We start from the raw sequence: 65,256 nt of genomic DNA, 5'->3' as shown, positions 1-65,256 counted from the left end.
GGGGACCCTACTCTTCAGCCATCTTGCCCTGCCCTCTCTTGACTTATTTTTGAAGGATTTAAGCCCCTTTGAGCACTCAATACCAGACCACCTAAAGCTAGAGAAACAATGATGCTGGCCCTTGCCAGCCGTTGGGATTTCAGTCAACTAAATCATTTTAAGATGACTTTTGCTCCAATTCCATGGTGAATTTCCCACTGTACAATCCTCTGGATGAATATGTATGCACGCTTAGTTTAAAACTTCCCCACTTTCATTGTTTGAGGAGTCATTGTTTTAGGAAATATATAAGGTGTTCTCCTTTACTTGTTGCAAGTAAAGTCCTTCTTTTCCTACTGCTTAACTTGCTTGTGTTTTCTGGTTCAACATCCACCAAGAAGCAAACCCGGTTTCGAGTAGCAAACTACAATAATGGTTCTGTAGCGAGATCACTATAGAATGATTCAATTAGAAAATATCACTTGACATTTTTTCCCCTAATTTGAGGAGAAGCCTTTAGGATATGCTAAGATGTACTGCTTTATTTACAACAAGATAAAATGAACTCGGTGAGCTACATAAGCAAAAAGGAGTTTATTAATATGCCATCTATAAATCTGACTCATCCTTTTTTCACTTGTCTTTTGCTTATTTATGGGACAGTTAGGTCTTTGCAGGGAAAGATAAGGGAAAGACCCCAGAGTCAGGCTCCCACAAACCCCAAGGACACTGAGATCCAACAAAAACAGAGATAAGGAAGTACATCTGGCCTCTGGCTCTAAAATGCTAGGGAGTATCTTCCTTTGATGGCTATCATGTAATCACAGAGACTCAAAACAGTCATATGTCATCACTCAAGATGGCACAAGAATCTCAAGGCCATCAACTCCCTAGTCAGGTTTTCTATAAAACATCAGCCAAAAAAGCCCTTAGTGGCAACCCTGTCAGGATCCCTCTCATTCCTGAAGCTCTCTCTGTATCCTTGCTTAATAAACTTCTATTGCTTTACTCACTCTCCTTTGTCCACCAGATTCATTCTTCAACTCTGTGAGACAAGAACCGAATTCTCCCACTTAAATTTTATGCATTTCATTTATTCATTTTTAATTTCATTTTCAATTCCATAAAATGAAGGCAAATACTAGATATTCATATCTTTTTAAACTGTGCATACTGAATAACTGATGAATAGTACCACTTTAATCACTGGGGGGGGGGGAGATGTGATTTGAGTGTGAATTTAAAAGTAAGCTAAAGATAAAATACAAATGGTCCTTATCATGAGTAAACCTATATGGCATACCGTAAGTTTAACACAATCTTTAATATTTGATGGATTTGTTGTTAATGGATAAAAGATTGCTATTTATTTATTTATGGTTATTCTTAATTTAACAAATGTATTACTTACACTCTGTCAATCTTTATATCTGTTCCTACAACCTATTATTGAAAATACTGATATAAAAGCAAATTCTGCTAAAAAGTTTGAAAGTAAATAAGTTGTTATGCTCATTGGAAATATGCTATTGTTTAAAATTGTTATTAGAAGCATCTGTTTAGGTACTGTACTGCTTTGCATAGTGTCCTTCAAAATTTATGTGTACCTGAAACATAGAGATATGACCTTATTTGGAAATAGGTCTTTGCAGAGGTAACTGAAGGGGAACAGAATATACTACTCCAAAATAGGCCTTTTTGACTTTGGATTGTTTTGAGCTGGTTATTCTTAAAAAAATAATAGACAAAAGAAAATATCTGAAAACTGAGAAGTTGCTTTTTTTTTTTGCAAGACATTTACATTTACATAAGGAACTTCCATTTGTAACAGTATCTCCCTCTCTACACTGGGAAGTGCAGGATGATCACATTTCTAGAAAAGCTTATCAAAGGAGAAGATGGCAACTCAAATCTGCATAACAACCATACCATTATTCACAGTGTTTTGCCTGATAACTTCCTATAACTGTCTACCTCTCCACCCTGGACATCTTCCTTTGGCTGGAACTGAAGATATTATTTAAGGTGATGGCCTTGAGCCATTTTGAGGAGTCACTCAGTTTTCCTGGATCTCTCCCATGTATACAGGAGGTATACATGCTATTAAACTTCCTTTAATTTTTCTCCTGTTAATCTGTCTTTTATTACAGTGTGGTCTCAGCCAAGAATCTAAATGAATAGAAGGAAAATTATCTTTCCACCACTACATAATCAAGTGAAGATGAGATCATATATATTAAAGCAATTTTCCAGGTCTCTGGATGTAATTACAGTTTCTACATAATGGGGATTACGTAGAATTTTATTTATTTTTATTTTTATTTTTTTACTAGAATTTTAAATAATATGTTGGCCTACACATTCACATCACATAAACATTATTGTGACAATGTTTGCAATGAAACTTGAGTATGCTTATGAGACATTATTCAAGTTCTTGACTTTTATCATGAATAGATTAATATACATCGAGTTTAAAATAGCTAGCTACTCTGCTTTAACAGTCTCCTTCTCGGGCAGCCCAGGTGGCTGGGTTTAGGGCCACCGGTTTAGGGCAGCGGTTTAGGCCACCTTCAGTCCAGAGCATGATCCTGGAGACCCAGGATCGAGTCCCACGTCACGCTCCCTGCATGGAGCCTGCTTCTCCCTGTGCCTCTCTCTCTCTCTCTCTCTGTGTGTGTGTGTGTGTCTATGAATAAATAAATAAAATCTTAAAAATAAATAAATAAAAGCTCTTTAAAAAGAACAAAACAAAACAGTCTCCTTCTCCAGTGCACACTCCTTAGTTATACCTTAGTTGTATACCTTAAATAACTTCACGTCTCAAAAAACATACAGCAATATCTTAACATTTATCTTCAGATGGTGCCTAGCATTTTAAGATCATAAAATAACCCCAATTTCCATTGAATTTAAACAATTTATGTGACTAATGGAACTCTGGAAATAAATAGCAACTAAATACAAGTCTCAACTGATGAATATAAATGGGATGTTTACTGATGTCTTTTCAGATCAGTACAGAGAGAAATAAAATGATGCATGCAAGGAAGGAGATATTGTTTGTATGGGACATGAAAAAAGGAATCTGAGATTTCTAAAATAACATAGATTTCTAACCCTATGCTGTAAGTGAAAATTATGCAAACATACGTCTCTAATGTCTATATGCTAAAAACCTAAGCTTAAGCCCAACACATAACAAGCATCTAAAAAGTAATTATTGAATGAATAAATGGTAATGATTCTAATGATGATCAGGTTTTCTATGTCATCATTCAGTGGGAAGATATAAAATCTTAAAAGAGGGGATCCGTGGGTGGCTCAGTGGTTTAGCGCCTGCCTTTGGCCCAGGGCCCGATCCTGGAGTCCCGGGATTCAGTTCCACGTCTGGCTCCCAGCCTGGAGCCTGCTTCTCCCTCTGCCTGTGTCTCTGCCTCTCTCTCTCTCTCTCTCTCTCTCTCTCTATCATGAATAAATAAATAAAATATTAAAAAATAAAATCTTAAAGACAAGCCTGACATTTCTTATGGTGTAGAATGATAGATACCTTAGCCCCAGTCTAAATCATCACAGTGAATTCTTAATACTTTCCCTAAGATTGGAGAAAATCCCACTGTTCACAACTTAAATCTACTGCCATTGAGAAATTGCTAATCTCTTATTTCATTGTTTTCTTTCCTTGTGAAGATAGGGATTATTATAAAAATTGCAATCCTTCTATATATTTTTCTGCTCTGATTTCATACCACTATCACCAAAATATTCTAGTCGAAATTGTGTACTAATTTGGACTACAATTTCATGCTGGTATCTTGAGAACACCAATCTCCATGGTATCTTTTGTTTATTCATTCAACTAATCCCCTTGAGTTCATTTTGAATGGAGCAGATAAAATTATGACTAGCCTGATTAACATTACTAAAATCATATTGTCCACCAAACTTGGGAAGACAATATATTAGCCTTCATTTCAACTATAACTTGTTTCATTTCAAATATCAGGTTAAACCTCTTAAAGTAACAATGAGTAGGATATCCTGGGGCCTCCGATTCTTAGAGGAATTTGGATGGATGTATGCCCTTTGTGAAAAATTGTAGAGAGCTTCTGGAATTATTCTTTATCATCAATATTTTGAGTATTTGGTTACAAATATAAGATGGCAGAGAAGAATCAGATCGCAAAGACTTTTGAAAAATCTCAAAGCACTTGTGTTCAAACACATTAAAGAAGGCATTAGAAATGACATTGTCTAAACTAGTCATACATACCATAAAAGTAAGTATGTCTTTAATAGTTTCAGGAATATAATTTTGCTTTAATAGAGTAGATTTATACTTTATACAAGTAATCTCAATATATGTAAATAAAATTAAACCTCATAATTTATATGAAATATATAAATGACATTTTAAAAACTGCTACAATTTAAGAGTTTCATGAAACATTTTTGTTCATTATAACATAAATATTTTGTGATTGATAGAAGTACATGATGGTTTTGTGTTCTTATTTAAATATCTTTTAATAATTATTTTTAACATAGTTAATATCAGGACATCATGTAATCATTTTTGTACATGATTCAGAACAATTTCTTTCATGTGTCTTAACACTGAGCAGATCTACTTTATGTTTTACCTTTGCACAATGTGAATTTTATAGAGTGAAGGTTAGCATCCATCATATAAAGACAGAAACAAAAAAAAAACCCACATATCTTATGACCACAAAGAGGACAAATGATATAAAGTAGGAATAATTCCCTCCCAAAAATCTTGTAGGTAAAGAATTTCAGGGAGTTCATTAACATGTCAAATTAATTGGCTAATTGTGAGTAAATATTATTCCCTTTGAAAGCTCTGAAACCTTTGAAGGATATAGAAAGCAAATGAGACATTGCAGACTTAACCAGGCTATCTGGACAGTTAAGCATTTCTTAAAATGACCTTAGATGGCAGCATTTCTAAGGGTCTCTTGGAAAATAAGAACTTTAAAAAGGAAAAAATTAAACAAAGAAAAGTGCTAAATCATTTTAGAAATAAATAAGAGCACCTAGAGCTTACAAAAATAAAATTAGGACTTAGGTTAAAGTATTGCTTTAAGTATAAGAGAGCAGACTCATGATAGGTAGATAGTAAATACAAATATATTTAAGAAGAATATACATATATATATATATATATATATTTGTTTATTTTAGAAAGAGAGAGCATGAGGGGGGAGGGTCAGAGAATGAGGAAGAAAATTTTAAGCAGACGCCTCACTGAACATTCCTCACAACCCTGAAACCAAGACCTAAGCTGAAACCAAGAGTCAGATGCACAACCTACGAGGCCATCCAGGTGCCCTAAGAAGAATATATTTATAATCTTAGAAAAGACCATTATGACAGGTTCATAATTAAAATTAAAATGATGGCAGAGACATTGGAATTAGATTAGGGTTACCCTCCCATCCATTACATATGTATACTGTTAGTATACTGTATACTGTTAGTACACAGTACTCTACCAGATGAGCAAATGATCTCTATAGATTGTAAAAGGCTGAATGCGAAAAGGAGACAGATATGTTTATTCAAAATAAAAATGTTAAAAATATATGAAGAAGAAAGCAAAAAAAAAAAACCTTCAAAATTTTGCAATATGCCAGGAGTAGTAAGCCCTGAGTTTTATTAGAGAAGACTTCCATCTCAGAGGTTTTAATCTCTTTTTTTCTTGTTTTCAGAAATAAGTAAAAAACTTCAGAAGACAGGGATTTATACTGAGATATGTGAGACTACAATGAAAGACATATAGGAATAATGAATTAACATATTACATAATAAATATGTCAGTTTTAATAAATCTTTTGTTTCTATGTACCACAAAATCATTTATCTCCAAAACCATAAAGCAGCAATGACCTTTTCAAAAAGTGTTTCTGTGTCTATTTATGTGTATGTTTTTTTTTAAATTTTTATTTATTTATGATAGTCACACAGAGAGAGAGAGAGAGAGAGACAGAGACAGAGACATAAGCAGAGGGAGAAGCAGGCTCCATGCACCGGGAGCCCGATGTGGGATTCGATCCCAGGTCTCCAGGATCGCGCCCTGGGCCAAAGGCAGGCGCCAAACCGCTGCACCACCCAGGAATCTCTGTGTGTGTGTGTTTCTTTTCTGGTGTCATAACTTTCTTACTGTTTCATCTGTTTTTCAGCTAAAACAAATACCATCATAAAGAAGGAAAATGAGAAATCACACAGCAATAACAGAGTTTATTCTTCTTGGATTGACAAATGACCCACAGTGGCAGGTTGTACTTTTCATATTTCTTTTTGTTACCTACATGCTCAGTGTGACTGGGAACCTGATCATTATCACCCTCACTCTTTCAGATCCCCACCTGCAGACTCCAATGTATTTCTTCCTTCGAAACTTCTCATTCCTAGAAATATCATTCACGTCTGTCTGCATTCCCAGATTCCTTGTCACTATCGTGACAAGGGACAGAACCATTACTTACAATGGTTGTGTGACTCAGCTATTTTTCTTCATCTTCTTGGGGGTGACAGAATTTTACCTTCTGGCTGCCATGTCCTATGACCGCTACGTGGCCATCTGCAAACCCCTGCATTACATGACTGTCATGAGCAGCAGAGTCTGCATCCTTCTTGTCTTTAGCTCATGGCTTGCAGGATTCCTGATCATCTTTCCACCATTAATCCTGCTGCTGCAACTGGATTTCTGTGCCTCCAATATAATTGATCATTTTATTTGTGACTCTTCTCCAATTCTACAGCTTTCTTGTACAAACACTCACTTTCTAGAACTCATGGCATTTTTTTTAGCGGTGGTAACACTTATGGTCACCTTAACCCTAGTTATTCTCTCTTATACATACATCATCCGGACAATTCTGAGAATTCCTTCTACGAGTCAAAGGAAAAAAGCCTTTTCCACATGTTCCTCCCACATGATAGTGGTCTCCCTCTCTTATGGTAGCTGTATCTTCATGTACATTAAGCCTTCTGCAAGGGAAAGGGTAACTTTAAGCAAAGGAGTAGCTGTGCTCAATACCTCAGTGGCTCCTCTCTTGAATCCTTTCATATACACACTAAGAAACCAGCAGGTGAAGCAAGCCTTCAAGAACATGGTTCAGAGAATGGTCTTTTCAAATAAATGAATGGGATTATGCAAAAAGTTTACCCCTGAAAGCAAAATTGAATGAAGAACTCTCTGCCTTCCTGTATGTAAATTCTTTAAACACTTTGATTCATTCTTTCAGATAGACATAATAGACATATATAGAGAGACATATATATGTATATAGACATATACGTGTGTATATATCACAATAATATACAATTATATATATAATAAACGCATCTTTTTATTACTCCAAAAACCAGGTCCTAACTGGTTTTCTATATAGAAAACAGTCAATCTTATCCTGTGTAACTAAATTTCAGATGTTAATAATCTCCATTGTTTCTCATATCAAAGCAAAGCTGCTTATACATTCATAGAAAAGATATGGATTACTATACTCTAAGAAGATACTAAAAACCACATGCAAATATGGAAACTATTTTATGTAAAATAAAAATATGTATCAATTAATATTTCTTCTGTGCAGCCAAGAAAACATGTTTAAAAGTAGTTATGAATCTAACTCAATACTAGGCAAGTGGATTTGACTTTGGTTTCTTGATTTCAGCTTGGCCTGATAACATAAGTTAATGTAAAGAGCTCTACATAGTTTATAATAAGAAATATTTTTTCTTATTTCTCAAAGACAGACAAGAGTGTCCTTGAGCACTCACTTATTTCTTACCACTGTCCTTTTAAAGGATGGGTCACATTTTTAAAAACAAATTTGACATGATACTAACACAAAATGAAAATTAAGTGAAAATTTTATTCAATTTAAATTATTTATTGGGTAATTTGTAAAGATATGAAATTACATAGATTCACTTTTGTGAGAATGTAACAAGTAAGCAGAAATGCAAAGTTAAAAATTAGGAGTGTATACAAACAGCCTAAAAATGTTAAGTAAATGAATATATACTATATATATGGCACATGTAATAGGTATGTAGGTAGAGAGAGAGAGGAAGGAAAATAAGAGAGTAAGGGGAAGTTGATCCTCTTGATTGGCAGAAACTTCTCTGAAGAAGTTGATTATAATATTCACCTTGTTAGTGTAAGTTTGAAATACTATTGTAAAGCATTGTGAAATAATAATATTTTCATTGCAATCTGATGGTTGGTGAGAAATGTATCAGATATATGATGGAGCTCAGGTTTTTAGAGACTTTCAAAAGTATTTAAGTTCATATTATTGTTCACACTAATATTTCTAAAATGCTTTTCCTTTAACAATAGGGAAAATTACATATATGTAATGACCACACAAAGCACACTTGTGTCATAATCTTTTTAAAAATCAAATGGCAATTACCGTCACTTTCTTGTTTTGTGGTTATTAAATTCTTCTAAGTAGCAATGGAGTAAATGTGATTACATTTTTCTAAGACATTCCATTTAATTATGTTTTCTGTAAAAGGCAAACCACATATTTTTTTTAAATCTAGAAGCAATGTTATAACACAGGAGAGGTAGTGGTATTTTCCAGTTCTTTGTAACTACTTTTTGTACTATCCATTTGCTTTCATAAATATGCAGTTATTATTTTTATCCCTACTTCATGCAGTACTAATGGAAACCTTTCAGTACAATCTTTCAGGAATTCTGCCTGAAATCCCTGCTTAAACTGAAATCCTTAATATAGTTTAGTTTATGAAGAGAGAGGCAGAAATGAGTGAAGAATAATCTAAGATAAAAGAAAAATAAAGTTTTGCTTCGAAGAGGATTTGGGTTGGATACTCAAGTGAATTATTTACCATTTAAAACCACATTCAGAGAATATCGGACAAAGCACGGTCTTCTCCCCCTCCTTTATGTGGTCAAACATGCTTTTTGGCAAATTCCACATGAAAAGAATTACTATTAGAAACTACATATTAGGGCAGCCCCAGTGGTGCAGCAGTTTAGCGCCGCCTGCAGCCTAGGGTGTGATCCTGGAGAACCTGGATGGAGTCCCACATCAGGCTCTCTGCATGGTGCCTGCTTCTCCCTCTGACTCTCTCTCTCTCTCTCTCTCTCTCTCTCTCTCTCGTGTGTGTGTGTCTATGAATAAATAAATAAAAATCTTTAAATAAAGAAACCACGTATTAGTTAAAAATTATGTGAACAGATTTTACAGCATATTCAATTGCTTAAACTTTCCTCCTTTTATTTTCACTAAGGAGATTATAAAAAAAGCATTGAAGATATCTTAAGAAATTCATTGATTGCATGCTTAAGTGATCTTATGATTTGCTGAGTTTTTAAGGAGGAATGAGTACTCTGAGCTGAGGGTAATATGCAATCTGAATGAGGCAAAACTTCACATTATTAGCCAAGTACAAGAGTTAATGACAATGTTCTTATTGAACAAATGAATGAATGAGTGGGTGAATGAAGGTATTTAAGGCACTTGGCTCTGGCAATAGCAAAAATAGGTCATTCTCAGTATCATCTTATTTTCCAGTTTCCTAGTATATGCTCCTGGTTGTTTTTTTCCCTGTTAATTTTATTTCCAGAATATAAAAATCTACAAGAGTTTTGATTTTTTGATTTTTTTTGATTTTCTATGGCACCTTCATATCTGTGTGTGTATATGTGTGACTGTGTGTGCATGTATACACTATCCCAAACAGAGTAATACTTAAACTAAATCTTCATGTAAATATTTTTTAACCAGAGATATTTATTTATTTATTTATTTGTCTGTTTGTTTATTTATTTATTTTTGTACCTTTTTTATGAGACTTCAATTTGCCAACATATACTATAACAGTGCTCATCACGTCAAGTGCCACCCTTGGTGCCCATCACCCAGTCATCCCAACCTCCCACCCACCTCCCCTTCCCCTTGATTCCCAGAGTCAGGAGTCTCATGTCCTGTAATCCTCACTGATATTTCCCACTCACTTTCTCTCCCCTTTATTCCCTTTCACCAATTTTTATCTTACCCAAATGAATTAGGCCATATAGTGTTTGTCCTTCTCCAACTGACTTACTTCACTCAGCATAATACCCTCCATTCCATCCACGTTGGAGCAAATGGTGGTTATTTGTCATTTCTAATGGCTGAGTAATATTCCATTGTATACATAGACCACACCTTCTTATCCATTCATCTTTCCATGGACACCAAGGCTCCTTCCACAGTTTGGCTATTGTGGACATTGCTGCTAGAAACATTGGGGTGCAGGTGTCTTCCATTTCACTGCATTGATATCTTTGGGGTAATCCCTAGCAGTGCAATTGCTGGGGCGAAGGACAGTTCTATTTTTAACACTTTGAGGAACCTCTACAAAGTTTTTCAGAGTGGCTGCACCCATTCACATTCCCACCAACAGTTCAAGAGGGTTCCCCTTTCTCCACATCCTCTACAAGATTTGTTTCCTGTCTTGTTACTTTTCACCATTCTCACTGGTGTTAGGTGTTATCTCATTGTGGTTTGGATTTGTATTTCCCTGATGGCCATTGTTGCGGAGTATTGTCTCATGTGCTTGTTGGCCATGTCTACGTCTGCTTTGATGAAATTTCTGTTCATGTCTTTTGCACATTTCATGATTTGATTGTTTGTTTCTTTGCTGCTGCGATTCATAAGTTCTTTATAGATCTTGGATACTACCTCTTTCTCTGATACGTCATTTGCAAATCTCTTCTCCCATTCTGTAGGTTGTCTTTTAGTTTTGTTTACTGTTTATTTTCTATGCAGAAACTTTTTATCTTGACGAATTCCCAATAGTACATTTTTGCTTTTGTTTCCTTTGCCTTCATAGATGTATCTTGCAAGAAGTTGCTGTGGCCAAGTTCAAAAAGGGTGTTGCCTGTGTTCTCTAGGGTTCTGATGGATTCTTGTCTCACATTTAGATATTTTATCCATTTTGAATTTATCATTGTGTTTGGTGTAAGAGAATGGTCCAGTTGCATTCTTCTGCATGTGACTGTCCAATATCCCAGCAACATTTATTGAAGCGACTGTATTTTTCCAGGGGATAGTCTTTCCTCTTTAGTCAAATATTAGTTGACTATAGAGTTAAGGGCCCATTTCTGGGATCTCTATTCTGTTCCACTTATCTATGTGTCTGTTTTTGTATCAGTACCATACTGTCTTGATGATCACAGCTTTGTAGCACAACTTAAAATCCGGCATTGTGATGCCCCCAGCTCTGGTTTTCTTTTTCAATATACCCCAGCTTACTCGGGGCCTTTTCGGATTCCACACAAATCTTAAGATGATTTGTTCCAATGCTCTGAAGAAAGTCCAAAGCATTTTCATAGGGATTGCATTTAATGCATAAATTTCCCTGGGTAGCATTGATATTTTCACAATATGAATTCTTCCAATCCATGAGCATGGAATATTTTTCCATCTCTTTCTGTATTCCTCAATTTCTTTCAGAAGTGTTCTGTAGTTTTGAGGGTATAGATCCTTTACCTCTTTGGTTAGGTTTATTCCTAGGTATCTTATGCTTTTGGGTCCAATTGTAAGTGGGATGGACTCCTTAATTTCTCTTTATTCAGTATCATTGCTAGTGTATGGAAATGCCACTGATTTCTGGGCATTGATTTTGTATCCTGCTACACTGCTGAATAGCTGTATGAGATCTAGCAATCTTGGGGTTGAGTTTTTTGGGTTTCCTACGTATATTATCATGTGATCTGTGAAGAGGGAGAGTTTGATTTCTTCTTTGTCAATTTGAATGCCTTTTATTTCTTTTTGTTGCCTGATTGCTGAGGCTAGGACTTCCAATACTATGTTGAATAGCAGTGGTGAGAGTGGACATCTCTGTTGCATTCCTGATCTTAGGGGAAGGGCTCCCAGTGTTTCCCCATTGAGAATGATATTTGCTGTGGGCTTTTCATAGATGGCTTTTAAGATGCTGAGAAATGTCCCCTCTATTCCTACACTCTGAAGAGTTTTGATCAGGAATGGATGCTGTATTTTGTCAAATGCTTTCTCTGAATCTATTGAGAGCATCCCCTGGTTCCTAGTTTTTCTCTTGATATCTATCACATTGATTGCTTTACTAGTGTTGAGCCAGCCTTGCATCCTGGGGATGAATCCCACATGGTCATGGTGAATAAACTTCTTAATGTATTGTTGGACCCTATTGGATAGTATCTTCTTGAGAATTTTTGTATGTGTGTTCATCAGGGACATTGGTCTATAATTCTCCTTTTTGGTGGGGTATGTGTTTTGGAATAAAGGTGATGCTGGCTTCATAGAACGAATTTGGAAGTATTCCATCTCTTTCTATCTTTTGGAACAGCTTTAGTAGAATAGGTATTTTTTCTTCTTGAACATTAGATAGAATTCCCCTGGGATGCTATCTGGCCCTGGGCTTTTGTGTATTGGGAAGTTTTTGATGACTGCTTCAACTTCCTCCCTGGTTATCAGACTTTTCAGGTTTTCTATTTCATCCTGTTCCAGTTATGGTAGTCTGTGGTTTCCAGAAATGCATCCATTTCTTCCAGATTACATAATTTATTGATGTATAGCTGTTCATAATACATTTTAAAATCATATGTATTTCCGTGGTATTGGTTGTGATCTCTCCTTTTTCTTTCGTGATTTCCTAATTAGAGTATATTCTCCTCTACTTTTCTTAATGCAGGCTAATGGTTTATCTATCCTTTTAATTCTTTCAAAGAACCAACTCCTGGTTTTGTTGATCTGTTACACAGTTCTTCTGGTCTCTATTTCATTGAGTTCTGCTCAAATCTTTATTAACTCTCTTCTTCTGCTGGGTGTAGTTTTTATTTGCTGTTCTTTCTCCAGTTCCTTTAGGTTCAAGGTTAGCTGTGGATAATATTGTTTTTCCAGTGTTTTGAGGGAGGCCTGTATTTCAATGTATTTCATCTTAGGACTGCTTTTGCTCTGTCTCAAAGATTTTGAATGGTTGTATCTTCATTCTCATTAGTTTCCCTGAATCTTTTTAATTCTTCTCTAATTTCCTGGTTGACCCGTTCATCTTTTAGCAGGATGCTCTTTAACCTCCACGTATTTGAGTTTCTTCCAAATTTTTTCTTTTGATTGAGTTCAAGTTTCAAAGCATTATGGTCTGAAAATATGTAGGGAGGGATCCCAATCTTTTGGTGGTGGTGGAGACCTGATTTGTGACACAGTATGTGGTCTATTCTGGAGAAAGTTCCATGTGCACTCTAGAGGAATGTGTATTCAGTTGCATTTGGATGTAAAGTTCTGTAAATATCTGTGAAATCCATCTGGTCCAGTGTGTCATTTAAAGCTCTTGTTGCTTTGGAGATGTTATAAATAGAAGATCTGTCATTTGCAAAAAGCCCATGATGATGTCTCCCACTATTAGTGTATTATTATCTAAGAATGTCATTACTTTGGTTATTAAGTGATTGATATACTTGGTATCTCCCACCTTAGAAGCATAAATATTCATGATTGTTAGGTACTCTTGTTGGATATAGATCTTTTAAGTATGATGTAGTGTCTCTCTTTATCTCTTACTACAGTCTTTGCGATAAACTTTAATTTCTCTGGTATGAGGATTGCTACCCCTGCTTACTTTTGGGGACCATTTGAATGATAAATGGTTCTGCAACCTTTCGTTTTCAGGCTGGAAGTGTCTTTATGTCTAAAATGAGTCTCTTTGAAACAGCAGTTGGGTCTTTTTTTTTATCCAGTCTGAAACCTTGCATCTTTCGATGGGATCATTAAGCCCATTCACATTCAGAGGTACTATTGAATGATATGAATTTAGTTTTTTAGTATTACCTATTCAGTCCCTGGTTTTATGGATTATTACTTTAGGCATCCTCTTTCTTTTACAGAGTCCCCCGTAATATTTCTTGCAGAGCTGGTTTGGTGGTCACATATTATGTCAGTTTCTGCCTATCTTGGAAGCTCTTTATCTCTCCTTGTATTCTGAATGAGAGCCTTGCTGGATAAAGTGTTCTTGGCTGCAGGTTCTTCTCTTTTAGGACCCTGAGTATATCCTGCCAGCCCTTTCTGGCCTGTCAGGTTTCTGTGGAGAGGTCTGCTGTTATCTAATATTTCTCCCCAGGTAAGTTATGGATCTCTTGTCTCTCACTGCTTTAAGGATTTTCTCTTTATCTTTGGAACTTGTGAGTTTATTAAATGTTGAGGTGTTGATCGGTTTTTATTGATTTTAGTGGCCACCTCTCTTTCTCCTGGATCTCAATGACTGTTTCCCTCCCCAAATTAGGGAAGTTCTCAGCTACGATTTGTTCAAACATGCTTCCTGGTCCTCTGTCCCTTTTGGCACTCTCTGGAACCCCAATGAAATGTAGATTTTTTCCCCCTGAGGCTGTCATTTATTGCCTATTACCTTTCCTCATGGTGTTTTGTTTTTCCTTTTTCCCTCAGCTTCCTTCCTTGCCATCAACTTGTTTTCTATGTTACTAACTCTTTCTTCTACCTCATTAACCCTCGTCGTTAGGACCTCCAGTTTGGATTGCATCTCATTTAATTGATTTTTTTATTTCAGCCTGATTAGATCTAAATTCTGCAGTCATGAAGTCTCTTGAATCCTTTATGCTTTTTTCCAGAGCCACCAGTAGCTTTATAGTTGTAGTTCAGAATTGGTTTTCTGACATCAAATTATAATCCAAATTCTGTATCTCTGTGGCAGTGAGTACTGTTTCTTTTTTTTTATAGAGTAGTGTTTGATTCTTTGTGTTTAGTTCTTCCTCCTCGTCATTTTGCTCTGTGCAGTGTGGTTGTATGAGTGGGCTGCATCAAGAATATCAACCACGAACTAAGTAAATTTCACCCTCGATGATTCTGCTGAGTTCAGAGACCAGAAATTGAAAACAAGAATCAAAATATATAAAAAATAGTGAGAGGGAATAAAGGGGAAAGGAGAAAAATAAGTGGGAAATATCAGAAAGGGAGACAGAACATGAACTCCTAACTCTGGGAAACGAACTATGGGTGGTGGAAGGGGAGGTGGGCAGGGGGTGGGGGGTGAGTGGGTGGTGGGCACTGAGGTTGGCACTTGACGGGTTGAGCACTGGGTGTTATTCTGTATGTTGACAGATTGAACACCAATAAAAAATAAACTTATTTTAAAAAAAGGACCATTAGAATGAAAAGTGAATTTTAAAACAATGTAGTAAAAGTAAAAGGTCAGGAATCCTAAAGCAGGAGAAAGAAAAAGAAAAAAGAAAAAAAAAAACCAATGAGGTGGTGATTGGGAGATGGTGATGGTGACGAATTTGTAGTGGAGAGAGCATGTAGTCTACCTGAGGGGTTCTAGAGGATGCTCCTCTTGTTTCTGAGTATATTAAATTCTGTATATTAGAAGATCCTCAGTCCCAAATTTATATAAACCAGAAATACTTGCAGAAGGTCCCACCACTGACCAACAAAACATAAATGAGATAGAAGAGGGGGACAGAATGGGAATGAGGAATCTCACATGATGAACCAGCACGGTGTTACCACTTGGTTCTGGATGCATGCTGGTCATGTTTTAGAAGGTATTATCTTCCCTCATTGTAGAACAAAATGAGGCAGAGAAAAAACAAAAAGCACAAAACAATAAAAAAATGTATCTCCTCTCTTGTATATCTCCCCAAATTATGTTGATTATGTTGAAGGGAATATAGAAGTGGAAAACCTATCTAGGACCTGTCATTGTAGAAATATGAAAGTGAAGACAGAAGAAATTTAAAAATGAAGAGGTGGTGAAATATTGTAGTTAAGGTGGAAAAAAGAGTAAAAAATTGGAAATTTACAGTCTGCTAAAACGAAGTGTATTGGAAAAAGGAAGAAAAATAATAGGAGGGTTACCCCCTGCTTGTATATACTGCATATCCCTTGACTTCCCCTGGAGCTTTCCAGCGCTGCTCCGTGAAGAACTAGCTCTTCCCCTGTCCTTCCAGCTGGTCCTTTTTTAGCAGGGGCTGCTCTGCTGATTCTCAGGTGTGTGCACCTGGGGGAGCAGCCCCGACCCCCTGCCAGGTGCCGGGCTCAATGGGAGCTGTTGACCCCGTGAGGTCTCTGTCCCCTGGCAGCCCCGGTCCATCCCAGGCACCAGGTGACACCAGGAGGAACAACCACACTGGAAGTGACCATGTCTCCAACTCTGGAGTCAGCTCCCTGAGTAACCACCGGTAGTTCCCATTATTCACTGGCCTAGATGCTCCTGGGGTGGGGGGCACTGACCTGCACAGCTTGGGGGCGCCTGGGGGCAGGAGTGTCCTCCTCCCTGTCCTGTGCCCTCCCCCCCCCGCCTGCCCCTGGGGGAGCACAGGATCCTGGGCTGTGTTCCCCCCGCGCCCCGGGCTGTAGGGCCTGGGCTGCTGGCATCCCGCTCCCGGGGCTGAGGCTCCCGAAGGCAGCAGGGCAGAGTGCCCCGCCCGAAGCCCCGCTGCCCCAAAGCCCTGCTTCCCCGTTGCCCCCATCCGCCCGACGCCCCGCTGACCCCCTCTGCCCGGAGCCCCGCTGACCCCCTCCGTTCGGAGCACCCCGCTGTTCTCTTCTGCCCAAAGCCCCGCTTTCCCGAAGCCCCACTGCCCCCCTCTGCCTGGAGTCCCCCGCTGCCCCCCTCTGCCCGGAGCCTCCCGCTGACCCCTCCGCCTGGAACCCCCTGCTGACCCCCTTCACCCAGAGCCCCGCCGACCCCTCCGCCCGAAGCCCCGCTGACACCCTCTGCCCGGAGCCCCCCCGCTGCCCCCCTCTGCCCGGAGCCCCGCTGACCCCCTCTGCCCGGAGCCCCGCTGACCCCCTCTGCCCGGAGCCCCGCTGACCCCCTCCCCCGGAGCCCCGCTGACCCCCTCCCCCGGAGCCCCCCGCTGCCCCCCTCCGACCAGAGCCCTCCCTGACCCCCTCCCCCGGAGCCCCGCTGCCCCCTCCCCCGGAGCCCCCCGCTGCCCGCCTCCGACCAGAGCCCTCCCTGACCCCCTCCCCCGGAGCCCCGCTGCCCCCTCCCCCGGAGCCCCCCGCTGCCCACCTCCGACCAGAGCCCTCCCCGACCCCCTCCGCCCGGAGCCCCGCTGCCCCCTCCCCCGGAGCCCCGCTGCCCCCTCCCCCGGAGCCCCCCGCTGCCCCCCTCCGACCAGAGCCCTCCCCGACCCCCTCCCCCGGAGCTCCCGGCTGCCCCACCCGCCTCTCCCTGAGGCCCCGCCGGGGCGCTCCAGCCGGTTCCTGAGCTTGGCCGGTCTGTGTGCGCTTCTCACAGGCGCACTTCCTCTGTTAGTGACCCCGGGAGACCGGAGACCTCACTGCCCTTCTGCGCTCCCGCTCCTGCCGAAGTTCCCTGCTGAGCGCCTTTGCCTCCGGGAAGGATCCAGGGTGGACTTTTTATTTTTTATTTTTTTTTTATTTTTTTTTTTATTTTTTTTTTTTTATTGGTGTTCAATTTACTAACATACAGAATAACACCCAGTGCCCGTCACCCATTCACTCCCACCCCCCGCCCTCCTCCCCTTCTACCACCCCTAGTTCATTTCCCAGTGGACTTTTTAAAGTTCCCGCCTCTCCGGGCTGGGGCTGTGCTGTCCCTAGGCTCCCGCTGCCCCCAGCCCGGCTCCTCACGGGGCCCCTCCCTCACTTGATTCTTGTTAATTTTTTACCCGCCTTTCTACCTCGTTAGAAGAGCACACCCTTCACACAGTAGCATTCCAGCTGTTCTCTCCTTAAATCTCAGATCGAATTAGTAGATTTTCATAATGATTTGACAGTAATCTAAGTCAGTTGGTGGGGCTGGGTGAGTTGAGGCACCTACTCTTCCGCCGTTTTGCAAACAAAATTTAAAACAAAGTGGTAAAAAATAAAAGGCCAAGAATCCCAAAGAAGAAGAAGAAAAGAAAAAAACGAAAAGGGAAAAAAAAGAAGAGAAAGAAAAGCAAAAGTAAAGAGAAAATAAAAGAGAAGAAAAAAAGGGGTGGGACTGGGAGATGGTGGTGGTGACGAAATTGTAGTGGAGGGAGAATATAGTCTGCTTGAGGGGTCCTAGATGGTGATCCTCTTGGTTCTGAATTATTAAGTTCTGTATGTTAGAAGATGCTCAGTCCCAAATTTATATAAGCCAGCAATACTTGTAGAAAGCCCCAACATTGATGCCCTCCTCCTGAATATGTTTTTTAGCCATGGATAGAATTACTGAAAAACTATACAAAGTTCTCCTAAGTGCTGTGCTTTCTAAAATTCCCAACATTTTATCAATATCTTGTTAGCTGTACAAACCTTAGATGAATTGATGTACAGTATTTGTGTGTGTGTGTGTGTCTGTGTGCGTGTGTGTGATTTCACACATTGTACTTTATTAGTGTAAGGCTGAGTTTACTTACCAGAGCACACAGTCGAAGGAATTGAAAACTTTATTAAATGGAATAACTAGGTGCTGTGCTTTTCTACACATGTTTTGAGTTTTGAGGCCTAAAAACAGATTCTGTAATCCTATATTTCTGTAGAAGATTGGTATGGGGTATTCCATAAAATGATTGAGAAGGGTTAAAAATAATTTTCTGACCTCAAATATCAGAGTAACTATTAAAATATTTAGAATAATACAATTTTCCATGTAGAGGGGATTATAGATGTATTCTCCTACAGGGGTAGCAAATGAAAGAGACATGCCACTAACCTTCCTTTCCTGTGGCTATAGCACGTTATTGCAAATAAGTTGCATAGTTATTTCTCAAAAAGTGAGGACATGACCTCAGAATCCTTCTCAACCTCGTGCCAATACCATAAGAGTTGACCTATGAGATGAGATTTATTTCTACACCTGATATAGTTAACTTTCTCACTTGTGAGATGAAGCAACTGAAACCAAGAAAGAGAAGGGAATTCTCCCAGGTGACTCAGTGAATTGGGACAAATCGAGACCTACATCCCTGTTCAGTTAACTTTCCATGCACCATGCTGTCTACTTGCTTGTCCCTGTCCTGGTCATGGTTTCCATACTAACTTATGCTCTCCAAACAAACATGCCAGAAGCTAGGAGCACCTTATGGGAGCACAAACAATATCACACCCAGCAAGGAGATTCATGGCATGTATATTCCCCCCAGCTGAGAAAACTGCATCCTTCTCCCAGTCACCATAAAACGTTTTCTGACAGCCAATCCTCATCCTAAGCGAATCATACACATCCTTTTACTTGGATATCAATCTTATTCTCAATCCCCTGGTATGCACTCTTTGGCAAGCATCCAGAAGTGACTTTGGCTGAAAGCCTTCAGGCCCCTGACACCCCTGCTTACTGCTGCTTCTACCTCACAGTTGCCCAGATAAAGCTTGGGGCTGCTTAAAGCTCCAAGGCCTGGGTTCCAAATACTTTAATGCTTCCTCCTTCTTCCTTTCTGTGTGGCTGTTTGTAGAGTTTCCCAGAGGAAAATGCAAAAGGGCCACCTTTTAAAAACTGTGGTAAGAAGACTTAACATGAGATCTACTCTCAACAAAATTTTAAGTGCACAACACAGTATGGTCGACTATATGCACAGTGTTATACAGCAGATATCTTCCCCACTGTCAGGTTTAATCTGATCAGTAGTGAAAATGAAATAGAGAGGCCATGGAAAGTTGGTTGAAACAGGTGGTTTTTGTTTTTGTTTTTGTTTTTGTTTTGTTTTGTTTTGTTTTTGAAACAGGTTTTTAATGGGATGTGCTCTTGGGCAAGGTTCCAGGGCCCTGCAAGGGAGTGAAGCCAGGGAAGTCTCCAACCAGGGAAGTCGTGCTCAGGGGAGTACAAGTGGGTTTTTGTTAAGGGGGAGGGGTAAGTGGTTGTGTGTCTGCATGGGGTGATAGGTATTAGGGCATGTCACAGGTGGAATCACTATGGGGTGATTACTGCTTATGCCCTTATATGGGGTCTGGGTAAGGTATGGTTCAGGTTTCCTGCATAGGTCCTGTCTCCCCGCTGATGGCGTGTCCTTGTGCGGTCTGCTGCTGGTGGGAAAGTTCTGAGGTGGGGGTCACAAGATGGAGGATCCGCTGCCATTTTATTGGTGCCTCCGGATCCCCCTTGATCCCGCCAGCCCAACACCCACTGCTGGCAACCACCATTCCACTTTCTAATTCTCTGATTTTGACTGGTCTAGGTACTTCATTATTAGCGAAATTATACAATATTTGTCCTTTTCTGTCTGGCTCATGAAAATTAGTATAATATCTTCAAGAGTAATTGATATTAAAATTTATGTGTCAAATTTCCTTCCTTTTTATGTTGGCTTACTATTACATTATATATGTACACCACATTTTTTTTTTAGCCATTCATCTATCAATGGACATTTAGGTTATTGCCATACCATGGCTATTGTAAATAAGGCCGCAAAAAAAAACATCTCTTTGAGATTCTGATTTCAATTATTGTGGGCACACAGCCAGAAGTGGATTTGCAAGATTAAACGGCAATGCTATGCTTAATTATATAAATAAATATATTTTAAAAATCCGCTTCCAGGGGTGGTGGGGCAGTGGCACTTATACTCTACCACATAGGGGTGGAAAGTATTCATGTTCTGCAAGCTGAGTTTGTGTTTAAATAAAAATTCTTGTGTTGGGCCGGTGGGATCAAGGGGGATCTGGAGGCACCAATAAAATGGCAGTAGACCCCCCACCTTGTGGTCCCCACCTCAGAACTTTCCCATCACCAGCAGACCAGCTGAGGACATGTCATCAGGGGGAGCCCGGACCTGTGCAGGAAACCTGAACCATACTTACCCAGACTCCATATAAGGGCATGGGCAGTTATTGCCCCAGGCCGATTCCACCAGTAATATGCCTAATACTTATCACCCCATACAGACACCAACCCCTTCCCCCTCCCCCCTTAAAAAGCCCGCTTGCCCTCCCCTGGGCGCGACTTCCCCGCTCTCCCCCACCCCCCACCCCGTGGGCTGGGAACCTCTGAAAGCGCGTCCCATTAAAAGCCTGTTTCGACCAAATTGTGCCCGGCCTCTCTATTTCACTTCACTACTGATTGGATTAAACCTGACATTTGGTGCTGAAACCTGGGAGGATTTCAAGACCCGGTGCTGGTGGGGAGCCTCTCTCCTCTCACCACCAGGACCTTAACTGGACCCAGCGCTTGGAAACCCCAGGTAGTTTCCCCGATTCCCTGCCTCAGTCGGGTGGTCCTCCCCGAAGCCGGCCATGCCAGGACACCTCCCCCGAGCCACCAGTTGGCTTCCCGAGGGTCCCTGGGGATCAGGAGACGTCCTCATCCTCACAGTGACCTCTGTTTCTGTCCGTGACCCTGACTGCAAACGGGGACACTGGGTTTCAGTCTCTGGGTTACCTGGCGGGAGTCATGGGAACTGCCCGATCCAGATTTGACTCCCAAGCTCCGTTGGGTTGTCTACTGGCCAATTTCGAAACTCTGGGGTTCTCACAGGATCTTAGAAAACACCGTCTTACCAAGTTCTCGGGGACCTGGACAATCTCTGTAGACTCCAGGGCAAGTCGGATCAAAGGTGCCGCAAGTGCAGGCTTCCCGGGACCTCCACACCCCCTCCCTCTGCTCCCAACGCTCCAGCACCCAGGTCCTTTTGGCACCGGAACCGCTCCCTCCCTCCCTTCCCCCTATTCCCTCAGCTCAGAAAGCCGATGAATCCTTTCCCCTTTCCCCCTCTCTGGGAGTCTCCTGAGACCTTGGCCTATCCACGTCTTAAGGGGACGCCAGCCTTCCCCCTCCCTATCTGGAGCCCCCTGCCCCCTCTCCTTCTCCTCCTGCCTCCCAACCACATACCTCTTTACCCATTTCTGACCCCCGACCTTCTCCCCCCATCCCCCCTGGATCTCCAGCGCACCAGATGCCACAAGGTCTCCTCCTCCCCTGACCTGGCCTGCCCCTGGGAGCGGTGGTGGTGGGGGCTGAAGGGGTTGTTTGGGGCCACGCTCCTTTCTCGCTCCGGGACCCTTCCAAATTGAAAAGTGGCTGGGCTCTTGCCAAGGAATTCCAATATTTGGCGCAGGCATAGGACTTGACTTGGCATGATTTGCATGTTGTCCAGACCACCGCCCTCACACCGGAGGAGAGGGAGCGAGCGGAGGAGAGGCTGCTTCCGGAGAGCACGCTGACCAGGGACCAGGGCCATTAGACGGATGCTGCTGGGCCATTGGTGCTCAGTTCCCACCATGGGTCCCGGACAGGGTTATCAGGCTGGCCAGGGGGGCCACCGGCGCCGCGACCGCATGGCCATTGTCTCATCGCTGTCACGCGGGCAGCCTCTAACAGGGCCAACTATGATAAACTAGGCGAAATCATTCAGAACCCAGATGAAAACCCTGCAGTTTTCCTAAATAGGCTCACTGAGGCCTTAACCCAGTACACTTGCCTGGGCCCTGCCTCCCCGGCCGGGGCTACTGTCTTGGGGACCCATTTTATCTCTCCCAAAATCCGTAAAAAATTAAAGGAGGCTGAAGGAGGTCCTCAAACCCCATTCCTGACCTGGTGAAAATGGCATTTAAGGTCTTTAATACCCAAGAGGAAGTGGCTGAACTTAAGAGGCAGCCTAGACTCCAGCAGAAGGTCCAACTCTAGACCCCAGCCTTGGTGGCAGCCCTGTGGCCGGTGGGCTCTGGAACCAACCACACCCGCCTGGGGCTTGCTTCAAACGTGGCACCGAGGAACACTGGGCCTGTCAGTGTCCCAATCCCAAGGAGCCAATGCGGCCATGCCCTCAATGTCGAATGATGGGCCACTGGAAATCTGACTGCCCCAGTGTCAGAGGATCCTTGGCACCTCCACATGGAGGAAACTCTGAACTGGTAAGTCCAGCCTTCCAATTACTTGGATTGCACGATAACTGATGAGGCCCAGACTCGGACATCCCCCTAACCCAGACTGAGCCCAGGGTCCTGCTCCAGGTAGCGGGTTAGTGCATGTCTTTCCTGTTGGACACGGGGTGACCTACTCTGTTCTGCCTTCCTACTCGGGGGCCTGTTTCCCCTCTCCAGGGGTGGTGGTGGGAATTGATGGCACCTCCTCTATTCCATGGACTGCCCCACTCCTCTCTTGGAGTCTGGATGGGTTCCCCTTCTCACACTCCTTCTTTATAATTCCTTCCTGCCCAGCCTCTCTCCTTGGCCGGGATATCCTACACAAACTCAAGGCCACCACTCGTCTTTCTCCCTCATCCACTGTTTCTGCTCACCTCCTCTTCATCGAAAATCCTGACATCTATCTATCAACTTCTCCTCATCTAAATCCTGATACCCTCCTACTTACCCCCTCTACTAACCTAGAACCCTCCCATTCCTGTCCTCAACTCCTGGAAGAGCTGACTCCTCCACATCCAGAACTTTCAACCCCTCCTTAAACCTGACTGAATACTCTCTGTGGATCATGATCTCTCATCACCCTGGACGGCCAGAGACACTCAGCATACACTGTCATTACCCTAGATGTCATCCTAGGGGCAGTTCCCTCCCCCTTGGGACAAGCTCTCAGAAGGCAGAGCTTATAGCTCTCACCAGGGCTCTTCAACTGTCCAAAGGGCAATGAGTTACCATATACACTGACTCCAAATATGCCTCCCTCATCACACATACAAGTTCTTTCCTCTGGCAAGAGTGAGGGTTTCTTACAACAAAAGGAACCCCCATAATATGGGTCCTTCATTTCAAATCTATTCAAGGCCCTCAGCCTTCCCACTGAAGTGTCCATTGTCCACTGTCTTCGACACCAATCCTCCAAGGACCCGGTGTCCCGAGGCAACAACAAAGCCTACTCCACTGCCTGAGTCACTGCCTTAGGCTCCTCACCAGCTCCCCTCCTCTTCCTCAACACACCACATTCCCCCTCTTACACAGACGAGGAAACCTGGATACTAAAAAGGATGAGAGGAATAGCTGGGGGGAAAAGGCTGGATGTTCATTCAAACAAAACTCGCTCTTCCAAACCATTTAGCTCCCATGATCATTTCAGACATACATCAATCCCTACACATTGGTCCTAAGGCCTTACACCAGTTCCTAGAACCCCTTTTCCCCTCTCCACATCTCCAAAAGGTAATCGGAGAGGTGCATCAGTCTTGCAAAATGTGCTCCACTGTAAACACTCAAGGTGGAATTTGCAGGCCGGGACCCAGTCACCAGCTCCACAGCCACCAACCTGGTGAGGACTGGCAACTTGACTTTACTCACATGCCACGCCATAAACTCTTTCCCTACCTATTAACCTTAGTGTACACCTTTATAGGGTGGATAGAGGCTTCTCCTTTAGCTCGGGAGATGACGGATGTGGTGGCCACCATACTCATCAAGCACATCATTCCGAGATTCGGCCTTCCACGGACCCTACAATATGACAACGGCCCAGCTTTCATCTCCAGCATCGCCCATCAAGTCTCCGAGAGACTAAATATTACCTTGAAACTCCATATCCCATATCATCCCTAGTCTTTGGGTAAGGTAGAGCGGGCCAACGGCCTTCTCAAGGAGCATCTCACCAAACTTACCCTTGAAACCTGCCTGTCCTGGCCAACCCTCCTCGCACTGGCTTTAACAAGGCTCAGAGTTACCCCTAGACGGTCGTCAGGTCTAAGTCCCTTTGAGCTTCTCTACAGGCAGCCCTTCCTGCTCACTCAAAATCTTCCATCATCACCTCCTCCTCTCCTATCTTACTTACCTTACCTAGCTCTTCTAAGAGCCCTCCTGTGGGCCCATGCAGATTCAGTCACCCCTACTCCAGGAGAACCCACACCAGATACTCCCTAAGCCCTTGTCCCAGGGGATAGTGTCCTGCTGAAAGAAGTACACCCAAAAACTTCACAGCCTAAGTGGACTGGTCCCTCCCTATACAGTGGTCCTTACGAGCCCCACAGCCGCCAAACTCATAGGACACCACACGTGGGTACATGTCTCTAAATTACAGTGAGCCCCCTCACAAGGTGTATGGACAGCACAACCTTTGGGATGTACTCAAATACGGCTTTCACACCATCCTCCTCCTCCTGGTCCTACATCCTAGTCACTCCACCACTGCCCCTGGGTTTAGGTGGAGGTTTTACATGACAGAAACCTGGGACTAGGAAATCAGGTCTCACCTTATTTCTACCACTGATTGTCAACCACAGGGTTGCCAGGATCTCATCAATTTCTCCATACCAAATTTACAGTCAATTCCTGTATCCAGCTCTGATCCTATAATCTGTTTCACCTATGATCAGACCCGTCCTACCTGCCAAAATTACTGGGTTGAAACCTATGGAGGCTGTCCTTATCACCTTGGCCACTCCTGTTGGGACCCTTTCACTGGCACCTTTGCAACCAGTGACCCACGATGCCGCTTCTACAGACAACACGATAAGTATATCCTAACTTATTCCAGACCCTTGGGATTCCCGCTGGGCAACGGGGGCAACTGCAAAATTATATCGATGGCCTTTTTCTTCCTACCCCACTGCCTCTCTCTGAATCTATAGAACATACGTGCAGGTCTCACTTCCACAAATCCAGTCTGCCCTAAGTAACCAAGCTCACATCATACATGAACAGGTACAACTTCTCCAAACCCACCTACAGGCTAACCCAGCTCAGGACCAGGGCCCCTTCTCCTGGATAAAACTTATCCAACAAGGCACTTCCCCTCCCAGCCTTTCTGCCATGGGCAATCTGTCCCACTGTTTAATCTGTGCAACCTTGGGTAAAGTACCCCTGGTGGCCGTTCCCCTCCCTAATGCATTTAAGTTTACCAGCCTCACACCCACGGGACATTATCCCTCTCTCCATGACATTCCCTTAGTCACTGAGCCTCTCAACTACCAATTCCCTTTCTGTTATTCCACCCCTAACTCCTCCCTCTGCAACGTCACCCTGTCTAATGTTACCTCTCATCACACCCCTATTGGCGGTCTCTTTTGGTGCAACAGCACCCTTTCTAAATCTCTCAATACCTCTGCCTCTCTCCTCTGTCTGCCTATCTCCCTGGTTCTGAGATTATCTAGAGTCAGGCAGAAGTAGCCCTCCTTGCCAGGCCCCTGGAAAAGCAGAAACGAGTGGTCTTTCTCTCAATAGTTATCGGGGTCTCCCTGGCCTCAACCCTGGTGGCCAAGGGATTGGGGATGGGGGCCTTAATCCACTCTGTAGATTCCACCAGGGACGTATCTGAAAGGCTTCAGAAGGCCATCGAGGCCTTGGCAGAGTCTCTGGCTTCCCTCCAACACCAGATAACCTCAGTGGCCCAGATGGCCCTCCAGAATTGATGCACCTGGGACCTCCTCAGTGCAGACAAGGGCGTTTCTCAATGAAGAATGCTGTTACTACAGCAATGAAACAGGTATAGTTGAGACAATTCTCCACACCCTTGCTGAAGTTCCTGAGTCTCTCCAAGCCTGGTACCACCCCGGTAGCCCAACTACACCCCAATGGTGGCAGACCCCACTAACCACATGGCTCCTCCCCCTTCTAAGCCCACTCCTAATCATCGGCATATTATTAATGGTGGCCCCTTGGATTCTCTGATTCATCCAGGAACGGATTCACGAGATGTCTCGAGTATCTGTCAATTGACTCCTCCTACGCCCCTACTCCCGCTTGCCCACTTCCGAGGGACCCCACGACACTCCCTACTCAGCAGGAAGTATCAGATCTGAACCAATGCCCTATAAAAACAAAAGGATCAGAATGTTGGGCCAGCGGGATCAAGGGGGATCGGGAGGCACCAACAAAATGGCAGCAGACCCCCCACCTTGTGGTCCCCAACTCAGAACTTTCCCACCACTAGCAGACCACCTGAGGACACATCATTAGGGGGAGCCTGGACCTGTGCAGGAAACCTGAATCATATTTACTCAAACCCCATATAAGGGCATGGGCTGTTATTACCCCAGGTTGATTCCACCAGTAATATGCCTAATACCTATCACCCCATACAGACTCCCAATCCCTTCCCCCTCTCCCCTTAAAAAGCCCGCTTGCCCTTTCCTGGGCACGACTTCCCTGGCCCACGACTTTCCCGCTTTCACCCTCCCCTGTGGGCCGTGGAATCTTGCCCAAGAGAGCGTCCCATTAAAAGCCTGTTTTGACCAACTTTTGCCTGGCCTCTTTATTCCACTTCACTACCAATCGGATTAAACCTGACACCGACTAAAGATGAAATATAAACAACCATACTCTAGAGAAATATGCAAATATGTATGAACATTTTAAGTGTCTAAAATTATGATCAGTAACTCCTTTGTGGAAACTTAACTGTCACAAGGTAATAGGTAAAAAATTCCAAAATGTGTATGTGTGTCTATGCATCCTAATATTACTTACACTGGGGGAAAATTTTTCAAATATTTGATTGATTGATTTATATTTTGAGAGAGAAAGAGAGAGGGGGCAAGAGAAATGAGAGAGGGAAAATTCTTCGAGAAGGCTCCCTGCTGAGTGCAGAGCCTGACACAGAGCTCAATCGCAGGACCCAGGAGATCATGACGTGACCAGAAACCAAGAGTCTGAGGCTCAAGGGAATGAGCCACGCAGGCATCCCCTGGGAAAATTTTAAATGCTCAGGGAGGGGGCAAGAGGGCGGAAGAGTAGGGTCCCCAAGTCACCTGTCCCACCAACTTACCTAGATAACTTCAAATCATCCTGAAAGCCTATGAATTTGGCCTGAGATTTAAAGAGACAACAGCTGGAATGCTACAGTGAGAAGAGTTGACGTTTCTATCAAGGTAGGAAGACGGGGGGGGGGGAAAAATAATAAAGAAACAAAAGGCCTCCAAGGGGGAGGGGCCCCGCGAGGAGCCGGGCTAAGGCTGGGGCGAGTGTCCCCAGGACAGGAGAGCTCCGTCCTCGAGAAGCAGGAGCTTCAACAATCTTTCCGGGAGTTGGAGCAGGACCCCAGGAGGGCGGGGATACCCTCAGGCTCCCAGGAACACTAACAGAGCACCAGCCCCCTGGGAGAGCTCCACCCCCTGCGGCCAAGCTCCCTAAAGGGCTGCAGCGCGCACAGGAATGGACCCGGGAGCAGCTCGGAGGGGCTTGGGCGGATGCTCTGCGTGGAAGGGGCTGCGCAGCCCAGGAGCCCAGGGTGCGGGGGACACAACCCAGGATCCAGCGCTCCCCCCGGGACAGGCAGAGGCCAGGAGGGCACAGGAGAGCGAGGACTCTCCTGCTGCTGGGAGAGCTCTGCAGATCAGCGGCCCTGCCCCCGGAGCATCCAGGCCCCTGTGGAGTGGGAAATGTAGTAGTTACTGTGGGAGCTGACTCCAGGGCTGGGGAGCTGGCCACCACCACTGTAGCTGTTCCCCCTGGGGACTCACAGGATAGACATCCCCCACTGAGCCTTACAGCTGCCTCACAGGATAAACCGGATAAACAACTCCCACTGAGCTGTGCACCAGGCAGGAGCCTGAGCAGCAACACCCAGGTGCTCACCCCTGAGAATCAACAGAGCAGACCCCTCTCCCAGACGACCAGCTAGAGGGACAGGAGAAAAACAAGTTATTGACCAAGCAGCACTGGAAAGTTCCAGGGATTTACAGTATATAGAATCAGAAGATACTCCCCCTTCTTTTTGTCTTCTGTTTGCTTCCCCTCCACCTTTTTTCCTTTCTTTTCTTCTCATTTTTTTCTTTTTTTTTTCTCTTCTCCCTTTTTCTCCTTTTCCCAATACAACTTGTTTTTGGCCACTCGGCACTGAGTAAAATGACTAGAAGGAAAACCTCACCTCAAAAGAAAGAATCAGAAATAGTCCTCTCTCCCAGAGTTACCAAATCTGGATTACAATTCAATTCCAGAAAGCCAACTCAGAAGCACTATTATAAAACTACTGGTGGCTCTAAAAAAAACATAAAGGATTCAAGAGACTTCATGACTGCAGAATTTAGATCTAATCATGCAGAATTTAAAAATCAATTGAATGAGATACAATCCAAACTAGAAGTCCTAACGATGAAGGTTAATGAGGTGGAAGAACGAGTGAGTGACATAGAAGACAAATTGATGGCAAAGAGGTAAACTGAGGAAAAAAGAGACAAACAATTAAAAGACCATGAAGACAGATTAAGGGAAATAAACGACAGCCTGAGGAAGAAAACCCTACTTTTAATTGGGGTTCCCGAGGGCGCCGAAAAGGACAGAGGGCCAGAATATGTATTTGAACAAATCATAGCTGAACACTTTCCTAATCTGGGAAGGGAAACAGGCATTCAGATCCAAGAAATAGAGAGATCTCCCCCCCAAATCAATAAAAACCGTTCAACACCTCGACATTTAATAGTGAAGCTTGAAAATTCCAAAGATAAAGGGAAGATCCTTAAAGCAGCAAGAGACAAGAAATCCCTGACTTTTATGTGGAGGAATATTAGGGTAACAGCAGACCTCTCCACAGAGACCTGGCATGCCAGAAAGGGCTGGCAGGATATATTCAGGGTCCTAAATGAGAAGAACATGCAACCAAGAATACTTTATCCAGCAAGGCTCTCATTCAAAATCGAAGGAGAGATAAAGAGCTTCCAAGACAGGCAGGAACTGAAAGAATATGTGACCTCCAAACCTGCTCTGCAAGAAATTTTAAGGGGGACTCTTCAAATTCCCCTTTAAGAAGAAGTTCAGTGCAACAATCCACAAAAACAAGGACTGAATAGATATCATGATGGCACTAAACTCATATCTGTCAATAGTAACTCTGAACATGAAGGGGCTTAATGACCCCATCAAAAGGTGCAAGGTTTTAGACAGGATAAAAAAGAAGGACCCATGTATTTGCTGTCTACAGGAGACTCATTTTAGACAGAAGGACACCTACAACCTGAAAATAAAAGGTTGTAGAACCATTTACCATTCAAATGGTCCTCAAAAGAAAGCAGGGGTAGCCATCCTTATATCAGATAAACTAAAATTTACCCCGAAGACTGTAGTGAGAGATGAAGAGGGACACTATCTCATACTTAAAGGATCTATCCAACAAGAGGACTTAACAATCCTCAATATATATGCCCCAAATGTGTGAGCTGCCAAATATTTAAACCAATTAATAACCAAAGTGAAGAAATACTTAGATAATAATACACTTATACTTGGTGATTTCAATCTAGCTCTTTCTATGCTCGATAGGTCTTCTAAGCACAACATCTCCAAAGAAACAAGAGCTTTAAATGACACACTGGACCAGATGGATTTCACAGATATTTACAGAACTTTACATCCAAACACAACTGAATACACATTCTTCTCAAGTGCACATGGAACTTTCTCCAGAATAGACCACATACTGGGTCACAAATCAGATCTTTACCGATGCCAAAAGATTGGGATTGTCCCCTGCATATTTTCAGACCATAATGCTTTGAAATTAGAACTAAATCACAAGAAGAAGTTTGGAAAGATTTTAAGCCCGTGGAAGTTAAGGACCATCCTGCTAAAAGATGAAAGGGGTAAACCAGGAAATTAGAGAAGAATGAAAAAGATTCATGGAAACTAATGAGAATGAAGACACAACTGTTGAATTTCTTTGGGATACAGCAAAAGCAGTCATGAGGGGGAAATACATCGCAATACAAGCATCCATCCAAAAACTGGAAAGAACTCAAGTACAAAAGCTAACCTTGCACCAAAAGGAGCTGGCAAAAAACAGCAAATAGATCCTACACCCAGCAGAAGAAGAGAATGAATAAGGATTTAAGCAGAACTCAACGAAATCAAGACCAGAAGAACTGTGGAACAGATCAACAAAACCAGGAGTTGGTTCTTTGAAAGAATTAATATGATAGATAAACCATTAGCCACCCTTATTAAAAAAAAGAGCAAAACGACTGAAATTAATAAAACCAGGAATGAGAAAGAACACCATGAACACCAAAAAATACAAATGATTTTAAAAACATTGTATGAGCAGCTCTATGCCAATAAATTAGACAATCTAGAAGAAATGGACACATTCCTGGAAAACTACAAACTACCAAAACTGGAATAGGAAGAAATAGAAAACCTGAACAGGCCAATAACCACGGAAGAAATTGGAGCAGTCATCAAAAACCTCCCAGGGGGCAGCCCTGGTGGCGCAGTGGTTTAGCGCCGCCTGCAGCCCAGGGCGTGATCCTGGAGACCCTGGATCGAGTCCCACGACCTGATCTCTGCATGGAGCCTGCTTCTCCCTCTGCCTGTGTCTCTGCCTCTCTCTCTCTGCATCTCTATGAATAAATTAAAAATCTTAAAAAAAAATTAAAAAAACCCCTCCCAGGACACAAAATTCCAGGGCCAGATGGCTTCCCAGGGGAATTCTATCAAACGTTTAAAGAAACCATACGTATTATACTAATGGTGTTCGGAAAGATAGAAAGAGATGGGATACTTCCAAACATGATCTACGAGGCCAGTATCACCTTAATTCCAAAAGTAGACAGAGACGCCACCAAAATGGAGAATTATAGACCAATATCCCTGATGAACATGGATGCAAATTCTCAACAAGATACTCACCAATAGGATCCAATAGTACATTAAGAAGATTATTCACCATGACCAAGTGGGATTTCTTCCCAGGATGCAAGGCTGGTTCAAAACTCGTAAAGCAATCAATGTGATTGATCAAATCAGCAAGAGAAAAAACAAGAACCATATGATCCTCTGAATAGATGCAGCGAAAACATTTGATAAAATACAGTATCGATTCCCTTTTTTATAATAAATTTATTTTTTATTGTTCAGTTTGCCAACATACAGAATAACACCCAGTGCTCATGCCCCCCTCAGTGCCAGTTACCCATTCACCCCACCCCCCGCCCTCCTCCCCTTCCACCACCCCTAGTTCGTTTCCCAGAGTTCGGAGTCTTTATATTCTGTCTCCCTTTCTGACATTTCCCACACATTTCCTCTCACTTCCCTCATAGTCCCTTTCAGTATTATTTGTATTCCCCAAATGAATGAGAACTTATAATGTTTGTCCTTCTCTGATTGACTTATTTCAGTCAGCATAATACCCTCCAATTCCATCCACGTTGAATAAATGGTGGGTATTTGTCATTTCTAATGGCTGAGTAATATTCCATTGTATACATAAACCACTTCTTCTTCTTCTTCTTCTTCTTCTTCTTCTTCTTCTTCTTCTTCTTCTTCTTTTTTGCAAGCACATGGGGGTTTATTAGCAAGCTCGAGCTTGGGTCCAAGTATGCCTGACACGGCTTAAGGTCCAGAATCTCACTCCACCATTGATCGCTCTGAAATTTTATTGACCCTCATTTCACAAAAGCCTCTGATAGGGTAAGAGCGGAGCAGGGACTTGGATCCCGAGATGGGTTACAGCTGAGTTTTTATGGGCTGGTCTAGGGGTAAGGTGGGGTTTTTAAGTAAGGGTGGGGGTGTGAGAATCTCCAGTAAAGAGGTCTCACAAGCTCTTGCTTCCTTATTCCAATAAGGACGTGCTTTGTGTTTTTTTTTCTGTTGCCAGAGTAAGATAGAGTTCAGTACCTGGTCACAGTGACCTGGTCACAGTGGCCTGAGATGGCTGCCGAAGCTACAATGGCTGTACTTGTGCCAATGTTAAACTTGAATGGCCCTAATTCTCTCAGCCTCCACATGGTAAGATGTCTTCCAGCAGTTTCTTGGTCACGGTCTGTCCTGTTTTATGTTTGATGGGAAATGCCTCTGTCCATCCTGAAAAAGTATCTACAAACACCAGTAAATATCTGTATCCATATTTTCCAGGTTTTACCTCAGTGAAGTCCATTTTCCAGTAGGCTCCTGGATGGTCCCCCTGGAGCCAGGTACCCAGGTTAGATTCATGGGAAGTGGCATTAGTTAATTGGCATGCATGGCAGCTTGCCACAATCTGCTCAATCTTTGCTCGAGAGTCTTTAATAGTGATCTTTGCAAGTCGTATGAGGTCTTCCATCTTCTTTGTTCCCATATGGGAACTCCAATGCATTTTGGATAGGACGCGTCGTCCTAGTTCCTCTGGCAGGATGATACTGGAGTCCATAGCCCTCCACCAGCCACGCAAGCATTGGGTCATAGGCAAGCGTTTGATTCAGTGTAAATCAGTGTCAGTATAGTTGGGGTGTCAGTGGATGATGGCTAGGGCCTTGGGCAGCCAGAGGACCCTCAGGAGTTCAAGAATCTCTGTTTTGTTTTTAATAGTCATTCCTTCTGCTGTCAGAAGCCCTCTCTCTCTATTAAAAGGGTTCTGTGGATATGAGTGGTGGTGAAGGCGTACCTGCTGTCAGTGTAAATGTTTATTCGTTTACCTTCTCCCATGGTCAGAACTTTGGTCAGTGCGATAAGTTCTGCCCATTGAGCTGATGTTCCAACTGTCAATGATTTTGCCCAGCTGGACTCCGTTTCCGTGGTTATGGCTACCCCTGCACTTCTTTTTTTTTTTTTTGTTAATAATAAATTTATTTTTTAATGGTGTTCAATTTGCAAACATACAGAATCAGACCCAGTACTAATCCCATCAAGTGCCCTCCTCAGTGCCCGTTACCCAGTCAACCCCACCCCCCGCCCTCCTCCCCTTCCACCACCCCTAGTTCTTTTCCAAGAGTTAGGAGTCTTCATGTTCTGTCTCCCTTTCTGATATTTCCTACCCATTTCTTCTCCCTTCCCTTCTATTCTCTTTCACTATTATTTATATTCCCCAAATAAATGAGAACATACAATGTTTGTCCTTCTCCAATTGACTTATTTCACTCAACATAATACCCTCCAGTTCCAGTCACGTTGAAGCAAATGGTGGGTATTTGTCATTTCTAATGGCTGAGTAATAGTCCATTGTATACATAAACCACATCTTCTTTATCCATTCATCTTTCGATGGACACCGAGGCTCCATCCACAGTTTGGCTATTGTGGACATTGCTACTATAAACATCAGGGTGCAGGTGTCCCGGCGTCTCACTGCATCTGTATCTTTGGGGTAAATCCCCAACAGTGCAATTGCTGGTCGTAGGGCAGGTCTATTTTTAACTCTTTGAGGAACCTCCACACAGTTTCCAGAGTGGCTGCACCAGTTCACATTCCCACCAAGAGTGTAAGAGGGTTCCCTTTTCTCCCCAACCTCTCCAACATTTGTGGTTTCCTGCCTTGTTAATTTTCCCTATTCTCACTGGTGTAAGGTGGTATCTCATTGTGGTTTTGATTTGTATTTCCCTGATGGCAAGTGATGTGGAGCATTTTCTCATGTGTGTGTTGGCCATGTCTATGTCTTCCTCTGTGAGATTTCTGTTCATGTCTTTTGCCCATTTCATGATTGGATTGTTTGTTTCTCTGGTGTTGAGTTTAAGAAGTTCCTTATAGTTCTTGGAAACTAGCCCTTTATCTGATACGTCATTTGCAAATATCTTCTCTCATTCTGTAGTTTGTCTTTGAGTTGTGTTGACTGTATCCTTTGCTGTGCAAAAGCTTCTTATCTTGATGAAGTCCTGGTAGTTCATTTTTGCTTTTGTTTCTTTAGCCTACGTGGATATATCTTGCAAAAAGTTACTGTGGCTGGGTTCAAACAGAGTATTGCCTTTGTTCTCCTCTAGGATTTTGATGGAATCTTGTCTCACATTTAGATCTTTCATCCATTTTGAGTTTATCTTTGTGTTTGGTGAAAGAGAGTGGTCTAGTTTCATTCTTCTGCATGTGGATGTCCAATTTTCCCAGCACCATTTATTGAAGAGACTGTCTTTCTTCCAATGGATAGTCTTTCCTCCTCTATCGAATATTAGTTGACCATAAAGTTCAGGGTCCACTTCTGGGTTCTCTATTCTGTTCCATTGATCTTTGTGTCTGTTTTTGAGCCAGTATCACACGGTCTTGATGACCACACGTTTGTAGTACAACCTGAAATCTGGCATTGTGATGCCCCCAGGTATGGTTTTCTTTTTTAAAATTCCCCTAGGTATCTTATGCTTTTGGGTGCAATTGTAAATGGGATTGACTCCTTAATTTCTCTTTCTTCAGTCTCATAGTTAGTGTATAGAAATGCCACTGATTTCTGGGCATTGATTTTTGTATCCTGCCATGCTACCAAATTGCAATCTTGGGGTGGAGGCCTTTGGGTTTTCTATGTAGAGTATCATGTCATCAGCGAAGAGGGAGAGTTTGACTTCTCCTTTGCCAATTTGAATGCGTTTAATGTCTTTTTGTAGTCTGATTGCTGAGGCTATGACATCTAGTACTATGTTGAATAACAGTGGTCAGAGTGGACATCCCTGTCTTGTTCCTGATCTTAGGGGAAAGGCTCCCAGTGCTTCCCCATTGAGAATGATAATTGATGTGGGTATTTCGTAGCTGTTTTTTAAGATGCTGAGGAATGTCCCTCTATCCCTCCAATCTGAAGAGATTTTTTTAATAAAATAATTTTTTATTGGTGTTCAATTTACCAACATACAGAATAACACCCAGCACTCATCCCGTCAAGTGTCCCCCTCAGTACCCGTCACCCACTCACCCACACCCCCGCCCTCCTCCCCTTCCACCATCCCTAGTTCATTTCCCAGAGTTAGGAGTCTTTATGTTCTGTCTCCCTTTCTGATATTTCCTACCCATTTCTTCTCCCTTCCCTTATATTCCCTTTCACTATTATTTATATTCCCCAAATAAATGAGAACATACACTGTTTGTCCTTCTCCGATTGAATTACTTCACTCAGCATAATACCCTCCAGTTCCATACACGTTGAAGCAAATGGTGGGTGTTTGTCGTTTCTAATGGCTGAGTAATATTCCATTGTATACATAGACCACATCTTCTTTATCCATTCATCTTTCGATGGACACCAAGGCTCCTTCCACAGTTTGGCTATTGTGGACATTGCTGCTACAAACATCGAGGTGCAGGTATACCGGCGTTCATTGGATCTGTATCTTTGGGGTAAATCCCCAACAGTGCAATTCCTGGGTCGTAGGACAGGTCTATTTTTAACTCTTTGAGGAACCTCCACACAGTTTTCCAGAGTGGGTGCACCAGTTCACAAAGATACAGAGGCAATGAAATGCCGGGACACCTGCACCCCAATGTTTCTTTTTATTTTTTTTAAAGATTTATTTATTTATTCATTCAGAGAGAGTGAAGAGAGAGGCAGAGACACAGGCAGAGGGAGAAACAGGCTCCATGCAGGAAGCCCGATGTGGGACTCGATCCTGGGTCTCCAGGATCACACCCGAGGCTGCAGGCGGCGCTAAACCGATGCGCCACCGGGGCTGCCCCACCCCAATGTTTCTAGCAGCAAAGTCCACAATAGCCAAACTGTGGAAGGAGCCTCGGTGTCCATCGAAAGATGAATGGATAAAGAAGATGTGGTTTATGTATACAATGGAATATTCCTCAGCCATTAGAAACGACCAATACCCACCATTTACTTCAACTTGGATGGAACTGGAGGGTATTATGCTGAGTGAAGTAAGTCAATCAGAGAAGGACAAACGTTATATGTTCTCATTCATTTGGGGAATATAAATAATAGTGAAAGGGAATATAAGGGAAAGGAGAAGAAATGGGTGGGAAATGTCAGAAAGGGAGGCAGAACATGAAGACTCCTAACTCTGGGAAGCGAACTGGGGGTGGTGGAAGGGGAGGGGGGCGGAGGGTGGGGGTGAATGGGTGATGGGCAGTGAGAGGGGCATTTGACGGGATGAGCACTGGGTGTTATTTTATATGTTGGCAAATTGAACACCAATAAAAAATAAATTTATTATTAAAAAAAGCAAGGAATTCAATCATAATAGGAAATAGAGTACACATAACTACACATAACATAAGCATACATTAAAATAATTATAATTTTTGCCAGTAAACTTATAAGTAGTTTTGAAATCTCTACAAAATAATACAGCAAAAAATATAAAGTCTGAATACCCATATATTGATTACAAACTTTGAATCTCCAAAGAAAATTATCTCATAAAACTTCCAGAATATAACAATATTTGGTAAATATTTGAGAAATTTATACTGGTTCTCCACAGACATTTCCAGGTCATAGCTAAAGGAGATTTCATTTATTCATGAGAAATACAAAGAGAGAGGCAGAGACATAGGCAGATGGAGAAGCAGGTTCCATGCAGGGAGCCGGATCGGATCCCCAGGATCATGACGTGACGCTCAACCACTGAGCCACCCAGGCGTCCCAAATACCATAATCTTGATACGATAACTTGATGATGATATTCTAAGGGGTTCAATGGCTGAACTCAAAATAAAATCCACAGAAAAAAGAACTTGTTCATGCAGTGTATTCTGGTCAGCTTCCCCTGACCAAAAGAAGAACGAAGAGAACAAGTAGAAACTAAATGGCCCTTAAATTCCTCTATCAGTTTTGTTGACTGTATCCTTTGCTGTGCAAAAGCTTCTTATCTTGATGAAGTCCCAATAGTTCATTTTTGCTTTTGTTTCTTTTGCCTTCGTGGATGTATCTTGCAAGAAGTTACTATGGCCGAGTTCAAAAAGGGTGTTGCCTGTGTTCTTCTCTAGGATTTTGATGGAATCTTGTCTCACATTTAGATCTTTCATCCATTTTGAGTTTATCTTTGTGTATGGTGAAAGAGAGTGGTCTAGTTTCATTCTTCTGCATGTGGATGTCCAATTTTCCCAGCACCATTTATTGAAGAGACTGTCTTTCTTCCAATGGATAGTCTTTCCTCCTTTATCGAATATTAGTTGCCCATAAAGTTCAGGGTCCACTTCTGGATTCTCTATTCTGTTCCACTGATCTATGTGTCTGTTTTTGTGCCAGTACCACACTGTCTTGATGACCACAGCTTTGTAATACAACCTGAAATCTGGCATTGTGATGCCCCCAGATATGGTTTTCTTTTTTAAAATTCCCCTGGCTATTCGGGGTCTTTTCTGATTCCACACAAATCTTAAAATAATTTGTTCTAACTCTCTGAAGAAAGTCCATGGTATTTTGATAGGGATTGCATTAAACGTGTATATTGCCCTGGGTAACATTGACATTTTCACAATATTAATTCTGCCAATCCATGAGCATGGAATATTTTTCCATCTCTTTGTGTCTTCCTCAATTTCTTTCAGAAGTGTTCTATAGTTTTGAGGGTATAGATCCTTTACATCTTTGGTTAGGCTTATTCCTAGGTATCTTACTCAAAGACAACCTACAGAATGGGAGAAGATATTTGCAAATGACATATCAGATAAAGGGCTAGTTTCCAAGATCTATAAAGAACTTATTAAACTCAACACCAAAGAAACAAACAATCCAATCATGAAATGGGCAAAAGACATGAACAGAAATCTCACAGAGGAAGACATAGACATGGCCAACATGCATATGAGAAAATGCTCTGCATCACTTGCCATCAGGGAAATACAAATCAAAACTACAATGAGATCCCACCTCACACCAGTGAGAATGGGGAAAATTAACAAGGCAGGAAACAACAAATGTTGGAGAGGATGCGGTGAAAAGGGAACCCTCTTACACTGTTGGTGGGAATGTGAACTGGTGCAGCCACTCTGGAAAACTGTGTGGAGGTTCCTCAAAGAGTTAAAAATAGACCTGCCCTACGACCCAGCAATTGCACTGTTGGGGATTTACCCCAAAGATACAAATGCAATGAAACGCCGGGACACCTGCACCCCGATGTTTCTAGCAGCAATGGCCATGATAGCCAAACTGTGGAAGGAGCCTCGGTGTCCAACGAAAGATGAATGGATAAAGAAGATGTGGTTTATGTATACAATGGAATATTACTCAGCTATTAGAAATGACAAATACCCACCATTTGCTTCAACGTGGATGGAACTGGAGGGTATTATGCTGAGTGAAGTAAGTCAGTCGGAGAAGGACAAACATTATATGTTCTCATTCATTTGGGGAATATAAATAATAGTGAAAGGGAAAAGAAGGGAAGGGGGAAGAAATGTGAGGGAAATATCAGAAAGGGAGACAGAACGTAAAGACTGCTAACTCTGGGAAACGAACTAGGGGTGGTAGAAGGGGAGGAGGGCGGGGGGTGGGAGTGAATGGGTGACGGGCACTGGGTGTTATTCTGTATGTTAGTAAATTGAACACCAATAAAAAAAAAAAAAAAGAAGGATGATAGGAGAAAAATGAAGGAAAGATAGAAAGGAGAGAGGAAGGGAAGAGATGAAGGAGAGAGCAAGGAAGTGAAGGAGGGAGAAAAAGATGGGTAGGAGGTAATTTTGCAGGAGGGAAAAGACATATGGAAAGTAGTAAAAGAAAAATCTTAAAAATGATTAATAATAGACTGTACACAGTTTTAAAAATGAGTTAGACAAAAAAGGAATCATATATGTCATATACTTGAAACTAATATAATGTTTTATGTCTATTATATCTCAAGTAAAAAATTAAAAATATTAAAACTTAAATTTAAAAAGAAATGGATAAAAATAAACAGAAGTATTCAGAAGTTAAAAAAAAAAATTCCTCTATCAGGGATGAAGAAGGATGTGATCAGAGATGGACAAACAGGAGGTTTCTAAGGTACAGCTAATGTTCTGTTCCTTAACCTAGCTTGTGGATACCTCTACGATGATACATTGTTTTGTACTCATGGTAGAGTTTTTTAAAATAAGTTTTATTTATTTATTTTTTTCTATAAATTTATTTTTTATTGGTCACCCCCAGCACTCGTTTTTTCTCCTTTCCCCTTTATTCCTTTTTTATATTCCCCAATAAATGAGACCAAATATTTATATTTTATATTCCCCAAATAAATGAGACCATATAATGTTTGTCCTTCTCCAATTGATTTATTTAAAAGCTGTGCAATAATGCAAGTGTATGGCATTGCAAATCCAATTCCAATCCATGGAAAAATCATTATAATTTACTCATAATATATGTTCGAAAAATCTAAGAGAATCATCTGGGAAAAAGATGACTGACCTGTTATAAGATATATTTAAGATCAAGGCCTTTCTAAATGCAAAAGTATTAGTTATATTACATATATCAGCCTACTACATACAGTAGTAAAAAACAGGTAAGAGGATGGAAGGAAAATTTTAAAATATCCAGGACTAAAACTTTCTGAAGTTGTACAATATTACTTGCTTGATAGCATTCATTCTTCTTATTTCAAATCCAACATATAAAGTCATAGTTTTCATACATCTTAAATCCATTGTTTATCCTCTTTCTATTCCCCAGACCAAAAATTTGCATACTTACCAGCGTGAAAGAACTTGCTTCAGGGCACCTGGGTAGCTCAGTCCATTAAGTGTCTGCCTTTGGCTCAGGTCATGATCTCAGGACCGGGGATGGAATTAGGCTTCCTGCTCAGCAGGGAATCTGCTTCCCCCTCTTCATCTGCCCCTTTCACCCCACCTCCATCCAACTCCCACCTCCTTCGTAGGAGGGATAAAATCTCTCTTTCTCAATAAGTAAATAAAATCTTAAAAAAAGAACCTATTCCTATAATATATTGCCTCCCACAACATAAATCCTAATAATAAATAAAACTTCATTGTGTGAAAAATATTAAAATGAAGAATAATTGTAAAAACAAATACTTGCCTCAATTAAAATATAAAATGAAAATTAGGAAAAGACATAGAAGTGATGCTGGTATAATAAAAAGTAATAAAAAGTAGAGATTAACTTTATTTATTCAAGCATTTTGCACAAAGGGCATTTTCTCCCGCCTTTACTTAATCATGACAAATGTTTTAATCATGAGCCCTAATCTACCATTATCGAATCATAACTCCCAAAGCAATTAATATGCAACCATACAAGGTCTTTCCAGATTTCTAAGCAGTCATCTCATCTCCAAGCTACTGTAATTCCTATTTCCCCTTTATAATTGATCAAAAGCAACATTTCTTAACCAGTCCTTCAAACCTTAGTTTATGTCTTAAAATATTTTCACATGGGTTCCTCTTAACACATATTTCGAATTCTCAGGGGCAGATATTTCACAACAGAAATTTTAGAGCCATGCTTCCAATTAAGTGAAATATTTTTGAGTCATCCATGGTCTTAACAAGCATTGTCTGTAGGCAGGATAAAAATATGTTTGCCATATATTTTTTTTCCTGTTTGCCAAATGTAGGTAAATACTCCTGCAATTAAAAAAATAAATTCAGGGGTGCCTGGGTGGCTCAGTGGTTGACTGTCTGCCTTCGGCTCATGGTATAATCCCAGAGTCCTGGGATCAAATCCCACATCAGGTTCCTGTGGGGAGCCTGATTCTCCCTCTGCCTATCTCTCTGCCTCTCTGTGTGTCTCTCATGATTAAATAAATAAAATGTTAAAATAAATAAATAATAAATAAATAAATAAATTTGTTCTTCAATGTTATTGAACATAGTAATTTTTTCAATACATATTAGACATTTTACAAACAAAATTATATCATGGGGGATTAGGTAAGGCAAAATATTTTGATTATTAAAGTCTCATATACCCATATCTTTAGAAAGTGTAGTAGAAGATTGGGTTAAGCTTGCACAATTTTTCTCATTAGTACGATGGGTACCTGATCTCTGATGCTGTTGTTCTTATTGTCTCAAAGGAGAGCATCCCTGCAGCTATTTTAGTTGCTTTGCCAAAGTTCATTAAGCAAAATATTCCTTGGTGACACTAGAACTCAGGTCTCTAAGGATCCTTTACGTTATTCGTAAACATGATCTCAGGGCATCCCCAGAAGATAGAGCAAAGGACCATAAATATTATTTTTGGAGTAGAAAAGCCAATCCCTGGCTGAGATCAATCAGAGATGACTTCCAAAACCCTGAGGAAATTTGTTTATTCTCTTTCCTTACGTTAAGTTTTCTTCCCTTCCTGGCCGAGACCAAAGGAAAATGCTTCCAATGTTTAAAATAAGAGTCTCCAATGACAGTTTTTATATGATATGAAAACAGAAAACTCAAAGAACTCAAGACCCTCCAGAAAATGCCTGGAGAGTGACTATGAGTTGATAATCCCATTGGACCTGGGCTGAGGCACATCTTCTCCGCACAACACAGTGAAACACAGGAAGAGCTGCCAGCTGAAGCCACCAGTAGTTACCTAGAGTAAGTACTGTAGGTAGACATAAGAGTTACTTTCTCCTATAGGAGATAATAGAAAGAAACATTTGCTGGCATTTCTTCTGTAATATGGTTACTTAAGCTTGTTTCAACTTTTAATGTGGAAAATTGTAGTAGACATGTTGTGAACTATGCAATAGCCCTTTGTAAGACTTAAGGTCATATAGCCAGAGCTATATTTTTGCATCCATAATTAGTCACACATGTAGGGTAATTTCAAGAACATGCAGAAATACGCCTTCCAATCCTTGGAATTTGTACCCCAAAAGAATATTACATTGCTTAAAATGTCCACATTTTCTAATTTGTAAATATTCTCTTACAATGAAAAATTTTAAAAGAATTAATTTAATCCTTCCCAAACATCTGTTAATTCAACAAAAATATTCCCTTAATATCTAGTTCCTCAATAACAATAATTTGAGTAATTGGATGACTGGAGGAGAGAGAGGCCATTTTTATTGTTCTTGGAGCACAATTTGTTCTCTAATGACTTGTATGACACTGTTCAAGATAACAAAGTGAAAAGAATATTTCACAAGTGCAACTTTTGCCTGCTGTGTATCTAGAGAGGAAGGATGGAAAAGGAGATGAGAGCAGGATGTCAATTTTTAGTTACTTTGTAGTTTGTTCTACTTGCCCTTTTTGCAGCCCTGAAGTAGTCGGAGAGCATCAATTCTTAGATAAACCAAAATCAAAGGACAAGGCAAAGAATAAGCCATAGTAAATTATTAGCACACTGTTTTATTTGCACAAAAGAGAAACCGTTAATAAATTGATTTTCTAACACAAGCAAAAATCGAATTTGCCCAGAGATTGAGGGGATATGAAAAATCTCAGGGGCCCCTGGGTAGCTCAGAGGTTGGGCATCTGCCTTTGGCTCAGGGTGTGATCCCGGGGTCCTGGGATCGAGTTCCACATCGGGCTCCCTATGGGGAGCCTGCTTCTCCCTCTGTCTGTCTCTGCCTCTCTCTGTGTCTTTAAATTATTTTTTTTAAAAAGAAAGAAAAATCTCAGGAAGTTTGAGAACAAAGAACTCTGCTTTTCTTTCCTTGTATAAGCCACTGATTGGTATGAGTGGCTCACAAAGAAATCACTCTCTAAGAGTGGAAGGGTCATCCGTTATTTGGATATTTCAGAATTCCTTTTTGAGGTTGACTGATTCCAAACTCCTGAGATTTCCATTACCCAAAGAATCTCATTCATGATCACATATACTAGGGGTGATAGAGTAACTAGTATACATCCAACTCCCAATTCATAATCACCACAAAAGAGAGCAATTTACTGAACATTGTGCTACTGATGTGCGACTGATTGATGGAAAAGGATATAGAGAAAGGAGTACTGACAAGGCAACGAAAAGTTGAATGAAAGAGTTTTTAGAGGCCCTATGGCAGTTTCAAGGCACAGAAATGGGAGGATACCATTTTCCCTTACAAAAAGTTGGTTCATTGGTTTGTCTCTATGCTTAGGCATTTGTTTCTCTAAAAATTGGTTCTACATAGCACAAAAAAATTGGACAGATAAATGAATTTCTAATATGTGTATAAAAAGATGGGTGAAATTCATACTATGAATATTAAAAGACACTTCATTTATTGATTGCATTGTATAAAAGGGTCAGTAAGAGATAAATAGGTTTTTGGGTGTAGAATCGGAAGTAGATTATTTAAATGAGGAAATAGGTTCTATCTTGAGTACACTCACTGGAGTTAGGGCAATTCGAATCATCCTGATGTTGCAGTGTAAGCCTGTTAATTATCATTATTGCCTAAAATTTTCTCTCCTTTAAAAAATAATAAAATGCAAACTGAGTTAAATTATACATAAGGTACATTAAATCATTCATCTAAAATTATGAAAGCATTCTATGTGTCAGACTCAGTTTCTGCAATAACAAGGTATATAGCAGAGAAAGAACAAATTCCTTGTGCGTAGAGTTCATTTGTTAGTGACCTAAGTGATCCAATGACTATTCTTGAACTCCTGGAATAGCTCCATCTATAGTATCTATGTGAATTGCTACTGATTTCAATTAAAGCTATACAAAGTGATTCTTGAATGAAGAACATCAATACTTCTTATCAGACAACGAGGGTTGAGACTAGAGATTGAGATGGGGAAGCTAAAGAAACCGTGCCACACTCTAGTTTCTTTTTAGGAGAGGAATGAATCTTCAAAAACAGTGTAAGTGATTTCAGCTTTAAAAAAGAAAGGAAAGCATAAAGGGCTAGTTTCCAAGATCTATGAAGAACTTATTAAACTCAACGCCAAAGAAACAAACAATCCAATCATGAAATGGGCAAAAGACATGAACAGAAATCTCACAGAAGAAGACATAGACATGGCCAACACGCACATGAGAAAATGCTCTGCATCACTTGCCATCAGGGAAATACAAATCAAAACCACAATGAGATACCATCTCACACCAGTAAGATTGGGGAAAATTAACAAGGCAGGAAACCACAAATGTTGGAGAGGATGCGGAGAAAGGGGGACACTCTTATTCTGTTGATGGGAATGTGAAATGGTGCAGCCACTCTGGAAAACTGTATGGAGGTTCCTCAAAGAGTTAAAAATAGACCTGGCCTACGACCCAGCAATTACACTGCTGGGGATTTACCCCAAAGATGCAGATGGAATGAAACACCGGGACACCTGCATCTCAATATTTCCAGCAACAATGTCCACAATAGCCAAACTGTGGATGGAGCCTCGGTGTCCATCGAAAGATGAATGGATAAAGAAGATGTGGTTTATGTATACAATGGAATATTACTCAGCCATTAGAAACGACAAATACCCACCATTTGCTTCGACGTGGATGGAACTGGACGGTATTATGCTGAGTGAAATAAGTCAATAGGAGAAGGACAAATATTATATGGTCCCATTCATTTGGGGAATATAAATAATAGTGAAAGGGAATAGAAAAGAGGGAGAAGAAATGGGTGGGAAATATCAGAAAGGGAGACAGAACATGAAGACTCCTAACTCTGGGTAACGAACTAGGGGTGGTGAAAGGGGAGGAGGGTGGGGGTGGGGGTGAATGGGTGACGGGCATTGAAGGGGGATGCCTGGGTGGCTTAGCGGTTTAGCGCCTGCCTTTGGCCCCGGGTGTGATCCTGAGGTCCCGGGGTTTAGTCCCACATTGGGCTTCCTGCATGGAGCCTGCTTCTCCCACTGCCTCTCTCTCTCTCTCTCTCTCTCTCTCATAAATAAATAAAATCTTTAAAAAATAAATGAATAGTAAACACTAGAAGAGAAGATGGCTTGGAGAAGGACCATGATTTCATTTTGAGCAGTATGAAGTGTCTGTGGAACATCCAACTGATGATATACACTTAGCAATTTTTTTATTTGGAAAAGTTCCAGACTTTGGAATTCATCAATTGCACCAAGTGAAATCTTCTTGGAGAGCATGGAGTAAGAAGAAGAACAAAGAGGAAACAAGAAAAGAGAGGTTTCAGGACAAAATATTTGGGAATAGCAATGCTTCATAGGTTAATAGAGGATGAGGAGGCCATAGGACACTAAAAAGAGATAGAATCTGGAATAGAATCAGGATTATGGTATGGAATCCATTTGAAGGGGCTATCAGGCAAAATAACTACAAAAAATATGCTAATGGCTTCAACAGTAAAAACGTTCTTATGGGTGTTAGAGCAGTAGGAGGTTGGACATGAAAATAGGGTTGCAGAGCCCTAGGACCTAAACTAAGTAGGAGTAGGATGAGAAGGTGGAAATAATAGTATCTTTTCAAAGGAATAAAAAATGTAATCAAAGATGCATAGCCTGTGGGTCACCTTGGTTGAGCATTCACCTCTTGGTTTCAGCTCAGATCTTGATCTCAGGATTGTAAGATCAAGCCCACATGGGGCTCTGTGCTAGGCATGAAATCTGCTTCAGATTCTCTGCCTCTCCCTTTAGCCCTCCTCACAGCCTCTCAAAAAACTAGATACACAGCTCCTGGAAGACTATTTATTGATATTAAACACAGATTTCATTTCAGGGCTTTTGAGAGAAATGGAGCCACAGAGAACTAAAAAGTCAGGTGTATGCATATGAAGATATTCCTTTTTTCACATTTTAGATAAAATAATTGCATATCAAACTATCTTTAAGAATAAGGAGTACAAGCAGATAATAATAAAGAGACAAAGGGAAATCTCAGGATCCAGTGCTGTGTTTTGTTATCATTGTTGTTTGTTTGTATTCCAGGTAAAATGCATCTTAACCTTAAAACAATCTTTTGAAAATAACAACTGAAGAGAAGTCATGTTCTTCATCATCTGGATATGACATATATCCAAGGTTTGTCTTGGATAAAGAACATTTAAGTACACATTAAGTAACATCATTTTTTTGCTTTTATTTGTAAATCCAATCCATGTAATGAATTACAAACAATTAACATGTACATTTGTAAATTTTCAGGGGGAAAGAATGATCTGAGAAAATGTTGGATTGTTTTACATTAACATGAATCCTGAGTATTTGCTCATATATGGAATATTCAAGAAGGCTAGTTGGAATAGTGGTGATATGGATTATGATGTGAAATGAGAAAATAGACTGATTTGCTTGGTTTTTGTATTCAGTGTTTTGCTACAGAATTTTAATACTGATCTTCCCACAAAAATCTCTTTTATTTTCATAGGCTGATGGTTAGATTTCAAAAGTCAGTGATGAGAAACTATACAGCAATAACAACTTTTATCCTGTTGGGACTGACAGACGACCCACAACTGCAAATCCTGCTCTTTATCTTTCTATTTCTCACCTACATCTTGAGCGTAACAGGGAACCTGACTATTATCACCCTCACACTGGTGAACTCCCATCTTAAAACTCCTATGTACTTTTTTCTGAGAAATTTCTCCTTCTTAGAAGTGTCATTCACCACTGTCTGCATTCCTAGATTCCTGTATAGTATATCAACAGGGGACAATACTATTACCTACAATGCTTGTGCAAGTCAAATATTTTTTGTTATTCTCTTTGGAGCAACTGAATTTTTTCTCCTGGCAGCCATGTCCTATGATCGCTATGTTGCTATCTGTAAACCACTTCATTACATGACCATCATGAGCAATAGGGTGTGTAGCTTATTAGTCTTCTGCTGTTGGGTGTCTGGCTTGATGATCATTCTCCCACCCCTTAGCTTGGGCCTCCAGCTGGAATTCTGTGACTCCAATGCCATTGATCATTTTAGCTGTGATGCAGGTCCCCTCCTGAAGATCTCATGTTCAGATACATGGATGATAGAGCAAATGGTTATTCTTTTTTTTTTTTTTTTTTTTTTTTTTTTTATTTTATTTTATTTTATTTTTTTATTGGTGTTCAATTTACTAACATACAGAATAACACCCAGTGCCCGTCACCCATTCACTCCCACCCCCCGCCCTCCTCCCCTTCTACCACCCCTAGTTCGTTTCCCAGAGTTAGCAGTCTTTATGTTCTGTCTCCCTTTCTGATATTTCCCACACATTTCTTCTCCCTTCCCTTATTTTCCCTTTCACTATTATTTATATTCCCCAAATGAATGAGAACATATAATGTTTGTCCTTCTCCGACTGACTTACTTCACTCAGCATAATACCCTCCAGTTCCATCCACGTTGAAGCAAATGGTGGGTATTTGTCATTTCTAATAGCTGAGTAATATTCCATTGTATACATAAACCACATCTTCTTTATCCATTCATCTTTCGTTGGACACCGAGGCTCCTTCCACAGTTTGGCTATCGTGGCCATTGCTGCTAGAAACATCGGGGTGCAGGTGTCCCAGCGTTTCATTGCATTTGTATCTTTGGGGTAAATCCCCAACAGTGCAATTGCTGGGTCGTAGGGCAGGTATATTTTTAACTGTTTGAGGAACCTCCACACAGTTTTCCACAGTGGCTGCACCAGTTCACATTCCCACCAACAGTGTAAGAGGGTTCCCTTTTCTCCACATCCTCTCCAACATTTGTTGTTTCCTGCCTTGTTAATTTTCCCCATTCTCACTGGTGTGAGGTGGTATCTCATTGTGGTTTTGATTTGTATTTCCCTGATGGCAAGTGATGCAGAGCATTTTCTCATGTGCATGTTGGCCATGTCTATGTCTTCTTCTGTGAGATTTCTGTTCATGTCTTTTGCCCATTTCATGATTGGATTGTTTGTTTCTTTGGTGTTGAGTTTAATAAGTTCTTTATAGATCTTGGAAACTAGCCCTTTATCTGATATGTCATTTGCAAATATCTTCTCCCATTCTGTAGGTTGTCTTTGAGTTTTGTTGACTGTATCCTTTGCTGTGCAAAAGCTTCTTATCTTGATGAAGTCCCAATAGTTCATTTTTGCTTTTGTTTCTTTTGCCTTCGTGGATGTATCTTGCAAGAAGTTACTATGGCCGAGTTCAAAAAGGGTGTTGCCTGTGTTCTTCTCTAGGATTTTGATGGAATCTTGTCTCACATTTAGATCTTTCATCCATTTTGAGTTTATCTTTGTGTATGGTGAAAGAGAGTGGTCTAGTTTCATTCTTCTGCATGTGGATGTCCAATTTTCCCAGCACCATTTATTGAAGAGACTGTCTTTCTTCCAATGGATAGTCTTTCCTCCTTTATCGAATATTAGTTGCCCATAAAGTTCAGGGTCCACTTCTGGATTCTCTATTCTGTTCCACTGATCTGTGTGTCTGTTTTTGTGCCAGTACCACACTGTCTTGATGACCACAGCTTTGTAGTACAACCTGAAATCTGGCATTGTGATGCCCCCAGATATGGTTTTCTTTTTTAAAATTCCCCTGGCTATTCGGGGTCTTTTCTGATTCCACACAAATCTTAAAATAATTTGTTCTAACTCTCTGAAGAAAGTCCATGGTATTTTGATAGGGATTGCATTAAACGTGTATATTGCCCTGGGTAACATTGACATTTTCACAATATTAATTCTGCCAATCCATGAGCATGGAATATTTTTCCATCTCTTTGTGTCTTCCTCAATTTCTTTCAGAAGTGTTCTATAGTTTTGAGGGTATAGATCCTTTACATCTTTGGTGAGGTTTATTCCTAGGTATCTTATGCTTTTGGGTGCAATTGTAAATGGGATTGACTCCTTAATTTCTCTTTCTTCAGTCTCATTGTTAGTGTATAGAAATGCCACTGACTTCTGGGCATTGATTTTGTATCCTGCCACGCTACCGAATTGCTGTATGAGTTCTAGCAATCTTGGGGTGGAGACTTTTGGGTTTTCTATGTAGAGTATCATGTCATCGGCGAAGAGGGAGAGTTTGACTTCTTCTTTGCCAATTTGAATGCCTTTAATGTCTTTTTGTTGTCTGATTGCTGAGGCTAGGACTTCCAGTACTATGTTGAATAGCAGTGGTGAGAGTGGACATCCCTGTCTTGTTCCTGATCTTAGGGGAAAGGCTCCCAGTGCTTCCCCATTGAGAATGATATTTGCTGTGGGCTTTTCATAGATGGCTTTTAAGATGTCGAGGAATGTTCCCTCTATCCCTACACTCTGAAGAGTTTTGATCAGGAATGGATGCTGTATTTTGTCAAATGCTTTCTCTGCATCCAATGAGAGGATCATATGGTTCTTGGTTTTTCTCTTGCTGATATGATGAATCACATTGATTGTTTTACGGGTGTTGAACCAGCCTTGTGTCCCAGGGATAAATCCTACTTGGTCGTGGTGAATAATTTTCTTAATGTACTGTTGGATCCTATTGGCCAGTATCTTGTTGAGAATTTTTGCATCCATGTTCATCAGGGATATTGGTCTGTAATTCTCCTTTTTGGCGGGGTCTTTGTCTGGCTTTGGAATTAAGGTGATGCTGGCTTCATAGAACGAATTTGGAAGTACTCCATCTCTTTCTATCTTTCCAAACAGCTTTAGGAGAATAGGTATGATTTCTTCTTTAAACGTTTGATAAAATTCTCCTGGGAAGCCATCTGGCCCTGGACTCTTGTGTCTTGGGAGGTTTTTGATGACTGCTTCAATTTCCTCCCTGGTTATTGGCCTGTTCAGGTTTTCTATTTCTTCCTGTTCCAGTTTTGGTAGTTTGTGGCTTTCCAGGAATGCGTCCATTTCTTCTAGATTGCCTAATTTATTGGCGTATAGCTGTTCATAATAGGTTTTTAAAATCGTTTGTATTTCCTTGGTGTTGGTAGTGATCTCTCCTTTCTCATTCATGATTTTATTAATTTGAGTCTTCTCTCTCTTCTTTTTAATAAGGCTGGCTAATGGTTTATCTATCTTATTAATTCTTTCAAAGAACCAACTCCTGGTTCTGTTGATCTGTTCCACAGTTTTTCTGGTCTCGATTTCGTTGAGTTCTGCTCGAATCTTTATTAGCTCCCTTCTTCTCTTGGGTGTAGGATCTATTTGCTGTTTTTTCTCTAGCTCCTTTATGTGTAAGGTTAGCTTTTGTATTTGAGTTCTTTCCAGTTTTTGAATGGATGCTTGTATTGCGATGTATTTCCCCCTTAGGACTGCTTTTGCTGCATCCCAAAGATTTTGAACGGTTGTATCTTCATTCTCATTAGTTTCCATGAATCTTTTTAATTCTTCCTTAATTTCCTGGTTGACCCTTTTATCTTTTAGCAGGATGGTCCTTAACCTCCATGTGTTTGAGGTCCTTCCAAACTTCTTGTTGTGATTTAGTTCTAATTTCAAGGCATTATGGTCCGAGAATATGCAGGGGACAATCCCAATCTTTTGGTATCGGTTCAGACCCGATTTGTGACCCAATATGTGGTCTATTCTGGAGAAAGTTCCATGTGCGCTTGAGAAGAATGTGTATTCAGTTGAGTTTGGATGTAAAGTTCTGTAGATATCTGTGAAATCCATCTGGTCCAGTGTATCATTTAAAGCTCTCGTTTCTTTGGAGATGTTTTGCTTAGAAGACCTATCGAGTATAGAAAGAGCTAGATTGAAGTCACCAAGTATAAGTGTATTATTATCTAAGTATTTCTTCACTTTGGTTAATAATTGATTTATATATTTGGCAGCTCCCACATTCGGAGCATATATATTGAGGATTGTTAAGTCCTCTTGTTGAATAGATCCTTTAAGTATGATATAGTGTCCCTCTTCATCTCTCACTACAGTCTTTGGGGTAAATTTTAGTTTATCTGATATAAGGATGGCTACCCCTGCTTTCTTTTGAGGACCATTCGAATGGTAAATGGTTCTCCAACCTTTTATTTTCAGGCTGTAGGTGTCCTTCTGTCTAAAATGAGTCTCTTGTAGACAGCAAATAGATGGGTCCTGCTTTTTTATCCAGTCTGAAACCCTGCGCCTTTTGATGGGGTCATTAAGCCCGTTCACATTCAGAGTTACTATTGAGAGATATGAGTTTAGTGTCATCATGATATCTATTCAGTCTTTGTTTTTGTGGACTGTTCCACTGAACTTCTTCTTAAAGGGGAATTTTAAGAGGCCCCCTTAAAATTTCTTGCAGAGCTGGTTTGGAGGTCACATATTCTTTTAGTTGCTGCCTGTCTTGGAAGCTCTTTATCTCTCCTTCCATTTTGAATGAGAGCCTTGCTGGATAAAGTATTCTTGGTTGCATGTTCTTTTCATTTAGGACCCTGAATATATCCTGCCAGCCCTTTCTGGCCTGCCAGGTCTCTGTGGAGAGGTCTGCTGTTACCCTAATACTCCTCCCCATAAAAGTCAGGGATTTCTTGTCTCTTGCTGCTTTAAGGATCTTCTCCTTATCTTTGGAATTTGCAAGCTTCACAATTAAATGTCGAGGTGTTGAACGGTTTTTATTGATTTTAGGGGGGGATCTCTCTATTTCCTGGATCTGAATGCCTGTTTCCCTTCCCAGATGAGGAAAGTTTTCAGCTAGAATTTGTTCAAATACATATTCTGGCCCTCTGTCCCTTTCGGCGCCCTCGGGAACCCCAATTAAACGTAGGTTTTTCTTCCTCAGGCTGTCGTTTATTTCCCTTAATCTATCTTCATGGTCTTTTAATTGTTTGTCTCTTTTTTCCTCAGTTTCCCTCTTTGCTGTCAACTTGTCTTCTAGGTCACTCACTCGTTCTTCCACCTCGTTAACCCTCGTCGTTAGGACTTCTAGTTTGGATTGCATCTCATTCAATTGGTTTTTAATTTCTGCCTGATTAGCTCTAAATTCTGCAGTCATGAAGTCTCTTGAGTCCTTTATACTTTTTTCTAGAGCCACCAGTAGCTGTATAATAGTGCTTCTGAATTGGCTTTCTGACATTGAATTGTAATCCAGATTTTGTAACTCTGTGGGAGAGAGGACTGTTTCTGATTCTTTCTTTTGAGGTGAGGTTTTCCTTCTAGTCATTTTGCTCAGTGCAGAGTGGCCAAAAGCAAGTTGTATTGGGAAAAAGAGAAAAAGAGAGGAGAGAAAGAAGGAAAGAAAAGAGAAAGAGAAAAAAAAGGGAAGAAAAAGAAAAAAAAACGAAAAAAAAAAAAAAGAAGAAAAAGAGAAAGAAAAAGAAAGGAGAAAAAAAGGGGGTGGGGGAAGGAAACAAATCAAAAAGCAAAACAAAACAAAAACAAAAACAAACAAACAAAAAAAGAAGCACCGGGGAGTATCTTCTGATTCTGTGTTCTTTAAGTCCCTTGGCTTCTTCTGGAAGTTGTCCGTCTATCTGGTCTTCTGGGGGAGGGGCCTGTTGTGCTGATTTTCAGGTGTTAGCAGTTGGGGGAGCTGCTGTGCCCCTGCCTGGTGCAGGGCTCAGTGGGGGTTGTTTACCCCGTGAGGCCGCAGGAGGAACAGCCCCAGTGGCGGGGCAGCTCTGGAAACCTGGATTCAGCTCCGGCAGGAACTCCCTCTGCAGGGCCTGGAGGCTCCGGGGCGGGGCCGCTGATGTGCTCAGCTGGGGCAGGAGCGTCCTCGCTGTCCTGGGCCCTCCCGGCCTCTGCCTGTCCCGGGGGAGGCCGGATCCTGGGCTGTGTCCCGGCGCCCTGTGCTCCGGAGCCTGCGCTGGTGGATTCGCGCTCCCGGGCCGCGCAGCCACCTCCGCGGAGCCGCCGCCCGAGCCCCCCGAGCTGCTCCTGGAACCGCGCAGCCCCCTCCGCACGGAGCCTCTTCTTCTGCCCGAGCCCGGCCGAGCTGCTCCCGGGCCGCGCAGCCCCCTCCGCGGAGCCGCCCCCGAGCCCCTTCAGCTGCTCCGGGTCCCCCGTGCGCGCTGCAGCCCTTAGGGAGCTCGGCGCACTCTCCTGGGCGCGCAGTTGCTCTGTTACTGTCCCCGGGAGCCCGAGGGCCTCCTCGCCCTCCTGGTCCTGCTCCAACTCCCCACGAGCCCCTTTCCGCCCGGGAAGGTTGGTGCAGCTCCTGCTCCTCCGGGACGGGGCTCTCCTGTCCTGGGGACACTCGCCCCGGCCTCAGCCCGGCTCCTCGCGGGGCCCCTCCCCCTTGGAGGCCTTTGTTCCTTTACTTCTTTTTCCCGGTCTTCCTACCTTGATAGAAGCGCGAATTCTTCTCACTGTAGCGTTCCAGCTGTTCTCTCTTTAAATCTCAGGCCGAATTCATAGATTTTCAGGATAATTTGAAGGTTTTCTAGGTAGTTTGGTGGAGACAGGTGATTTGGAGACCCTACTCCTCCGCCATCTTGCCCCTCCCCCAAATGGTTATTCTTGTGGCTGTATTTGCACTCATTATCACCTTAGTGTGTGTATTTCTGTCCTACACATACATCATCAGGACGATTCTGAGATTCCCCTCTGTCCAACAAAGAAAAAAGGCCTTTTCCACCTGCTCATCCCACATGATTGTAGTTTCCATCACCTATGGAAGCTGCATCTTCATCTATGTCAAGCCATCAGCAAAAGAAGAGATAGCCATAAATAAAGGTGTTTCGGTGCTCACTACTTCTGTTGCACCCTTGTTGAACCCCTTCATTTACACCTTGAGAAATAAGCAAGTGAAACAAGCTTTTAATGACTTCATAAAGAAGATGACATTTCACTCAATGAAACTGAAGTTTTGATAAATCAGTGTAAAATGAAAGAAGAAAGTCCTCTAAACATTTAACAACAGCTTCTAACTTGTTTCATTGCTTTGCTTATAACTTGATCATATTAACCCTCTCAAAGACATTTAATAATACATCCTAATCTCATCTTAATTGAACTCCTTTTTCTTTCAAACCAAATTCATACATGGTGTTTTCTTTCACTGTAAAACTATAAAGTATAAACTATAATAGAACTTATCGCCACTTCTGACCTAATCCTTTCTTCAGTGTTCTGGGGAAGGAAGGAAAGTAATAATATTAAAACTATATAAGTGCTATAGAAGACACATTACATAGTAATAAAACCAGTTTCTTTCCCTAACCAAAGTCATCAAAATTAATGGCATAGTCGAAGACCCAAATACAATATAGAAAACAGTGAGAGCAAAGATGCATTAAAATAAATTAAACCAAATAGGGCATTCTAGGGCAGTCGAAATAATGAAAACAACAAATTGAAACAGAGATATCAATGGGAGTTTGGGAATAATCAGAATTGAAGAGATGGAAACAGCTTCACAAACGCTGATTAGATGTATTACTTACTTATATTTATGACAGAATTTCACTTAAAAGGCATACATTTAATTTACGACAAATGTAAACAGGGGCACCTGGGTGGTTTAGTGGGTTAAGTGTCCAACTCTTGGTTTTGGCTCAGGTCATGATCTCATGGTCATGAGATCAAGCCCATCAAAGGGCTCCATGCTCAGCAGGGATTCTGCTGCTTGATTCTCTCCCTCTGCCCCTCCCTGCACTCACTCATGAGTACTTTCTCTCTCTAAGTAAATAAACCTTCTAAAATAAATAAATAATTAATTAAAAACTAAACATTATGTCACTTATTATATGTTACAAAATTAGAATAAATGCATAAGAGCAAATTGGAACACCAAATTTTAAATGACAATGAAATAAGACCATTATTCACATCTACACAAGGCTAAGTGAATGATTTAAGAAGATATCAAGAATATGTGATCAGTAGAAATAGGAAAAAATTAGAAAATACAAAAATGATAAATTTTAAATTCTAAAGTGGGCTCTGAGGGGCTCCTGCATGGCTCAGCCAGTTACTCATTTCAGCTCAGGTCGTGATCTCAATGTCATGAGATCGAGCACCACATAGGACTCCTCACTGAGCAGCAAGTCTGCTTGAGATTCTCTCCCTCTCCATCTCCCACCTCCTCTGCTTCTTCCCCTATTTGTGCCATCTCTTCATCTCTCAGATAAATAAATTTTAAAAAATCAATAAAAATAAAAGTGGGCTTTGAAGTAACATCTAAAATTATTTTCTTTCTAAGATTTTATTTATTTGAGGGAGAGAGAGACAGAGGGAGGGAGGGAGGATGGGGGGGCAGAGAGAGAAGCAGACGTCCCTGCTAATTAGGGAGCCCAATGTAGGGCTTGATCCCAGGATCCTGAGATCATGACCTGAGGCAAAGGCAGATGCTTAACTGACTGAGCTTCCCAGGTGCCACTCTTTTAATTATTTCTATTGGCATAGGTTTGAAAATAAATGTATTTTTCCAATTACCAATGATATGCCAAACTCTTCAAAGATTATTTTTAAAATAATATCAACTCTTACCAATCCTGGAAATACATTTTAGTTGTATCAAAATGTAGGCTGAAGAAGATTGACACATTGACCAATACATCATAGGTAGTGAATAATGGAGCCTGAATTCTGATATCAAGTCATGTCCACTTCACTACAACTCATGACCTTTCAAGCAATAGTGTAGTTTTGCTGTGGAAGGGCTAAGAAAAGACACTGATTCAAAGTATGTAATCTACATAGTAGTTGGGATCTCTCTCTGTAGTCTTAGACTCAGTTTATTGATGTGTCTACTTTTCAGTTCATTAATTTTCTTTACTGACATCAAAGAAAAACATTAAGTTGTCTAAACATTTCAAAATTTATGTAATCGTTTTTATATATTATGCTATTCATGAAAAAAATCTTAGTGGTTTTTGAAATTCCATGTTATGATTTGTTATTCTAATCCTTTCTTTCCAATAAAAAATGCATTGTGGTAAGGCAAGTCTGTGAGGGTGACATTGTATAGAGATAATTTTGAATCTTCTCTTGTTTACATATGAAACTAAGTCATTTTAAAATGTTGACATTTTTCCCATGTTTATTAATCTATAACATGGTATAACCATATTGAGATATGAAGGTTAGAATCATAGTCCTAAATTTTAAGGTAACATTTCTGAGTACAAAATTATTGGACAAAGATTATGAGCAGTTTTATAGTGCAAATGTCCTTTACCTCTTGATTTAACGGGGGAACATTTATTCATCTGTTTTAGAGAACATTCCTTACATCTCTCTGAGATATTTACATAACTGATAAAAACTTGAGGCTTATTTAAAATGATAATACCTTGTTGTCCTGAAAATAATTGCCTTCAGAGCACTTGGGTGGCTCAGTCCATTGGCTAACAACTCTTGGTTTTGGCTCAGGTCATGATCTTGGGGTAGTGAGATCCAACCCCATAACAGCTCTTCTCACAGCACAGAGTCTGCTAGAGATTCTCTCTTTTTCTTTCTCCCTCTGCTCCTCCCCCAGCTTGTGCACATACAGGCATGCCTATTGCTCTCACATTATCGTTCTCTCTCTCTCAAATAAATAAATAAATAAAAACTTTTATTTTTTAAATTTATTTTTAAAGATATTTATTTATTTATTCATGAGAGACACACAGAGAGAGTCAGGGGCAGCGGGAGAAGCAGGCTTCCTACAGGGAGCCGGATAGGGGACATGATCCCAGGACCACAGGGTCAAAATATGAGCTAAAGACAGCTAATGACTGAGGCACCCAGGTGCCCCAAATAAAAACATTTTAAAAAGATAATTGCCTTCAATAGCTATGGTAACTGTAAAATTTCATTTTAATTCTCTTCTCTCTAGGAGTTTACTTATAGCATAGTCCTTTCCTCTTCTAATCAGAAATTTTGTTGAAAATTAATGTATTAAGAAAATCGCTTTATAATGTCTGAGCAAAGAGTTTTGATATGGAGCTAGATTTTAAATATGAAGCTTACCACAATTTTCTACAACTATTTTATCTTGTTTTATCTACTAATATTGTATTTAATTTCATGCAGGCTTGTATCATTCTTGTTAATTCTCTCTCTTGCACATGGTCTATATGCAATGTTCTTGTAACTTTAATGTCTCCCTGCTAGTTTCAGTTGTCGCTGCTTTTCAGGCTTGTTTATCAGAGATGAATGGGAAATCAATCGGTTTAGATGCTAACATTTGATTTTTCTCAGCTTTTTGCTTAGCAGCCTGTCACCCTGTGTTTCCAAGGGAAGAGCTAGCACAGTAACTAGAACATAAGCCCTGTATTTGATTCTTCATGATTCCTATAAACTAAAACGCATGACCACCAAGTACATCAGCTATGCGAGCTAGTGAGTGAGTTAACACATTCTATCATGTCATCTCACCTTTAAATCTCCTCTGCTTACAAGACAAGGATTTTTTTTCTTTTTTTAAAGATCTTATTTATTTATTCATGAGAGACACACAGAGACAGAAAGGCAGAGACACAGGCAGAGGGAGAAGCAGGCTCCACGCAAGCAGGTGCCTGACGTGAGACTCGATCCTGGATCCGGGGATCACGCCCTGAGCCAAGGGCAGATGCTCAACCGCTGAGCCACCCAGGCATCCCCAAGACAAGTATTTCTATAAAGTAGCCCGGTGATTATGAAGTTAGGGTTCTAAAGGCTGTTAGGTCTTTCAATCCAATCTGCAATTTTTTTATCTCTGTCCAAAAATACATTTTTTATTGAGGTATAATTTACACAACACAAAATTCACAATTTTAACCGTTCCACTGTGTGCAATTCACGGCTAGCCATACATTCACATAGTTGTACAATCATCAGCATAATCTACTTTCATAACATTGTCATTACTCCAGAAAGAAACTCTTTAGCTATTAAGCAGTGACTCCATGTCACTCCCTTCCTCCAGTTCCTGGCAACCACTGACGTGCTCCCTATCTCTAGAATTTGCCTATTCTAGACATTTCATATAAATTGAATTATACAGTATGGGTTGCCTTTTGTGACTAGCTTCTTTCACTTAGCCAAGGGCAGATTCTCAACCACTGAGCCACCCAGGCATTCCCAAGACAAGTATTTCTATAAAGTAGCCCGGCAATTAGGAAGTTAGGGTTCTAAAGGCTGTTAGGTCTTTCAATCCAATCTGCAATTTTTTTTATCTCTGTCCAAAAATACATTTTTTATTGAGGTATAATTTACACAACACAAAATTCACAATTTTAACCGTTCCACTGTGTGCAATTCACTGCTAGCCATACATTCACATAGTTGTACAATCATCAGCATAATCTACTTTCATAACATTGTCATTACTCCAGAAAGAAACTCTTTAGCTATTAAGCAGTGACTCCGTGTCACTCCCTTCCTCCAGTTCTTGGCAACCACTGACGTGCTCCCTGTCTCTAGAATTTGCCTATTCTAGACATTTCATATAAATTGAATTATACAGTATGTGTTGCCTTTTGTGACTAGCTTCTTTCACTTAGCATAATGTATTAATGGTTTACACATGGTGTTGAATCTATTAGTACTTTATTCTTTTCTATGGATGAATAATATTCCATTGCATAGATATACCACATTTTGTTTATCCACTCATCAGCAAATGGACATTTAGATTGTTTCATTTTGAGGCTGCTATGAACAATGCTGTTATGAACATTCATGTATAAATTTTTGTTTGAATCATAGAATATTTAGATGTGCTTTTTAATATTTAAAAGAGCTTGTGATGATATTAAAGGGGCATAAAAAATTGGAGGAATGATCATATAGATTATTTTCTGAGCCAGCAATATCACATTAGCAGTAGAAATATAAATTAATCATATTTTATTTGAAATGCATTTGTATGTCTAATACCTGGAAATACTAATACTATACACATAAATATGTATATATATGCATATATATAATGCTTTCTGAACCATTTCATAATAATTTAAACATAAATTAAACATTGTGCCTCATTATCTATCTCAGGGCATATTTCCTAATAAGATCATTATGTTATATAACCAAAATATATTGATCAAAATCAGAAAGTCTGACATTGATATATTATCTAATCCATAGTACATATTAAAATTTTATAATTTTTTTAAGTGATGTCTTTTTTTTAAAAGATTTTATTTATTTATTCACGAGAGACACACACAGAGAGAGGCAGAGACACAGGCAGAGGGAGAAGCAGGCTCCATGCAGGGAGCCTGATGTGGGACTCGATCCTGGGACTCAGGGATTACGCCCTGGGCCAAAGGCAGACACTCAACCACTGAGCCACCCAGGTGTCCCAAGTGATGTCTTTTATACCATTGTATTCCCTCTAGATCCAGCATAATGCAGGATTATATATTGCATTTAGTTCTCTCATTTCTATTTAGCTCTGTTAATCTAGAACAGCTCCTCAGCCTATATTTCACTTTATTTTCCTCATATTTTCAAAGAAGACATGTTACTCAAGCTCATCTGATTTTTCTTCAAGGTTAAACTGGTATTTGGGGGGCAGCCCCGGTGGTCCAGGGGTTTAGCGTAGCCTTCAGCCCGAGGTGTGATCTTGGAGACTTGGGATCAAGTCCAACATCAGGCTCCCTGCATGGAGCCTGCATCTCCCTTTGCCTGTGTCTCTGCCTCTTTCTCTTTATGTGTCTGTCATGAATAAATAAATGAAATCTTAAAAAAGATTTTAGGGTATTTGGGTGTTTTTTTTTTTTTTTTTTGGCAGGAGTAATACAGAAGTGATGATATAGATCCTTCTTGGTCCACATTTTCAAGAGCCATATAATGCTGACTTTCCCAGGGGTGGCGATAATTGAACACCTGGCTAAGGGGCCCTCCAAACCTTGCTAGACTGCAAAGTTACTATTTTCTCCATGTAATACTAAGAAGTTTCTTAGGAGATATTTTGAAATGGTGTAAATATCCTGTTCCTTATGAAACTTTCACCACATCTTCTTTATCCTTTCATCTGTCGATGAACACCAGGGCTCTTTCCACAGTTTGGTTATTGTAGCTGCTAAAACATTGGGGTGCAGATGTCCTGGTGTTTCACTGCATCTGTAGCAGTGCAATAGCTGGGTCATAGGACAGTTCTATTTTTAACTCTTTGAGGAACCTCCACACAGTTTTCCAGTGTGGCTGCACCAGTCCACATTCCCACCAACAGGGCAAGAGGGTTCCCCTTTCTCCACATCCTCTCCAAAATTTGTTATTTCCTGTCTTGTTAATTGTCGCCATTCTCACTGGTGTGAGGTGGTATCTCATTGCGGTTTTGATTTGTATTTCCCTGATGGAAAGTGACACGGAGCATTTTCTCATGTGCTTGTGGCCATGTCTATGTCTTCCTCTGTGAAATTTCTTTTCATGTCTTTTGCCCATTTGATGATTGGATTGTTTGTTTCTTTGGTGTTGAGTTTAATAAGTTCTTTATAGATCGTGGAAACTAGCTCTTTATCCGATAGGTCATTTGCAAATGTCTTCTCCCATTCTGTAGGTTGTCTTTTAGTTTTGCCTTTTTTTTTTTTTTTGCTGTGCAGAAGCTTTTTATCTTGTTGAGGTCCCAATACTTCTATTATTTATTATTTATTATTAAATACCCTAATTTTTTTTAAGATTTGATTTATTTATTCATGACATTAACATAGAAAAAATCAGGCAAAAATCTTACAATTTTTACTTTGTTTCCCTTGCCTTCATGGATGTATCTTGGAAGTTGCTGTGGCCAAGTAAAACAGGGTGCTGCCTGTGTTCTCCTCTAGGATTCTGATGACTCTTTTCTCACATTTAGATCTTTCATCCATTTTGAGTTTATATTTATGTCTGGTATAAGAGAATGGTCCTGATTAATTCTTCTGCATGAGGCTGTCCAATTTTCCCAGCACCATTTATTGAAGAGACTGTTCTTTTTCCAATAGATTAGCCTTTCCTGCTTTGTCGAATATTAGTTGACCATAGAGTAGAGGGCCCATTTCTGGATTCTCTATTCTGTTCCATTGATCTATGTGTCTGTTTTTGTGCCAGTACTGCACTGTCTTGATGACCACAGCTTTGTAGTACAACCTGAAATCTGGCATTGTGATGCCCCCGGCTCTATTTTCTTTTTCAATATTCCCCTGGCTTTCAGGGTCTTTTCTGATTCCACACAAATCTTAAGATGATTTGTTCCAACTCTCTGAAGAAAGTCCATGCATTTTGATAGGGATTGCATTAAACGTGTAAATTGCCCTGGGTAACATTGACATTTTCACAATATTAATTCTTCCAATCCATGAGCATGGAATATTTTTCCATCTCTTTGTGTCTTCATCAATTTCTTTCAGAAGTGTTGTGTAGTTTTGAGGGTATAGATCCTTTACCTCTTTGGTTAGGCTTATTCCTAGGGATTTTATGCTTTTGGGTGCAATTGTAAATGAGATGGACTCCTTACTTTCTCTTTCTTCAGTCTCACTGTTAGTGTACAGAAATGCCACTGACTTCTGGGAATTGATTTTGTATCCTGCCACACTGCCAAATTGCTGTATGAGTTCTAGCAATCTTGGGGTGGAAGCCTTTGGGTTTTCTATGTACAGAATCATGTCATCTGTGAAGAGGGAGAGTTTGACTTCTTCTTTGCCAATTTGAATGCCTTCTATTTCTTCTTGTTGCCTGATTGCTGAGGTGAGCACTTATAGGAATATGTTGAATAGCAGTGGTGAGAGTGGACATCGCTTTCGTGTTCCTGATCTGAGGGGAAAGGCTCTCAGTGTTTCCCCATTGAGAATGATATTTGCTGTGGGCTTTTCATAGATGGTGTTTAAGATGTTGAGGAATGTTCCCTGTATCTCTTCACTCTGAGGAGTTTTGATCAGGAATGGATGCTATATTTTGTCAAATGCTTTCTCTGCATCTATTGAGAGGATAATATGGTTCTCCTTTTTTCTCTTGTTGATGGGCTCTATCATGTTGATGGCCTTATGAGTGTTGAACCAGGCTTGCATCCCGGGAATAGATCCCACTTGGTCATGGTGAATAATCTTCTTAGTGTACTGTTGGCTCCGATTGGCTAGAATCTTGTTGAGAATTTTTGCATCTGTTTTCCTCAGGGATATTGGTCTAGAATTCTCCTTTTTGGTGGGGTCTTTGTAGTTTTCCAAATGTGATGCTGGCCTCAAAACAAGTTTGGAAGTATTCTCTCCTTTTCTGTTCTGTTTCAGAACAGCTTTAGTAGAATAGGTACGGTTTCTTCTTAAAACGTTTGATACAATTCCCCTGGGAGCCATCTGACCCCAGACTTTAGTGTCTTGGGAGGTTTTTGATTACTGTTTCAGTATCCTCTGTGGTTATTGGCCTATTCAGGTTTTCTATTTCTTCCTGTTCCAGTTTGGTAATTTGGGATTCCCCAGAATTTCATTTGTTTCTTTTGGGTTGCCTAATTTGCTGGTATATGGCCGCTCTAATACGTTTTTATATATTTTTTAATTTTTATATTTTATAAATTTATTTTTTATTGGTGTTCAATTTGCCAACATATAGAATAACACCCAGTGCTCATCCCATCAAGAGCCCCCCTCAGTGCCCATCACCCAGTCGCTCCCCACCCCCCACCCACCTCCTTTTCCACCACCCCTAGTTGTTTCCCAGAGTTAGGAGTCTCTCATGTTCTGTCTCCCTTTCTGATATTTCCCACTCATCTTTTCTCCTTTCCCCTTTATTCCCTTTCACTATCCTTTATATTCCGCAAATGAATGAGACCATACAATGTTTGTCCTTCTCCGATTGACTTAGTTCACTCAGCATAATACCCTCCAGTTCCATCCATGTCGAAGCAAAAGGTGGGTATTTGTTGTTTTTAATGGCTGAGTAATATTCCATTGTATACATAAACCACATCTTCTTTATCCATTCATCTTTCGATGGACACCGATATGCTCCTTCCAGTCTGGCTATTGTGGACATTGCTGCTAGAAACATCGGGGTGCAGGTGTCCCAGCATTTCATTGCATCTGTATCTCTGGGGTAAATCCCCGGCAGTGCAATTGCTAGGTCATAGGGCGGATCTATTTTTAACTCTTTGAGGAACCTCCACACAGTTTTCCAGAGTGGCAGCACCAGTTCACATTCCCGCCAACAGTGTAAGAGGGTTCCCCTTTCTCCACATTTCTGGTTTCCAGCCTTGTTAATTTTCCCCATTCTCACTGGTGTGAGGTGGTATCTCATTGTGATTTTGATTTGTATTTCCTTGATGGCAAGTGATGCGGAGCGTTTCGTCATGTGCTTGTTGGCCATGTCTAGGTCTTCCTATGTGAGATTTCTGTTTATGTCTTTTCCCCATTTCATGACAGGATTGTTTCTTTGCTGTTGAGTTTCATAATTTCTTTATAGATCTTGGATACTAGCCCTTTATCTGATACGTCTTTTGCAAATCTCTTCTCCCATTCTGTACATTGTCTTTTAGTTTTGTTGACTGTATCCTTTGCTGTGCAAAAGCTTATCTTGATGAAGTCCCAATAGTTCATTTTTGCTTTTGTTTCTCTTGCCTTCATGGATGTATCTTGCAAGAAGTTACTGTGGCCAAGTTCAAACAGGGTGTTGCCTGTGTTCTCCTCTAGGATTTTTGATGGACTCTTGTCTCACATTAAGATCTTTCATCCATTTTGAGTTTGTATTTGTGTATGGTGTAAGACAATGGTCTAGGAACCACTTTTATTCAAAAACAATAATAGGAAAGCAATTTTATGGTCATAAATAAAGCATAAAGTGCAGTAAACTTTTGAAAAATTGTTGTATATCATTAGCAATCAACAAAATGTGAATTAAAGTGAACAAAGAATCAAAATATTATGACCAAGTAGGATTTATCCCTGGGACACAAGGCTGGTTCAACACCCGTAAAACAATCAATGTGATTCATCATATCAGCAAGAGAAAAACCAAGAACCATATGATCCTCTCATTGGATGCAGAGAAAGCATTTGACAAAATACAGCATCCATTCCTGATCAAAACTCTTCAGAGTGTAGGGATAGAGGGAACATTCCTCGACATCTTAAAAGCCATCTATGAAAAGCCCACAGCAAATATCATTCTCAATGGGGAAGCACTAGGAGCCTTTCCCCTAAGATCAGGAACAAGACAGGGATGTCCACTCTCACCACTGCTGTTCAACATAGTACTGGAAGTCCTAGCCTCAGCAATCAGACAACAAAAAGACATTAAAGGCATTCAAATTGGCAAAGAAGAAGTCAAACTCTCCCTCTTCGCCGATGACATGATACTCTACATAGAAAACCCAAAAGTCTCCACCCCAAGATTGCTAGAACTCATACAGCAATTCGGTAGCGTGGCAGGATACAAAATCAATGCCCAGAAGTCAGTGGCATTTCTATACACTAACAATGAGACTGAAGAAAGAGAAATTAAGGAGTCAATCCCATTTACAATTGCACCCAAAAGCATAAGATACCTACGAATAAACCTAACCAAAGAGGTAAAGGATCTATACCCTCAAAACTATAGAACACTTCTGAAAGAAATTGAGGAGGAAACAAAGAGATGGAAAAATATTCCATGCTCATGGATTGGCAGAATTAATATTGTGAAAATGTCAATGTTACCCAGGGCAATATACACGTTTAATGCAATCCCTATCAAAATACCATGGACTTTCTTCAGAGAGTTAGAACAAATTATTGTAAGATTTGTGTGGAATCAGAAAAGACCCCGAATAGCCAGGGGAATTTTAAAAAAGAAAACCATATCTGGGGTCATCACAATGCCAGATTTCAGGTTGTACTACAAAGCTGTGGTCATCAAGACAGTGTGGTACTGGCACAAAAACAGACACATAGATCAGTGGAACAGAATAGAGAATCCAGAAGTGGACCCTGAACTTTATGGGCAACTAATATTCGATAAAGGAGGAAAGACTATCCATTGGAAGAAAGACAGTCTCTTCAATAAATGGTGCTGGGAAAATTGGAAATCTACATGCAGAAGAATGAAACTAGACCACTCTCTTTCACCATACACAAAGATAAACTCAAAATGGATGAAAGATCTAAATGTGAGACAAGATTCCATCAAAATCCTAGAGAAGAACACAGGCAACACCCTTTTTGAACTCGGCCATAGTAACTTCTTGCAAGATACATCCACGAAGGCAAAAGAAACAAAAGCAAAAATGAACTATTGGGACTTCATCAAGATAAGAAGCTTTTGCACAGCAAAGG

At 41.0% G+C, this 65,256-nt stretch overlaps 2 protein-coding genes across 2 annotated transcripts; both read left to right on the top strand.

Annotated features, from left to right (window-relative positions):
* Window positions 1–6,212: 6,212 nt before the first annotated feature.
* Window positions 6,213–15,756, top strand: LOC144322983 (olfactory receptor 6C75). The gene is made up of 3 exons (XM_077913194.1): window positions 6,213–7,130; window positions 13,510–13,517; window positions 15,726–15,756. The coding sequence occupies exons 1-3, from the start codon at window positions 6,213–6,215 to the stop codon at window positions 15,754–15,756; spliced, it is 957 nt and encodes a 318-aa protein (XP_077769320.1).
* Window positions 15,757–46,669: 30,913 nt separating this feature from the next.
* Window positions 46,670–53,937, top strand: LOC144323172 (olfactory receptor 6C2). The gene is made up of 2 exons (XM_077913245.1): window positions 46,670–47,251; window positions 53,572–53,937. Exons 1-2 carry the CDS (start codon window positions 46,670–46,672, stop codon window positions 53,935–53,937), a joined length of 948 nt encoding a protein of 315 aa, XP_077769371.1.
* The last annotated feature ends 11,319 nt before the right edge of the window (window positions 53,938–65,256 follow it).

This window comes from Canis aureus, chromosome 11 (genome assembly GCF_053574225.1).
Source record: "Canis aureus isolate CA01 chromosome 11, VMU_Caureus_v.1.0, whole genome shotgun sequence".
In the NCBI taxonomy this organism is placed as follows: Eukaryota; Metazoa; Chordata; class Mammalia; order Carnivora; family Canidae; genus Canis; species Canis aureus.
The sequence above is the reverse complement of the archived record's forward strand: the minus strand, read 5'-3'. Positions and strand labels throughout refer to the sequence as shown.

Coding starts and splice junctions, on each gene's coding strand:
- LOC144322983 (XM_077913194.1), top strand. CDS start 6,213: ATGAGAAATCACACAGCAATAACAGAGTTTATTCTTCTTGGATTGACA.
- LOC144323172 (XM_077913245.1), top strand. CDS start 46,670: ATGAGAAACTATACAGCAATAACAACTTTTATCCTGTTGGGACTGACA. Junction 47,252..53,571: donor CAGATACATGGATGATAGAG/CAAATGGTTATT, acceptor TTGCCCCTCCCC/CAAATGGTTATTCTTGTGGC.